Source organism: Emys orbicularis, chromosome 1 (genome assembly GCF_028017835.1).
Source record: "Emys orbicularis isolate rEmyOrb1 chromosome 1, rEmyOrb1.hap1, whole genome shotgun sequence".
In the NCBI taxonomy this organism is placed as follows: domain Eukaryota; kingdom Metazoa; phylum Chordata; order Testudines; family Emydidae; genus Emys; species Emys orbicularis.
Genome location: NC_088683.1, coordinates 242,421,471 through 242,493,559, shown reverse-complemented (window position 1 = coordinate 242,493,559; position 72,089 = coordinate 242,421,471). Strand labels below are relative to the sequence as shown.

Here is a 72,089-nt window from a genome sequence, read left to right as displayed (position 1 = left end):
CTATGTTAGGCATTCCTTCAGACTTCTCGGTGAAGACCGAAACAAAGAAGTCATTGAGCATCTCTGCCATTTCCAAGTTTCCTGTTACTGTTTCTCCCTCTTCAATGAGCAGTGGGCCTACCCTGTCTTTGGTCTTCCTCTTGCTTCTAATGTATTGATAAAAAGTCTTCTTGTTTCCCTTTATTCCCATAGCTAGTTTGAGCTCATTTTGTGCCTTTGCCTTTCTAATCTTGCCCCTGCATTCCTGTGTTGTTTGCCTATATTCATCCTTTGTAATCTGTCCTAGTTTCCATTTTTTATATGACTCCTTTTTATTTTTTAGATCATGCAAGATCTCGTGGTTAAGCCAAGGTGGTCTTTTGCCACATTTTCTATCTTTCCTAACCAGCGGAATAGCTTGCTTTTGGCCCTTAATAGTGTCCCTTTGAAAAACTGCCAACTCTCCTCAGTTGTTTTTCCCCTCAGTCTTGATTCCCATGGGACCTTACCTATCAGCTCTCTGAGCTTACCAAAATCCGCCTTCCTGAAATCCATTGTCTCTGTTTTGACATGTATGTAACATGTTACATACCATCTCCATTTATCTGCATAAGCTCTCATGGAACAATAGAAATCACAGACAGAATAGACCTAATAAGCAGGGCTGTCCAGAAACCAAGAATTATGTTTGGAAACATTTTGAGGTTTTAGAATGAGACCTTTAGAAATATTTTGTGGGGGGAAAAAGGCCACAAGGCAGAGTGAGTGAGTGACCTACTCTAGAATAGCCGATAGCCTGGTAGTTAGGGTGCTCACATAGGCTGTAGGGTCTCTGTTCTGAATCAGGCAGAGTGCCCTACTCTTTGGAGTATTGGCTATTCTGGTATCGCTCTCTTCTCTTTCACCTCACCAGAAGTTCTAATCTGGAACTGAGAAACTCTTCTGATGAGAGAGCATTTTGTCAAGACATTCCAAACCAGCTTTACGTAGGATTCCCCTGCCAGTTCAGCGTTGGTCCCCACAATACATTTTGGTTATTGTTTCATCCAATCTAGCGTTAACTGGTTCAAGCAATGTGGCATCCATTACTTCCCTTGGAAGAGACTGTTCCAGTCCAAGGGATCTTGCTGACTTGAAGTTTTTTTCTGATACTCAGCCCAGTTTTCTCCCTTTCTGAATTATGTCCATTGCTCATAGTTATGTCCCCTTGTACCAACTTAAATTATTATTCTCATTCCTTGGCATAAGGGATGTATTACATGTTCAGGGCATTGTCATGACAGAGAGAAATAGGATAAGTTCCATTCCAAACATGCAACTTCAGACAGTTGAAACCCTTGACTAGGAAAAATCAGATCTTCCAGTGATGCTACAGGTTTTTCAGCATGAATACCACTAAGGGCCAGGGCTTATGTGGACCTCCAGGTGGTAGCAGGGAAAATGTGCCCTAGGATTGGCTCAGAGGGGGGATCTGACTTCAGAAAAGGTCAGCTTTTTCCCCTGGTGCAAGTCAATTATTACCCTTATTTTCCCATGGCTCTGTCTTTTCCGTCACATGCCCACAGCAATGTGTTGTTCTCCGTTCAGGCTTGTTCTCACAGCACAATCTTGTCTCTCTTCCTGGCTCATATCAGATCTAATAAAGTCACTGGTTCTGTGGTTTTCAGAAGGTTCCTCTCCGCTGCAGAAATAAGTATCGTTATGCACAGCCATTGGTTTCCTTTGTACTTCATCGAGTGTGATTCTGTGCTGAACAGGCTAGATCTCACTCTGCCACCTGGATTTGCTTTGCTTTCTCCCCAGGGTATGGACAATAAATTTTATTTAGTTTGAAATAAACCATACACCGATGCCTACTACTACTTTGCAGCGCCCCCACACAAATGAGGCTGGGGGGAAAAATTGCTTTATCTGCAGAGAGTAGCCTCCACGAATCTGCAAGTATCTCCCGTCTCACCTTACACAAATACTAACTTACTTAGTTCTTTGCCTTAGTTTCCAGCTGTACCATTAAATGCCTTTGGTTCATAGAAAAGCAGTAGATATTGGCCCAATGAGTCTTTGCTGGTGAAGCTGAATTAATCTTAGTTATTGCTGACTGAAATTATTTACACCAGGTATAAAACCACAATCCAGGTGAAGTACTTGCAATGACTTTACCATCAAAGGAATTTTAGTTATATCAGCAGAATGTAATGCAAGATAATAAAGCACATATTTGTTTGGGTATGGGGAAGAACTGAATTAATTTTTGCTCCTTTGTTGTTTTATTAGGTTTTGCAAGGAGACAAAGAATGGCTGGAAACAGAATTTGACCCTACAGCAAGCGAAAGATCATAAGTGAAAACAAAACTCTGTACACTGAGCTCTTGAGATGTTAGGTGAATATTCAGATTGTATGACCCAAATATAACATTAACTTCCTTTTTAGAACTTTTTATAATAACAATTCTTTGCATTATATATAGTGCCTTTTTTCTGAGGCTCTCTGACTACTTTAAAAAATAATACTTTGTCACATTCCTGAGAAGAAAGCAAGTATTATGTGACTTCTTTGCAAACAGGACAATGGAGGTACAGACTGGTTAGATCAGTGGTTCTCAAACTAGGGCCGCCACTTGTTCAGGGAAAGCCCCTGGCGGGCCGGGTCGGTTTGTTTACCTGCTGCGTCCGCAGGTTCGGCCGATCGTGGCTCCCACTGGCCACGGTTCGCCGCTCCAAGCCAATGGGGGCTGCGGGAAGCGGCGCGGGCCGAGCGACGTGCTGACCGCCCTTCCTGCAGCCCTCATTGGCCTGGAGCGGTGAACCGCAGCCAGTGGGAGCCGTGATCGGCCCAACCTGCAGACGTGGCAGGTAAACAAACTGGCCCGGCCCGCCAGGGGCTTTCCCTGAACAAGTGGCGGCCCAAGTTTGAGAACGACTGGGTTAGATAATTTGCCCAAGATCAGAAAGGAAATCTGTGATAGGGTCAAGACTAGGACCCATCCTAGTGCTTTAACCACAAGAATGTGAATGTACATTACAATGCAGCTCCTATTTATCAGTCATCACTGAATATTGAAAAGTCTTGAATCAGAAGTAGTAACAGAAGAAACTGAAAGTATGATCCAGCTAGGGTGACCAGATGTACTGATTTTATAGGGACTGTCCTGATATTAGGGGCTTTGTCTTACATAAGACCCTATTACTGCCCTACCCCCATCCCAATTTTTCACACAAGCTATCTGGTCACCCTAGATCAGGGGTGGGCAAACTTTTTGGCCCGAGGGCCACATCTGAGTGGGGAAATTGCATTCAGGGCCATGAATGTAGAGCTGGGGCAGGAGGTTGGGGTGTGGGAGGGAGTGTGGGGTATGGGAGGGGGTGCGGTGTGCAGGAAGGGGCTTGGAGCGAGGGATTAGGGTGCAGGAGGGGTGCAGGAGGGGGCTCAGGGCAGAGGGTTAGGGTGCAGGAGGGGGTGTGGAGTGCAGGAGGGGGTTCAGGGCAGGGGGGTGGGGTGCAGGAGGGGTGTGGCAGGGGGCTCAAGACAGGAGGTTGAGGTGCGGGGTGCAGGAGGGGTTCGGGGTGCGGGCTCCGGCCCGATGCTGCTCCAGGGTGGCAACATCACCCAGGAAGGGTAAGGCAGGTTCCCTGTGCTACTTCCCTGTGCTACTCCTGGAAGTGGCCGGCAGTGGCTTCTGGCAGGGCGGGGGGGGCAGGCGACTCTGCTGCGCGCTGCCCTCGCCTGCGGGTACCTCCCCCGAAGCTCCCATTGGCCGTGGTTCCCCGTTCCTGGCCAATGGGAGCTGCGGGGGGCGGTGCCTGCAGGTGAGGGCAGCACAAGGAGCCCTCTGCCCCTGCCCCCAGGGGCCGTAGGGGCGTGGTGCTGGCTGCTTCTGGGAGCGGTACAGGGCCAGGCCAGGCAGGGAGCGTGCTTTAGCCCCTCTGTGCCATGGGGCTGGCAATCCCATGGGCCCGATTGAAAGCCCTGATGGGCCAGATCTGGCCCACGGGCCGTAGTTTGCCCTCCCCTGCCCTAGATCCAGCTAAGGATAATTAAGAAATCAGCTCTTGGCCTTCAGCAATATTAATGGGCTATGCTTCAGCACTAAGGAATTTTTACTTCCTAAGTTATAAGACCCTGAAAATGGGGATTTATTAAGAAGTTCTGGCAGATTTTAAGTATGTTAAATGAGGTCTTCTCTGTAAACTTACTGGACATCTTTTACATGAGGTTGATAGATGAGACACTTTTTCCTGTTCTTGATTAAGGATCAGCCATAGAAAGAGGGAAAGAAGTTTGAAGATTCAGAAAAGGAACTGAAGATGATTCTGCTTTCTAGAAGAAAATAAGCTAAGGCTGAAGAGAGAATAGGACTAGGTGTAAGAGTGGAATCAGCAAAATATGTTAAAATGATATTCAGTGTTAGTCTTCTCTGCAGACCCTTGGAATTTTCACCTAAATGCCACTCCACATGCATAAACTTGGCAGAATTGGGCCCATGATTTACAGCAGCATCTATAATCAACCTGTTGTAAATAGCTTGCAACGAATATATACTGTGCCATGTATTACTTGAAATGCTTCACCAGAACCGACAATACAGATCTATGTAAATTCCTAAGCAAAGCTGTCACACCCGACTGTAAGAATTAATCCAGAAAGAGGAATACTGGAATCTTTCTTGTTGAAACCAAAGTCAATTCAATGTCCCACTAAGCTGGAACATTTATTCTTGGAGTGCTTTGGTGGCATTCTTTGGTGTCCTGGACAGTTTTTTCCAATGGATGATATGATGTTCCAATATAATAGTCTGCTGCTGGTTTTGCATTATTCCACTCTTTTTAGTGAAACAATAATTTATTTCTTTTGTTTCAGGATAAGAAGAAATATGGGCCAATATTGAGAAACTTCAGAAATGGCTGGTTATGGCCATGCTATGAATTATTTTCATAATTTGCTGAGTTCTTGTGTAAGAGCTTGAGCTTGAAGACCAAAGTTGCAACACTTCTATTCAAAACCTTCATCGCAACATTGGCCACATTTTTAATTGACAAAGGGAAATGCTGACAAGTTCACGTGAAGAAATACACCCATTATAAACATAAAAAATATGCAAGAAGACTTCCGGGACATAGCATTAGTCACTTTCCCTATTAGCAGAGAGTTAGTTTACGCTGACTGTTGTGAACTGTATAAAAAGATACTCTTAATAAAGGGGGGGAAATTTACTTACCATACTCACAGATAATTCCCTGCATTGGACCCATGCTTTAGGGGCCTGATCCTTTATCAGTGAAGCCAGTGGGAGTGTTGCCATTGATGTCAATGGGACAAGATTAGAGTTTAGGTGACATGCACACCCTCAGCACATGAGCTTGGAATTTTCTTGCTAGCGATGTCAAATGGGATGATATGCACCCTCTAGTTATCTATCTGTGCCCTATTCTGAAAATATATATGGGGACAAAGCCCCAGTGGCCACTCAGTTCCTTCCACTAATCTAATGTAAAAATTCAAAAATATTTGGGAAGGCAGTCACTGCCTAGCAGCAGATTTATTATCCTTACTTCTTTGCATATTGCCTTCATAGACCCACACTCCTAGGGTCACATTCACCAGCATGTGACGGCAGTCTCTGAAACCAAAGGAGGTAGGCTCCAGGAGTCTGAATTGAACAATCATTGCTGGATTGCTCTCCTGAACTGAGTGACTGTTCAAGAAGCTAAATCCAGGGAGTAATGCTGCGTGATGAAGTATGGAGAGAACTCTAGCTTGCACCCTGCACATATTGCTGTGATGGAAACATTTCTGAGACAGGCAGTAAAGGTTGCTTTGTATCTTGTGGAATGTGCTCCAGTGATGGTATTGAAATCTCCAATGATGCCTAGCAAGAGAGTCTAAGGGCTTGTCTTCACTACCCGTCTGGATCGGCGGGTAGAAATCGATCTCTCGGGGATCGAATTATCGCGTCTCGTCGGGACGCAACAATCGATCCCCGAATCGACGCGCGTACTCCACCAGCCCAGGTAGGAGTAAGCGCCGTCGACAGGGGAGCCGCGGCGGTCGATTTCCCGCCGTCCTCACAGCGGCTCGGATACGTCGAATTCAGCTATGCTATTTGAGAAGCTAAATTTGCGTATCTTAAATCGATTCCCCTCCTTCCCCCCAGTATAGACCTAGCCTAATTCATCTGGATAAGCTCTGGATGGAAATTGACTGTCCCCCTAATATTATCCCCATGTGCAATGAACAACCTAGATGAGTTAGAAAACATCTTAATTCTGTTTAGATAGCAACTAAGTGCCTTTTTCACATCTAAGGGTATGTCTACACTACGAAATTAGGTCGAATTAATAGAAGACGGTTTTATAGAAATCGGTTGTATACAGCCGATTGTGTGTGTCCCCACATAAAATGCTCTAAGTGCATTAAGTCGGCGGACCGCGTCCACAGTACTGAGGCTAGCGTCGACTTCCGGCGCATTGCACTATGGGTAGATATCCCACAGTTCCCCAGTCTCCGCCGCCCATTGGAATTCTGGGTTGAGATCCCAATGCCCGAATGATGCAAAACAGTGTCGCGGGGGGTTCTGGGTACATGTCGTCAGGCCCATCCCCCTCCGTCAGAGCAACGGCAGACAATAGATTCGCGCCTTTTTACCTGGGTTACCTGTGCAGACAACATACCACGGCAAGCATGGAGCCCGCTCAGCTCAGCTCACCGTCACCATATGTCATCTGGGTGCCGGCAGACGTGGGACTGCATTGCTACACAGCAGCAGCAGCTAACTGCCTTTTGGCGGTAGACGGTGCAGCATGACTGGTAGCCTTCATCGGCGATCTGGGTGCTGGCAGCTGTGGGGCTGGCAGCCATAGGGCTGCATTGCACCAGCCCCTTACCTTTTGCCTTTTGGCAGTAGATGGTGTATTACGACTGGTAACCGTCGTCATCGTACAGCAGTGGCTGGAACTCCGTATGTCCCCCAGTCCCCCAGTCATATTCTGCTGCCTTCACAATGACGATGATGGCTATCAGTCATAGTATGCCATTTTCTGCCAAGCGCCCTGTTGGATCATCGCACATTAGCAGAGTCTTCCCTGAGCAGCAGATCGTGCAATAGGCCTGAAGGCCATCGTCATCATAACTGCCAAGCGCCCAGTATTTGCTGCCAAGCACCCAGAAGATGCCGAGGGCTATCAGTCATGCTGCACCGTCGTCTTAAGATGTAAAAAATAGATTTGTTCTGTATTCATTTGCTTCCCCCTCCCTCCGTCAAATCAACGGCCTGCTAAACCCAGGCTTTTGAGTTCAATCTTTGGGGGGGGCCATTCTGTGTGACAGTTGTTTGTGTTTCTCCCTGATGCACAGCCACCTTTGTTGATTTTAATTCCCTGTACCTGTACGCCATGTCGTCACTTGCCCCTCCCTCCCCTGGTCCATCAGATACTAGTTTCGCGCCTTTTTTCAGACCAGACGCCATAGCTAGCACTGGGATCATGGAGCCCGCTCAGATCACCGCGGCAATTATGAGCACTATGAACACCACGCGCATTGTCCTGGAGTATATGCAGAGCCAGAACATGCCAAAGCTAAACCAGGACCAGCCGAGGAGGCGATTGCAGCGCGGCGATGAGAGTGATGAGGAAATTGACATGGACATAGACCTCTCACAAGGCACAGGCCCCAGCAATGTGGAAATCATGGTGTTACTGGGGCAGGTTCATGCCGTGGAACGCCGATTCTGGGCCCGGGAAACAAGTACAGACTGGTGGGACCGCATCGTGCTGCAGGTGTGGGACGATTCCCAGTGGCTGCGAAACTTTCGCATGCGTAAGGGCACTTTCATGGAACTTTGTGACTTGCTTTCCCCTGCCCTGAAGCGCCAGAGTACCAGGATGAGAGCAGCCCTCACAGTTGAGAAGCGAGTGGCGATAGCCCTGTGGAAGCTTTCAACGCCAGACAGCTACCGGTCAGTCGGGAATCAATTTGGAGTGGGCAAATCTACTGTGGGGGCTGCTGTGATCCAAGTTGCCAGGGCAATGAAAGACCTGGTGATATGAAGGATAGTGACTCTGGGAAACGTGCAGGCCATAGTGGATGGCTTTGCTGCAATGGGATTCCCAAACTGTGGTGGGGCCATAGACGGAACCCATATACCTATCTTGGCACGGGAGCACCAAGCCACCGAGTACATAAACCGCAAGGGGTACTTTTCAATGCTGCTGCAAGCCCTGGTGGATCACAAGGGACGTTTCACCAACATCAACGTGGGCTGGCCGGGAAGGGTACATGATGCTCGCGTCTTCAGGCACTCTGCTCTGTTTCTCATAGACTCATAGACTCATAGACTTTAAGGTCAGAAGGGACCAATATGGTCATCTAGTCTGACCTCCCGCATGATGCAGGCCACAAAAGCTGACCCACCCACAACAGAATCCTCCAGCCTGCGACCCCTGCCCTATGCTGCGGAGGAAGGCGAAAAACCTCCAGGGCCTCTGCCAATCTACCCTGGAGGAAAATTCCTTCCTGACCCCAAATATGGCGATCAGCAGAACCCCGAGCATACAGGCAAGATTCTACAGCCGGACCCTCATTTTACCAGCGATGGCACGTTAATGCCTAATTGACTAAAATCACATTATCCCATCAAACCATTCCCTCCATAAACTTATCAAGCCTAATCTTGAAGCCAGAGAGGTCTTTCGCCCCCACCGTTTCCCTCGGAAGGCTGTTCCAAAATTTCACCCCTCTGACGGTTAGAAACCTTCGTCTAATTTCAAGCCTAAACTTCCCCACGGCCAGTTTATATCCATTTGTTCTCGTGTCCACATTACTACTGAGCTGAAATAATTCCTCTCCCTCCTTGGTATTAATCCCTTTGATATATTTAAAGAGAGCAATCATATCCCCCCTCAGCCTTCTTTTGGTTAGGCTAAACACACCGAGCTCCTCGAGTCTCCTTTCATAGGAAAGGTTTTCCATTCCTCGGATCATCCTAGTGGCCCTTCTCTGTACCCGTTCCAGTTTGAGTTCATCCTTTTTAAACATAGGAGACCAGAACTGCACACAGTACTCCAAATGAGGTCTCACCAGCGCCTTGTATAACAGAAGCAGCACCTCCCTGTCCCTACTAGAAATACCTCGCCTAACGCATCCCAAGATCACATTAGCTTTTTTCACAGCCACGTCACATTGCCGACTCATAGTCATCCTGCGATCAACCAGGACTCCGAGGTCCTTCTCCTCCTCCGTCACTTCCAACCTATGCGTCCCTAACTTATAACTAAAATTCTTGTTAGTCATCCCTAAATGCATCACCTTACACTTCTCACTATTAAATCTCATCCTATTATTGTTACTCCAATTTACAAGGTCATCCAAGTCTCCCTGCAGAATATCCCGATCCTTCTCCGAATTGGCAATATCTCCCAACTTTGTGTCATCCGCAAACTTTATCAGCCCACTCCTACATTCGGTTCCGAGGTCAGTAATGAATAGATTAAATAAAATAGGACCCAAAACCGAACCTTGAGGAACCCCACTGGTGACCTCTCTCCAACCCGACAGTTCACCTTTCAGTACTACCCGCTGCAGTCTCCCCTTTAACCAGTTCTTTATCCACCTCTGGATTTTCATATCGATCCCCATCTTTTCTAATTTAACCAATAATTCCTCGTGCGGCACAGTATCAAACGCTTTACTAAAATCGAGGTAAATTAGATCCACCGCATTTCCTTTATCTAGAAGGTCTGTTACTTTCTCAAAGAAGGAGATCAGGTTGGTTTGGCACGATCTGCCTTTCGTAAACCCATGTTGTAATTTGTCCCAATTGCCATTCACCTCAAGGTCCTTAACTACTTTCTCCTTCAAAATTTTTTCCAAGACCTTGCATACTACAGAAGTTAAACTAACAGGCCTGTAGTTACCCGGGTCACTTTTTTTCCCCTTCTTGAAAATAGGAACCACATTAGCTATTTTCCAGTCCAACGGTACCACCCCCGAGTTTACAGATTCATTAAAAATTATCGCTAAAGGGCTTGCAATTTCTCGCGCCAGCTCCTTCAATATTCTAGGATGAAGATCATCCGGTCCGCCCGATTTAGTCCCATTTAGCTGGTCAAGTTTGGCTTCCACCTCTGATACTGTAATGTCAATCGCCCCTCCTTTATTCCCCTCTGTCCTGCTCCCTCTATTCCTAAGCCCTTCATTAGCCTTATTAAAGACCGATGCAAAATATTCATTTAGATATTGTGCCATGCCTAGATTATCCTTAATCTCCACTCCATCTACATTCTTCAGCGGTCCCACTTCCTCTTTCTTTGTTTTCTTCCTATTTATATGGCTATAAAACCTCTTACTATTGGATTTAATTCCCCTCGCGAGGTCCAACTCTACACGGCTTTTGGCCTTTCTCACTGCATCCCTACATGCTCTGACCTCAATAAGGTAGGTTTCCTTGCCGATCTCTCCCCTCTTCCATTCTTTGTATGCTTTCTGTTTTTTCTTAATCGCCCCTTTGAGACGCCCGCTCATCCAGCTAGGTCTAATTCTCCTGCCTACTAACCGTTTTCCCTTTCTCGGGATACAGGCCTCGGACAGCTCGTGCAACTTCAGCTTGAAATAATCCCAGGCCTCATCTGCCTTTAGCTCTCTAAGTATGTTAGCCCAATCCACTTCCCTAAGTAGTTGCCTTAATTTATTAAAGTTTGCCTTTTTGAAATCATAAACCTTAGTCAGAGTTTTATTTGTGTTAATCCTTCCATTTAGTTTAAACCGAATTAGCTCATGGTCACTCGAGCCAAGGCTGTTTCGAAAGCTGGAGGAAGGGACTTTCTTCCCGGACCAGAAAATAACCGTTGGGGATGTTGAAATGCCTATCGTGATCCTTGGGGACCCAGCCTACCCCTTAATGCCATGGCTCATGAAGCTGTACACAGGCAGCCTGGACAGGAGTCAGGACCTGTTCAACTACAGGCTGAGCAAGTGCCGAATGGTGGTGGAATGTGCATTTGGACGTTTAAAAGCGCGCTGGCGCAGCTTACTGACTCGCTCAGACCTTAGCGAAAAGAATATCCCCATTGTTATTGCTGCTTGCTGTGCGCTCCACAATATCTGTGAGAGTAAGGGGGAGACATTTATGGCGGGGTGGGAGGTTGAGGCAAATTGCCTGGCCGCTGATTACGCGCAGCCAGACACCAGGGCGGTTAGAGGAGCACACCATGGCGCGGTGCGCATCAAAGAAGCTTTGAAAACGAGTTTTGTGACTGGCCAGGCTACGGTGTGAAACTTCTGTTTGTTCCTCCTTGATGAACCCTCCGCCCCCCCACCCGGTTCACTCTACTTCCCTGTAAGCCAACCACCACACCCTCCCCTTCCCCCTTCGAGCACCGCTTGCAGAGGCAATAAAGTCATTGTTACTTCACATTCATGCATTCTTTATTAATTCATCACACAACTAGGGGGATAATTGCAAAGGAAGCCCGGGATGGGTGGGGGAGGAGGGAAGGAAAAGGACACACTGCAGTTTAAAACTTTAACTCTTATTGAAGGCCAGCCTTCTGATGCTAGGGCAATCATCTGGGGTGGAGTGACTGGGTGGCCGGAGGCCCCCCCACTGTGTTCTTGGGTGTCTGGGTGAGGAGGCTATGGAACTTGGGGAGGAGGGCTGTTGGTTACACAGGGGCTGTAGTGGCGGTCTGTGCTCCTGCTGCCTTTCCTGCAGCTCAACCATACGCTGGAGCATATCAGTTTGATGCTCCAGCAGCCGGAGCATCGACTCTTGCCTTCTGTGTGCAAGCTGACGCCACCTATCATCTTCAGCCCGCCACTTGCTCTGTTCATCCCGCGATTCAGCACGCCACCTTTCCTCTCGTTCATATTGGGCTTTTCTGTAATCAGTCATTGACTGCCTCCACGCATTCTGCTGTGCTCTGTCAGCGTGGGAGGACATCTGTACCTCTGTAAACATGTCATCACGCGTCCTACGTTTTCTCTTTCTAATCTTCACTAGCCTCTGTGAAGGAGAAACATTTGCAGCTGGTGGAGGAGAAGGGAGAGGTGGTTAAAAAAGACACATTTTAGAGAACAATGGGTACACTCTTTCACGTTAAATTTTGCTGTTCACATTACACAGCACATGTGCTTTCGTTACAAGGTCGCATTTTTCCTCTTATATTGAGGGCCTGCCGGTTTGGTGTGAGAGATCACTCACACAGTGCCAGGCCACAGATTTCAGTTTGCAGGCAGCCATGGTAAGACACAGTCTTTTGGCTTTTTTAACCTTCTTAACATGTGGGAATGGTTTCAAACAGTAGTGCTCTCATTTCCCATACCAAGCACCCGTTGGGTTGGCCATTTAAAATGGGTTTGCAATGTAAAAGGAGGGGCTGCGGTTTCAGGGTTAACATGCAGCACAAACCCAACTAACTCCCCTCCCCCACACACCCAATTCTCTGGGATGATCACTTCACCCCTCCCCCCACCGCGTGGCTAACAGCGGGGAATATTTCTGTTCAGCAGAGCAGGAACGGGCACCTCTGAATGTCCCCTTAATAAAATTGCCCCATTTCAACCAGGTGACCGTGAATGATATCACTCTCCTGAGGATAACAAAGAGCGATAAGGAATGGATGTTGTCTGCATGCCAGCAAACACCGGGACCATACGCTGCCATGCTTTGTTATGCAATGATTCCAGACTACATGCTACTGGCCTGGCGTGGTAAAGTGTCCTACCATGGCGGACGGGATAAGGCAGCCCTCCCCAGAAACCTTTTGCAAAGGCTTTGGGTGTACATGAAGGAGAGCTTTCTGGAGATGTCCCTGGAGGATTTCCGCTCCATCCCCATACACGTTAACAGACTTTTCCAGTAGCTGTACTGGCCGCGATTGCCAGGGCAAATTAATCATTAATCATTAAACACGCTTGCTTTTAAACCATGTGTAATATTTACAAAGGTACACTCACCAGAGGTCCCCTGTGTGCCCTCAGGGTCTTCGGTGAGTTCGGGGGTTACTGGTTCCAGGTCCAGGGTGACAAACATATCCTGGCTGTTGGGGAAACCGGTTTCTCCGCTTCCTTGCGGCTGTGAGCTATCTACATTTGCTCCATCCTCCTCTTCTGAACCCTCTTCCCTGTGTGTTTCTCCAGTGAGGGAGTCATAGCACACGGTTGGGGGAGTGGTGGCTGCACCCCCTAGAATGGCATGCAGCTCCGCGTAGAAGCGGCATGTTTGCGGCTCTGCCCCGGACCTTCCGTTTGCTTCTCTGGCTTTGTGGTAGGCTTGCCTTAGCTCCTTAATTTTCACACGGCACTGCTGTGCATCCCTGTTATGGCCTCTGTCCTTCATGGCCTTGGAGACCTTTTCTAATATTTTGCCATTTCGTTTACTGCTTCGGAGTTCAGCCAGCACTGATTCATCTCCCCATATGGCGAGCAGATCCCGTACCTCCCGTTCTGTCCATGCTGGAGCTCTTTTGCGATCCTGGGACTCCATCATGGTTACCTGTGCTGATGAGCTCTGCGTGGTCACCTGTGCTCTCCACGCTGAGCAAACAGGAAATGAAATTCAAACGTTCGTGGGGCTTTTCCTGTCTACCTGGCCAGTGCATCTGAGTTGAGAGTGCTGTCCAGAGCAGTCACAATGAAGCACTGTGGGATAGCTCCCGGAGGCCAATAACGTCGAATTCCGTCCACACTACCCCAATTCCGACCCCCTAAGGCCGATTTTATCGCTAATCCCCTCATCGGAGGTGGAGTAAAGAAACCGGTTTAAAGGGCCCTTTAAGTCGAAAGAAAGGGCTTCGTCGTGTGAACGTGTCCAGGCTTAATTCGATTTAATGCGGCTAAAGTCGACCTAAACTCGTAGTGTAGACCAGGCCTAAATGATGCAGGCTAGTCTGTCTAGAAGTGAATAGCTCTTGGGAGACAGCAGGGGAAACATTGGTAAGTGGATTGGTTGGTTTAGATGTAAACCAGAGATCACCTTTAATAAGAATCTGGGGTAAGTGTGACACTCTGCATGCATCCGACGAAGTGGGTATTCACCCACAAAAGCTTATGCTCCAATACGTCTGTTAGTCTATAAGGTGCCACAGGACTCTTTGTCGCTTTTTACAGATTCAGACTAACACGGCTACCCCTCTGATACTCTGCACCCCATATTCACCATAGTGGTATTATTATAATGTAATTATGATGTAATTATGATGCACTTTGTACAGAATGTGTCATCTGAGGTGTCATTGGAAAAGTTATGATTTGCTGGATACGATTATCCTATTTGTGTGCATGTATCATATTTGTATCTGGAGTTATGAATATTGACAATGTATCTGTATTTGTGGTTGCATCTGGGTGACACCCACTAGGCAAGATGCTTCCACCCTAGACAGCTGATTGTGAAGGGCCTATTCAAGGTAAAGGGCCATTAAGGGAAATGATAGGCCTTAGGAGAAGCTTATCCCCCACCATGTGAGCCTTCCTGGGAATGCTTCAGCCAGACTATGGATAATGGCTGCTATGACTCAGCAAGGCATGCCAGGGCATGTGACCAGACCACCTGACACTGAACTCCATTTTGGTACCTGTATTTTTCCACAAACTGGGCTGCGAACTTAGCTTGGAACAAAGGGTTACTTCCATTTGGAGAAACTATATTATGTGGGGAGTGACATCATCTCTTGGCCTCACTCCCCACACAAGAGAAAACCTGGAAACTCCTGAGGAACAAAGACTGAACTGGGGGAAGTGCTGGTCCCAGGCCAAAGGGATTTCTAGCCTGTGTATGGAAGCTTGGTGAACTGCTTGTATCATCAGTCAGGGTGAGATATTGCTAATTCAGATTCTATCCATCTAGTATATTAGGCTTAGTTTGTGGTTTTGTTTATTTGCTAGGTAATCTGGTTTGATCTGTTTGCTATCACTTATAATCACTTAAAATCTATCTTTCTGTAGTTAATAAACTCATTTTATGTTTTATTTTAACCATTGTGTTTTTGAGTGAAGGTTTGAGAAAATCTCAGCTTGGTTAACACAGGCTTGTTGCATAGCTTCCCCACACTGAGAGGCGAGCGAATTAATTAATGAGCTTGCACCATACAGATCCCTGTGCAGTACAAGATGGTATAACAATTCTGGGCTTATATTCCAGTAGGGGTGCAAGGCTGGGGAGCTGGAAAACTGGCTGGTGCTTGCATAGTTGATCCTTGAGTGGCTTAGGTAAAGCACTCAGGTAACTCAGTTGGGTGTGTGGTGCTACCTGTTGTCGTGTTGGATGATAACGGCCTGGAGAGCCTAGCTGTAAGTCACCATCAGAGCAGTGTGAGAGAGGCCAACCCAGCTAACCCAGCAGAATTGTTAGGTGGCACAGTGGTTCCAGCAGCTCCCAGACTGCATCCCAGGGGATACAATCCATCACAGTGAGAATCATCTTATTGCTATGTGTAGCGGGGTGGTCACTCGCTCCAGCCCTGAAGGGGTTAAAACAGCCCTGGGAAAGGGCTGCCCCAGGGAGCCAGAAGCAAGGCTGATTGGGGGAAACAGCCACAGGTGAGGCCACGCCCCAATCAGGCCACAGCTGGCCCTATAAAAGGCTGTGGGCCAGGAACTCAGGCAGTCTCTCTCTAGCTGTGGAGAGAGACGGGCCTGGCTGCTTGGGAGATCAGCAGGGTACTTAGAATGGAGCAGGGTTGGGGAAAGGCCAAAGGAACTGGGGAGCTCCAGGCTGGAAAACCCCAGGGCTGCAGGCCTTGGTAAAGGCCAGGAAGGGTACTGGGGTTGCAGAGGTGCAGCCCAGGGTATGCAAAGGCAGCAGGTCCAAACCCCCCTTGCCGATGATGAGTGGTATAGACTGCTGTCTGCCACAGTGAGCGGGGGCTAGATGGTGACTGGCAGTAGCCACTGAGGCGAGGTGGGGGTAGAGGGTTGGGGGTTCCCCTGGGTGGGGAGACCCAGAGAGTGGGGGTACTGCCAGGGGGCAGCACCCAAGGTAAAGGGGCACCGGGATCCGGGAGGGACATGGGGGCCAGCAGCAGGCAAGACACTGGCCTGCAGAGGGCGCTCTGGGCTGGAAGAGCTAATTCCCAGGACGACCAGCAGGAGGGGCCGCACTGGTGAGTTGTCGCCTCGCTACAAGGTGGTGGAGAATGTGGGCAAGTGCGGTCCGCCCCTGATATAAGGGGCAAGGCAAGGACTGGGACTATTGCCAAGCAGAGAGAAGAAAGGGGTGATGTATCCCCGATACGCAGAGGTGTTCTTTGCGGAAGGCTCTTGTGCCATCCCTGGCTGGTCTCTGGTGCCAGGGCTCCAACAGAAGGGGACTGCGGGACACAGGAGTGGCGTGAGACCGAGCTCTGTGTGGTCCAGGAGAAACAGTGGGAGGTGCAATGGGCCTTGCACGAACAGTTGAGGCAGCTGGCATGGGAACAGTGGGCCCTGGTAAAACTCCTCCGACAGGAGTTTCGGAGGAAACAAGGAGAAGGACATGAGGAGCGGAGCACCAGGGCTGGGAGGCCAGTGGCAGGGCACAGGCCTTGTTATGCCTGCGGGCAGAATGGACATTTAAGACGGGACTTTCCCTAATGGGTTGGGGGCAGGGAGCCGCACCCAGAACAGGAGAAGGGACAAGACCCTGAGAAATGTGCTTGGGTGAAGAAAACCAAGAGGGGACCAATATGTTGGGCCTGTGGACAGCGAGGACACCTGTGAAGGGATTTCCCAGACCCAAGGAATGTGGCCCAGAGCAGCCCAGGGAGGGCTAGGCCCAGGAAGGGCTGGAAAGGGCCCGAGGCCAGGAGGAGGCAAGGAGCTTGCTTCTTCTGCCAGGAGAGGGGCCATATTAAGAGACACTGCCCCATCAAGGGACGAGGGGTGCAGGACGGGATACCTAAGGACCCCGGGGTGGGGGTGAAGGCCGACGGGGTCGACGCTGCAGTAGGAGCCATAGACCTACTAGGGGGCCAGACCCAATGGAAGGTATCCGAGAAAGGTACTGCGACAGAGTGGGCCCAGCAGGAAGCAGGGACCCAGACTGACGGAGGGCAGGCTACAGCGGGAACCCAGACCCTGAAGTTAGAGGGCCTGGGGGATGTTAGCCTAGGTACGCGGCTGACAGCAGCAGAACAGGCCCTCCGGACAGCGGAGGTGGAGCTACAAAAAGCCCAAAAGGAGAAGGAAGACCTAGCCTTAAAACTGAAGGACAGTGAGGAGAGGCGAGTGCGGCTGTGGGACATCTCCGGGCCGCACAGGCTAGATGACCCCCTTTCCCCCGGGCGTGGGATTTTTGCGGGGGGGTGTAGCGGGGTGGTCACCCACTCTGGCCCTGAAGGGGTTACAACAGCCCTGGGAAAGGGCTGCCCCAGGGAACCAGAAGCAAGGCTGATTGGGGAAGCAGCCACAGGGGAGGCCACGCCCCAATCAGGCCACAGCTGGCCCTATAAAAGGCTGTGGGCCAGGAGTTCAGGCAGTCTCTCTCTAGCTGTGGAGAGAGATGGGCCTGGCTGCTTGGGAGATCAGCAGGGTACCTAGAGTGGAGCAGGGTTGGGGAAAGGCCAAAGGAACTGGGGAGCTCCAGGCTGGAAAACCCCAGGGCTGCAGGCCTTGGTAAAGGCCAGGAAGGGTACTGGGGTTGCAGAGGTGCAGCCCAGGGTATGCAAAGGCAGCAGGTCCAAACCCCCCTTGCTGATGATGAGTGGTATAGACTGCAGTCTGCCCCAGTGAGTGGGGGCTAGATGGTGACTGGCAGTAGCCACTGAGGTGAGGTGGGGGTAGAGGGCTGGGGGTTCCCCAGGGTGGGGAGACCCAGAGAGTGGGGGTACTGCCAGGGGGCAGCACCCAAGGTAAAGGGGCACCAGGGTCCGCGAGGGACATGGGGGCCAGCGGCAGGCGAGACACTGGCCTGCAGAGGGTGCTCTGAGCTGGAAGAGCTAATTCCCAGGACGACCAGCAGGAGGCGCCACACCGGTGAGTCATCGCCTCGCTACACTATGGAACAATATAACATTTCTGAGCTGATGTGATCAGCAATAGGAATGCAGCCTTCAATGAGAGATGGTGCAAAAAACATTCAGAAAACAGTTCAGGTAGTGATTCTATCAATTTGACATATTTAAGAAAAGCTTCTGAGCAGGGGAAAATGTGAATTAAGCCTTTTCAATATCTCATTTCTGTAGGATGAGAGAACACAGAGTCCTGCCTGGTGAGTGAGAGGTCAAAATAACAGCCAGGTGCATTTGTATAGGGATGAGGGAAAGACTGAAATTTTTGAGCTCACTGACTTATAGACTCATAGACTTTAAGGCCAGAAGGGACCGTCATGATCATCTTGTCTGACCTCCTGCACATTGCACTCCTGTAATAAACTCCTAACCTTTGGCTGAGTTACTGAAGTCCTTAAATCATGATTTAAAGATTTCAACAGAATCCACCATTTACACTAGTTTAAATCTTCAAGTGACCTGTGCCTCATGCTGCAGAGGAAGGTGAAAACCCCCAGCATCTCTGTCAGTCTGACCTGGGGAGCAATTCCTTCCTGACCCCAAATATGGCTATCCAGGTGAACCCTGAGCATGTGGGCAAGACTCACCAGCCAGACACCTGGGAAAGAGTTATCTGTAGTAAGTCAGAGCCCTCCCCATCTAGTGTCCCATCACTAATTGTTGGACATATTTGCTGCTAGCAGTTGCAGATTGGCTCCATGCCATTGTACGCAGTCTCATCATACCATCTCCTCTGTAAACTTATCAAGATCAGTCTTGAATTCTTCAGTCCAGTGTGCTTCCCTAACTAATTATCTTAATTTTTTAAGTCTGCCCTTTTGAAATCAAGGACCCTAGCTGCGGACTGATTTTTTGTTAATACTTCCATTTAGTTTAAATTGAATTAGCTCACGATCACTCGAACCAAGGTTGTCCCCTACAACCAGTTCTTCTGTGAGGTCCTCGCAGCACTAAATCTAAAATGACATCACCTCTTGTTTGTTTGGTGACCCTTTGGTGAAGCAATCTGCCAGCTATCACATCCAGGAAAACGTGGGCCCTACCATTATTAGTAGCATTTATTCTCCATTAAATTAAAGTCTCTCGTAATCACAGAATTCTCAGTAATATTTATTTCATTAAAAATGTTAATGAGGTCTCTATTCATATCCACATCAGATCCTGGGAGTGTGTAACATACCCCTAGCGCTATCCCAGGGGAGCCTCTGGGAGCTTTCTTCCCCAAAGTGATTATGCCCCAAACAGACTGTCTTATCCATCCCATCACTTCTAATTTCTTTACAGTCTATCTCATTCATAATATACAATGCTACTTCACCACCTTTATCTTTATTTCTGTCTCTCCTGAACAGCACATTCCCTTCAATCCCTGTATTCCAGTCATGACTACAATTCAACTATGTTTCTATTATCCCTACAATATCTGGTTTCACTTCCTGCACCATTAGTTCTAGTTCCTCCATTTTGTTACCCAGGCTCCTTGCATTGGTGTACAAACATCTTAGTTGTTTCTGCTTGTCTATGCCCAGATTCCTCACCCGATTAGGTACAGTCATTCTAGTGCCAGTATTGCCTACCTGTTAGTGTAATTGGTATTGGCACTATCTTTCTTCTTGATATCCATTCCCCTACTCTCTGTTGTTGCTTTCTCCAATACTGTATCCTCTTATTTAATATTCCTCCAGCTCAATATTAGCTGAAGTGGGTAGTCCAGAATAAAGGCAATGGAAAGATGGCAATGATCAGATGGAAAAGCATTTCCTTGTCATAGACCTAACTGGTGGAAAGTTTTCTGAGGGAATATTTATACTGCAATAAAACCCCCATAGCAGTGAGTCTCAGAACCTGGGTCAACTGACTCAGGCTTGCGGGGCTCACACTACCAGGCTAAAAACAGGCAGTATAGACGTTCCCGTTCAGACTGGAGTCTGGGCTTTGGCACCCACACCCTTTGCCTGGTTCAAACCTCACCACCAGGAAGCAATTAACCATTCAGAGGCTTCAAATGGCAGAGCAGATAAAAGTTCCAAGGGTACGAGTCTTGAGGCCCCTACCAAGGCACCAACAAACAGACCTGTCTCAGCTGCTTACTCTGGGGACCACAGCCCAGCTACTGCTCATACATAGAGAACAAACATTTAAACAAGCTACCCACAGATGGATCAAATGCACCACTCACCAAGTCCAGCTATCTCCAAGCACAGAGTCTGCAACAGTGCCCTCTGAAACTCCTGTTAGCTGCTGCTCTTCACAATGGTAAAGCTATAAAGTTTCCTTAAAAGCACCTATGTTCATAAATAAAGTGTCACATAGTGCAACTATCCCTCTGAAGTCTATCTTACCAGATTTCACAAGCTAAGCTGATGTGGACCTCTGGGAAATGCGGAAGGACAGGGACCATCGGAAGGAAAATAGCATTCTACAGGAAATATTGTTGATTCACTTGGTAGTCTTCTTTCCTGAAAGTCTGTATTGAACCAATGTTCTTGCACAGTGTTAGGAAACTTTGCTGCTGGAGGGTGTGTCTTTTTGCTGCAACATGAAACTGATGTCCTGACCATTTAGATCCACTGAACTGTTTGTGGTTATTATAGATTACATGAAAGAGAAGGGATATTTACCTTAGTGTCCTGGCCAAATTTCTAGTGGGAATTTTGCCTACCTAAAACTCTCTTGCAGATTCAAAAATTTTAAGTTCAGAAGTTCATCTACTCTGACCTCCTGTATAACACATTCATAGTTTCAGCTGGTTGTGGTATTACTGAATATATTATTATTATATTATCCTCTTCCTTTTCTGAATTGTTGTGCAGTGTTACAATGAGCTGTTAAACTGTTGTCCTATTCCACTCCAGAAGTGGCTGCATTTCAGGATGTATGAATGTTTCCTGCATATTAGTTTATAAATTGCTTAAAAAAAAAACCCTCTGGGATAAAAAGTGCTACATAAGTATAAGATTTTTTTATTAACTGAAATAAAATGTAATATTTAGTACAAAAGAAAATGCTTGCTGTGATCCATAACTGACTATATTCCACTAAATGAATAGAGCCATATAATTGAAGCTATAGCCACAGAAGTCTGAAGTAATAGTATGTAAAAATGTTTTAAGTCAGTCTTTGTGTAAGAATGAAGATAATTACTCTATGATCTGTTTGACTTCCTAATAGTAGAACTTTTGAAAACAAAAATTTTGCTAAAGAGTCTAACACAGTGACTGCTTGTACTTAATTCTAATGTTTTATGGGATGAAGTGTACTATATACTTCAGCCAGACAGTTCATAACTATATTCAGCTGCAAGTGGTAAGAAAGATATATTTGTTCCAACAAGCAGAAAGCAGAAGTGGGTAACTAATGGACAATGTATTGCAGGTGGCAAAAAGCATAGTGTGTGGAGTGTGATACCCTTATTAGTAATGGCCCACTGTGCCTGGGGCATATCCAAGGACACATAGCAGGTTGTGCTAACAAGCTGAACCCACAGATTTAAGAATGGATTAGGGACAGGGGGAGATCCGCAGCTGGTCTAAACCATCATAGTTCCATTTACTCCACAGAGTTACAACAACTTACACCTGCTGGGGATCTGCCTCACAGAGTGCAGCCAATAAAGTGAAATTTGCATGTACACAGGCCACACCCTTACTCCTGCCAGTAGATCTTCCTGTATATCCATAATTTCCCATTGTACCCGCTATATTTACTGACATAGAATGTGCAATTAGATAAATATATCTAGCAGGATGTTAATAAAAGGCCTGATGAAAACAAATAAAACTTCTCATTGCCAAAAAGCAAAAGAGCCCATAGGAAATAAACTGTATTCCACATGGCATATTTCTATCTACAGATGCCTACTTTAGAACTCTGGTTTCCGTTTGTTAGTAGAAACCATCTGTGGAGTTAGATGAAAACCAATTTGCAACTCAAATTTCAGTTGTGGTGAAATCTATGTATTTTAGGATTTTTGTACTGTTGTATACCTCTTTAGTATCTGAGCACCTTCCACATAAAATAGACTGGCATGGTGAATTATTTAGTCAATCAGTTTTGTGTGTGTGTGTGAAAGAACGAAGTGGGTGAACTGGAAATAGGAAAAAAAAGTCTCACTGAAATCAGCTACTATACTGGAGAACTGGGGGGCAGCAAATGTTGTATCCGGGTCTGGTTCTAGTCAATAACTTCATAAATGACTAGTATAGAGAGCAAACTTACAAAGTTTGCAGACAATAGCAAGCTGGGAGGGGTTGCAAACACTTTGGAGGACAGGATTAAAATTCAAACTGATCTTGACCAAATGGAGACATGGTCTGAAATAAGCAGGATGAAATTCAATAAGGACAAATGCAAAGTTCTGCACTTAGGATGGAATAATCATTGCACACATACAAAATGGGAAATGATTGCCTAGGAAGGAGTACTGCAGAAAAGGATCTGGGGGTTATAATGAACACTAAATATGAGTCAGCAAACGACATTCTGGGATGTATTAGCATGAGTGTTGTAAACAAAACCTAAGAAATAATTCTTCCACTCTACTCAGCACTAATAAGGCATCAACTGGAGTACTGTGTCCAGTTGTGGGCACCACACTTTAGGAAAGATGTGGACAAATTGGATAAAATCCAGAGGAGACCAACAAAAAGTGATTAAAGGTCTAGTAAACATGACCTACAAGAAAAGATTGAAAAAACCTGTGTTTGATTAGTCTGGAAAAGAGAAGACTTACATACTTGAAGATTACCATGCCCTGCTTAAAGATTGCTGGTGAATAAAGAGGAAGGTGATAAATTGTTCTCCTTATCCACTGACAACAGGACAAGAAGCAGTGGACTTAATTATGGGAACTTTAGGTTAGACGTTAGGAAACATTTCCTAACTGTAAGGGTAGTTAAGCACTAGAACAAATTACCTAGGGAGGTTGTGGAATCTCCATATTAAGGTTTTTAAGAACACGTTAGAGAAACACCTATCAGGGATGGTCTAGAGCAATGGTTTTCAACCTAGGGTCCGCAGGCCCCTGGGGGTCTGCAGACTATGTCTAAGATTTACAAAGGGGTCCGCTCCTCCATTAGAAATTCTTTAGGGGCCCTCAAATGAAAAAAAGTTTGAAAACCACTGGTCTAGAGAATACTTAGTCCTGCCTCAGTGCAGCGGATTGGACTAGATGACCTATCAAGATTCCTTCCAGTCCTACATTTCTATGATTCTATCTTTAACAAGATAGTAGCCTTACTTCTTGGTAAACTGGGTGAAACAATAATTAAAAGTAGATGTAGATAAATGATAAAAACAAGCATAGGTTTTTTTTTAATATAGTACATATTTAATTTATTGCCAAAAGACACCTTTAAGATCAAGAGCTTAGTAGGATTCAGAAAAAACATGTATACATACAAATTAGTTTCTGCCCATTTATCTATCTATCTATGTATGTATACATACATAGCTATAGCTAGATAGCTAGATAGATATAGATATATATAGATATTTGCAAAATTTAAATAAAACAAATCCTCATATTTCAGGCAGAAGCTAATCAATAGCTAATGGAGGTTAGGAAGAAATATGCTGGCAGATGTTCCCATGATTGTCCACTACAGGGCTTATTGCACCTTTCTCTGAAGAATACCACCACTATTATTGTGATGGGGTATATCAAATCCTCTGAGACCCCTTGCTGGAGGCCTTGTGGCCCTGCCACACCCCGTCCCAGAAAAGGGCAGTGGAGAGGGTCCTTCAAGCTGCCTAGAGTGGCTGTGTGGGACACAGCCAATCAGGGTCCAGCGGGTCTTTATAAGAGGTGCAGCAGGGCCAGAGTAAGTTGTAGTTCCTTGCTGGAGCTGGGGGAGCATGGATGTTGTGTGGCAGGCAGAGCTGCAGAATCTCCGAAAGGGCAGTGCTGCTAGAAGTCGGGGAGGGTGAGAAGGTGTCCTGAGTTGGTTCTGGGACTCCATTAGGACAAGGCCCTGAGGTAAGGGTGAAGATGGTACAGGGCCTTGGGGAAGCAGACCAGGGAATTAGAGAAGCTGTGTGACATATAAAAAAGGACCACAGTGGATGGCTGTTTTCTACAGGGTCCCTAGGCTGGGACCTGGAGTAGGGGTGGGCCTGGGTCCCCCTTGCCTCTCTTTTCCCCCCTCTCCCCCTATGAGTCACTGGGAGAAGTGGCCTGGACATTGAGGCACCTCAGAGGGGGAACTGAACTGTGGTGGCCCAGGTGGAGAGCTGTGACCAGAAAGGGCCCAAGGGGCTGAAGACATTGTCTCCAGGGAGGGAGCCCTGGGGCACTGCTCTATTCTGGAGCAGGGACAAACAGAGAGAGAGAGAGAGAGAGAGAATGCAGGCAGAGGCACTCGGCCAAGGGCAGGCACTTGTGAGAGGTGAGTGTGCCCCGTTACAGACAGGATAATGGACTAGAACAGCACTCGTCTGATCTGGCATGGCAGTTCCTACATCCCTAGTCATGCTCTATTGCCTAGTTCTACTGGCTGCTCTTGGACTTTGGGAAAGGAAGAGAAAAGAGATAACAGGCCTAATTCTAATCTCAGAGCTATGTAAATCAGACCAAAACTTCAATGGGAGTTAAGGGATTTTGTACCTTGCTTTATCAAGCCCCTTGCATGCTCTGGTTCTTTGGAAAAGGAATAGTCAAAAGAAAGAACTGGACAGAAACTGACTGAAGTTAGTTTCTGCCCCAACCCCACCTCCTGGGGCAGGAAGTGGGTTACTGACTCAACAGGCACCAGCTAGTACAGTGTGTCTGGTGCACCTGCTGTGTGAGGCAGGGACATGAGAGAGGGATGAAATTAAGTTAGTGATAAAATTGAGTAATGTAAGGAGTCCAATGCTGCCCAATTCTATGAAAACGTTAATGCATATTGTGCTGCTCTGCAACTAATTCCACATCCTGTATAAAAGAGGACAAAGTATCTCATTTCCCCCTTCCCATCTACCAGTCATGGTGCCTTCCAGTACTAAGCCATGTGACCTGTCAGTGTTCTGATCAGGGGCTGAGAGTTGTAAGAAGACCTCTCTCTATGCAGGACTCCTAGTGGCTGGGCCACATGTCACAAATATCACACAAAATGCAGAATTATCTGTGCTACACATGTGTTCAAGTATTAACACAACCTTCACACCTGCTGTTTATAACTCATGTCCTATATAAAGAGGAATAAAAATCACATGAGAAAATTCTACTGTTTGTCATGTAATTGCTTGAAGTCAGCTTTACAGTTCTCAAACTGAATATGATCATGTTTTGGGACATTCCAGGGTGTAATTCAAGCCAGTGAAGGGTTGTGTCAACACTAGCCATGCACCCCGAGGTTCCTCACAATGCTTTGCTGCTGTAGCTCCCAACCTGGGATTCTCCCAAACAGCATGCAGGTCATGCCCTGAGTGTCTGTGGGTTTAGCCACAGCCCTGGTCCAACAGCTTTGACCCCAGCAGCCTGTCAGCAAACACCAGCCACACTATGGCTTCTAGAAGTCTTGGTTATTACTTGCAGGGTGACCCCAACACACTCCAGTCCTGGATTTCCCTCCAAAAATGTGTGTTCTGCATTGTCCAGCCCTCTCCTGAACAGTACAGATATAGGCCCATTGCCCCTCTCAGGGGTTCAACATATAACAGTCTGCTACTTTAAATGGAATTAGCCAAACAATTCCTAATCCAATTGGATTAGTTTTAATTAAAGAATAAAACAAGTTTATTTACTTACAAAGAGAGAGATGTTAAGTGGTTACAAGTATGAGGCATTAAAGTCAGAAATGGTTACAAAAAATAAATAAATAAAAATAAATCACTTTCTAAACTTAACCAGATAGACTTGGTTTAAGGTGAAGTTCTTTCGACAGGTTTCCAGTAATATTACTGACCAGGTTTTTTCACATCAGGATCTGCTCCCAAAGTCCATAGGCTGTTTCTTTTTCTTTTTAGGTGAAAAAGGGAGAGATGGATAGGGACAGATAACCTGGGCTGGTTTTTTCCCCTCACTTCTATAGTCCAGTCCCCCTTGGAGCTGCATTTTCCTGAAGGTTACCCCTCAGAGGAGGGGTGGGCAAACTTTTTGGCCTGAGGGCCACATCGGGGTTCCAAAACTGTATGGAGGGCTGGGTAGGGAAGGCTGTGCCTCCCCAAACAGCCTGGCCCCTGCCCCTCCCACTTCCCGCCCCCTGACTGCCTCCCTCAGAACCGCTAACCCATCCAACCCCCCTGCTCCTTGTCCACTGACCATCCCCTCCCGGGACCCCCCGCCCCTAACTGCCCCGCCGGGATCCCACCCCCTATCCAATGCCCCCTGCTCCTTGTCTCCTGACTGCCCCGACCCCTATCCACATCCTTGCCCCTTGACAGGCCCCCCGGGACTCCCATGCCTATCCAACCCCACTGTTCCCTGACCGCCCTCCCCCAGAACCTCCGCCCCATCCAACTGCCCTCTGCTCCCTGTCCCCTGACTGCCACCTGGGACCCTCTGCCCCTTATCCAACTCCCGCCCCCCCGGTCCCCGCCCCCTTACCATGCCGCTCAGAGCACCAGGACTGGCAGCCGCTTTTCCGGAGCCAGCCATGCCACCACGCTGCCGGGCAGGAGCTTGCAGCCCCGCCGCCCAGAGCGCTGGCGGCACGGCGAGCTGAGGCTGTGGGGAAGGGGGGACAGCAGGGGAGGGGCCGGGAGCTAGCCTGCCTGGCTGGGAGCTCAAGGGCCGGGCAGGATGGTCCCGCGGGCCGGATATGGCCTGTGGGCTGTAGTTTGCCCACCTCTGCCTCAGAGCAATGTTTATTCAAAAAGTAAAGGCGGCGACATGGTGTCTAGTGGTGAAGAGTTGCATGATGAAGTTTGCTGATTTTCCTTGTCTTCTATTTCCCCCCTCTCACTGTCTGAAGACACTGTTTACAACTTACATGTAAACTGATGTAAACACACTCCTGTTGTGTAAGGTCTGCTTGACAAGTCCTCCCTAATAGGGGCTACATGGGTTCGAACATGCGCTACCAACGTCATTTAGAGGAATTCATAACTTTATATATAATGTTACTACATACATTCTACCATACACTACTGACCAGTAAGTTATTAGTTTTCAAATGATACTTCAGAAGGCATATTTTGTACAAAGATTATTACAATAGTGTATAGGGTGTCAATACAGAGGTACATTCTGTCACAGTGATATATTATTATTAGTTAAGCACTGTAAACTGATGGAGTCCACTCGGTTCCAGTAAATCTGGCTACACACACTTCGTACAAACTCCAGAGTTATCCAGTCTCTGGGCATTGTCTTTATTTCTAAGTAACTCATATTAAGCATAGCGTAAACCTAAGGGCTTAGGTGATAAGGGTATGGAATAGTTTCCATATGAGGAGAGATTAAAAAGACTGGGACTTTTCAGCTTGGAAAAGAGACAACTAAGTAGGGACATGATCGTGGTCTATAAAATCATGAATGGTGTGGAGAAAGTGAATAAGAAAGTGTTATTTACTCCTTCACATAACACAAGAACCAGGGGTCACTCAATGATTTACTGGGCAGCAGATTTAAAACAAACATGAGGAAGTTCTTCTTCACACAACACACAGTCAACCTATGGAACTTGTTGCCAGGGGAAGTTGTGAAGGCCAGAAGTATAACTGGAATAAAAAACAAATAGGTAAGTTCATGGAGGATAGGTCCATCAATTGCTATTAGCTAAGCTGGTCAGGAATGCAACCCCATGCCCTGGGTATCCCTAAGCCTCTGACTGCCAGAGGCTGGGAGTGGACAACAAGGGATGGATCACCCAATAATTGCCTGTTCTGTTCATCCCCTCTGAATTACCTGGCAGCAGCCACTGTCGGAAGACAGGATACTGGCTAGATGAATCATTGGTCTGACCCAGTATGGCTGTTCTTATCTCCTCTATATTGACGGCAAAATGTAAGGCGCCATACCTGCCTCTGTGAATCCGCAGGAACCAATCAGCCTCTCCGTGCAGGAGAAGCTTGCCAGTCTGTTACAAGTACCAATAGTATGTGTAATTGTACACAAAAGAAAACATGGTCCCTGTTCCGAGGAGCTTAGAGTCTAAATAGACATACAACACAGAATGCACTAGGACAGTGGTTCTCAAACTTTTTTTTTCACGGACCACTTGAAAATTGGTGAGGGTCTTAGCGGACCACTTAATGATTTTTCCAAATGTTATTTGTACCGTTAGCTAACTATTGTAAAGCACTTTGGATAAAAGTGCTATAAAAAAAATTAACATTTTTTGTTTTACAAATAAAAGCACACAACTCATATTTTAATATCAGTTACCTTTCTAATGTGATGGATGTGCCCTCTCTCCCCCGCCGCGGCAGCCCCTGAGCTGGGGCTGGGAAGGAGGGGGATCTTTCCCCCCCCACAACAGCCACAGAGCTGAGGCTGGGAAGAAGGGCCATCTCCAGCCGCAGCCCTGGAGCTGGGGAAAGTCGCCTCTTTCTCTGGCCGCCACAGCCCTGCACATCCCAAATTCCCCCCACACCCTCTTCTCACCCCACTGCCCCCTCCCACCTACCCCCTATTCCCCCCAAAGCCACCACCTCACCTTGCGTCTTCTCCAGGGTCCTGGCATCTATTTAGTGGAGCCATGCCTGCGCAGCTCCACTAATTAGGTGGGTGGCCCTTCATTCTCTTGTGTGCGGCTGCCCAGGCGCACACCTTAGAGGGAACTATCCGCGGACCACCTGAATGGAGCTCATGGACCACTGGTGGTCCACGGACCACGGTTTGGGAACCTCTGCACTAGGAGATACAAAAAACAGTGCTATCTGTCATGCTTTAGAGCTCACCAACACCAGTAAGGGGTTCTGTCACTGCCTGCCCTGTATCCTGCTCAGAGCCTTGATCCCAATAACCAGCCCACTAATATAAAGCTCTCACCCTGGCTTCTACCAACCTAGTTACCGCTGGCAGGGTGATCCCAACAGCCCTAATAGTACTGGGTCTCCCCAAATCCATCCACCCCAAGATCTTAACTGCCAGACATTCAGACTTTTCTCTTCTGGTTCATCACCTCTGAAGGTATGAAACCTGCCCCCCAGTTATCAGTTCACTTTGGCATGCAGACTCCACACAGTTTGGGCACCAGTATCCTGCTTGGGATAAAAATAAACAAAAAGTGTATTTAATGGAGAAATCACAGATTCAAAGATGAAATAATAAGGAAAAGTGAACACAGACAAGTTACACAGAAAATACACACAGACGCAACTTCAGTCTTCACACTTCTGCATTAGATAGATTCCCTTTTTAATACAAGTTACCTACTGCCTTTGAACAGTTTCCCAATGTACCCCACAGCCATTGAGGGGACCCAGGGTTCACAGATAGCCCCCTCCACCACCTTTGAGATTGTCCCTCGGTTCTGGATACCTGTGACGTTCCCCTAGTGTTATCTGGACCGGTGATCTGCTAGGTCACTCCAATCCTCGACTCTGGGAGCCAGCATTACCCTGCTGTGCTGTGAGAACCCCCACTCCCGGTTTGTTCCCGCACAGCCTCTGGCATGTAAGCTGCTCCCAGCTACGTGAGTGAGCACTTTTGGCCAGCCGCTGCTTGGATTGTGCAAGCAAATGATGCTAGCCAATATCTCCAGTCCCAGACACAACCCTAGGAACTTCCATCTTGCAGTGTCCAGTTATGCCTGCTGGTCTCTGCAAGCTTATATGAATTCATCATTTTAACAAAGAAATTGATATGCACCAGGCTTGTTATCCCAAGGGGAGTCTCTGACATGCTTCAAACCAAACGCACTGCTTCAGGCAGAATAAACAAACAAATTTATTAACTACAAAAGATAGATTTTAAGTGATTATAAGTCAAAGCGCAACAAGTCAGATTTGGTCAAATGAAATAAAAGCAAAACATATTCTAAGCTGATCTTAACACTTTCAATGCCCTTACAAACTTAGATGCTTCTCACCACAGTTCTTTCTTCCTTCTTGGCTTTGCCCCCTCTCCCCCCTTCAGAGTCAGGTGAGCATTACCTCATCGCAGTCCCAAACTGACCAAAGGAAGGGGGGTGACTCACTAGAGAGTCCAACAAATCCTTTGTTGCTGCCTAGGCCAGTGTCCTTTGTTCTGTGAGGCTGGGCTGGGTTTGTCCCATACATGCCCTGATGAGGTGTGAACTGCCCCTTTGTTCCTGGAGAGTTTTGCCTGGGCTTGTTTTAAGCCATGAGGACACATTTTCAGCCTCATAACTATATACATGAAATTACAACCTATAACATAACATTACTATAACAACAATGCTCAGTGCATCATGAGCCTTCCGAAGACACCCAACATGACAAACTTTGCATTGGATACCACACAATCGTATTATAAGGATGAACATGGGGATGCAGGGTGTTCCCCTGAGATACAGAGTGTCACAATTCCCTTCACTTCAAACCACTTCTCTTTTAAGGGTTTGCAGTTCTCTTTTTGCTTCTCTCAGATTCATGATGGGGGAAATTCCCTCTCAACTCGGTAGTTGGGATGACTCGTTGTCTTCCCACTAACTATAATGGGCCATCATTTTTCTTTTCCTGGGTCGTACCATGGGCCATTAGTTGCGTTCAGTTTTGTGTACCCATATGGCTTGGGAGGAGCCCTCCCTGCTGTGAGGTATATTTGAAATTTAGTACAGGTCGTGAGCATAGTATTCTATATACATGAATGCATAATTCATAACCACAGTCTGTATATATATCTCATAATGACCATCAAGTTCAGAACATTACAAGGTTTCATAAAAGACCTTACTTGTCATAGTTTTTATACACAATAATATTGTATACAACCAGCTGATTCAATTGCTTACTCTTTGGAGTTCAGACCCCCTGTTCTCCCCTTGGGGCGAATGGACCCTGATTGTCACACTATCATTTTTTTCTTTTAAATTTCTCTCTGTTCAGATACAACTATGATAAAGTGTAATGTACTACAACACTATATGTTAAATTATATATGATGCTGGACAGAGATTGCTTATGCTTCATCAAAAGCTAAAACTGCAATACAGAACCAAAGAAACTGGATGGAAAAGACCCATTGGGTCATCTAGTCCTAAATGTTAAACCAAGATGGTTCTCTCCATATGACTTTTCAGAACTTAGACCCTTAAAATGGGACAAACTAAAATACAGCCCTAACCATGACCGTGTACACCTGTCTGGCATAGTTACATTTCTCTTGGAACATTTTTGTGTTTGTGTGAGTGTTAATTGTGGATGGGACAATTTTGTTCTATATGTATGTTATCCCTCTCTCTCTCTCTCTCTCTCTCTCTCTCTCTCTCTCTCTCACACACACACACACACACACACACACACACACACACACACACACACACACACACACACACACACACACACACACACACACACACAAACAAAGTTGGAGAATATGGGCATCCCAAACTGTGCCAGAAAACATCTGTGTACTGCCATGGTTATAAAGTAGTAAGGGCAGATCCCCACCAAACAACGTATTCAGATTGGGGTTCCATCCTTCTGTTCACAGATCATTTTGTGATTTAATTGACCACTCACTATAATGATATCCCATTCTCATCACCATATCCTAATGCTATGAAATCAGATTGCTAATCAGCATAATGGTTTTTAAAATAAAGAAATAAAGATTTTTTTAGAGAGACAAGGTGGGCGAGGTAATAGCTTTCATTGGACCAACTTCTGTTGGTGAGAGAGACAAGCTTTGGAGCTTACAGAGAGCTTTTCCTCAACTCTAGGACCGACATGGCTACAACAACACTGCATACTACAAGTTTTTTTTGTCAACTGGTTCAGATCTTTCTTTAGAAATAACTGTCCAAATACTGTAGGAAGTTCTTCAGTGACATCAGTTTCAACATCAGTTTTAGAGTCAAAGAAAAAGTTAGATTCTTGTGCAAACAACGGACTAGCTACTGTAGGCTTTTATTAGTCTCCTAGTGGGCTTCCATAGTATTACATGATTTTTCTGTCTGTTTTGAACTGCAATACATTACAGAGAAAACTGAGTTCCCTTGCACTAAACATATATGTAGAGCCTCAAGAAATTATTATTTTTTAAATAATTTTTCATTTTATTTTGTGGGAATTTCTTATTTTGTTTTATCCATTCAAAATGTTGTTTTTTTATTACATTTACATTAATAAAATACTTCAAAAGACTGTATATAAATAAAAAGATTATATACATCCCAGTTTATCCTAATTTATCTATACTACCTCATTTTATTAAGCATTATTCTATGGAATTGAAAGGTTTTATGAATTAAAAACAAGCATACAGCAGTACACTTCATTTTCTTTTTTCATGGTTTGTCCTCTGTTGCTTACAAACAGCTCCTTAGATGTTCTCCACTGACACTTACCCATTACTGCAGCCCTCAAATAACCCCTGCTTCTCCATCCCCATTCAGTGACACAAACACCATAGGGCACCATGGATCTTTCCAACCCCTACTGTTTCCTTCTCCAGCCCTCCACCCTCACCTCAACCTCTCCCTCTATATCCTCAGGGACACCCCCCCCCCGCTTATTTATTCCCCCTCTTCCACTGACTCTCACCCTCCAAGCCTCCATTAGCCCCAGAAACCCCTTCCCTCCTGCACTGTACTCCAACTCCCCCGCTAGCTTCCCTCCTCCCTCAAGGGGGTGAAAGGCCCTGGGAGGATGCTGGATCTTGCCCAAAGGACGGGTGGTACCCTGCACTTACCTTGCAGTGGTGACTCCTGTCCCATAGGTCTGGGGCCATCTCCCTGCTCTAGGTGTGGCAATCTGCTCAGGGTTGCAGTGCTGCTCAGGTTTGGCCCTGCCAACCCTCCATCATCATGACACAGGGGCAGGTGAGCCAAATTTGAGTGAGTGACACTGCAACCTCGGGTGCCAGGTCACAATGCTCAGACCAGACACCTGGATACAGCCCCTTGGGACAGGAGCCACAGGGACCACCACCACCGCAGGGTGAGTTTTTCATTTTCTGTCATTTTTATGTTCTTTTTTGTTTTATTTCATGTTATTTAGCATTTGCAAAAAAACACTGGGCTTACTATTCAGCTTAGAGGAGCAAGACAAGAACAGCCATGTAATTGAAGTCACTAAATGGACAAGACACATTGTTATACAGCTGTTACTTATGTTTATTGTTGCTTGTTCTTCTGCCCTTCCCTTTCTGGTGTGTGTAATATTCTCACCTGGCTGCCATGTGCATTATTAAGGCTCCAAACCTGAAATTATCTCTACCAGGTGGATCACTGCATCCAAGTGGAACCCTGCTCACCATGCAAATTACATTGTAGAATCATGGCTTTAAAAATTACATACCTGTCTGAAAACATGATACCTACTATTGTATTATTGAATTCTGAAATCAATGATGTGCCACATAAGCACAAGGGTCCACTCACCCGCTCCATGTTGCAGGATTGGGGCCCAAGTTGACTATGTCTCTTGTGTGGGAGGGGGCTCTGGGATGAGCCTGGAGCAGGGGGTTGGGGTGCTGGATGGGGTTTGGGGTGCAGGCTCTGGGAGGGAGTTTGGGTGCATGAGGGGGCTCATGGCTGGGGCAAGGGGTTGGGATGCTGGAGTGGCTGCAGGCTCTGGGAGGAAGTTTGGGTGCATTAGGGAGCTCAGGGTTGGGCAGGGAGTTGGGGCGCAGGAGGTGTTTTGGGGTGCAGGCTCCGGCTAGGCGGCGGTTACCTTGGGCGGCTCCCGGCATATCTGGCTCCTAGACTCAGGGGCAGCTAGGTGGCTCGGTGTGCTGCTCTGCCTGCAGGCACTGCCCCTGCAGCTCTCATTGACCATGGTTCCTGGCCAATGGGAGCTGTGGAGCTGGCGCTCGGGTCGGAGGCAGCGCGCAGAGACCCCCTGGCTGTCCCTGCACCTAGGAGCTAGAGGGACATGCCGGCCGCTCCTGGGAGCTGTGCGGACCCAGGGCTTGTAGGGATCCTGCCTTAGTCCCGCTACGCTGCTGATTGAATTTTTAGGGGCCTAAAATCTCCCGGATTGGCTTCAATAGCCACCGGGAGATCGAGGCCCATTCTGGGAGATTCCTAGCCAACCCGGGAGGGTTGGCAACCCTAGCAGCACCCCATGCTATGGGGGGGTGAGGATCATGGTGCTGCTCCACTGCTGGAGGTTGGGAGTGGGGGCAGTACAGGAGACAGCACAGGCAATTCTTGCAATAATTTCTGTGATACGTAGAGGGGTTTGTCAAAGCCCTAGCACCTGGAGTCACGTTATCAGTGGTGGCACTCGGCATAAAGAGACTGAGCAATTGGCAAGGCCCCACAGAGCTCAAGGAGCCCTAGTGTTGCCAACTTTTTAATTGCACAAAACTGAACATCCTTGCCCCGCCCCTAACCTGCCCTTTCTCTGAGTTCCAACACCCCCTCCATCCCCCCTCCCTCTGTCACTCGCTCTCCCCCACCCTCACTCACTTTCACCAGGCTGGGGCAGGGAATTGGGGTGTGGGAGTGGGTGAGGACTCGGGCTGGGGATGCAGGCTTTGTGATGGGGCCACAAATGAGGGGTTGAGGGTGCAGGACAGGGCTCAGTGCTGGGGCAGAGGATTGGGGTGGAGGAGGGGATACGGGGTGCAGGCTCTGGCCAGGTGGTGCTTATCTCAGGCAGCTTCCAGAAGCAGCCGGCATGTCTGGTTCCTAGGCTCAGGGGCAGCCAGGCAGCTCTGCGTGCTGCCCATGCCGCCCCCACAGCTCCCATTGGCCACGGTCCCTGGCCAATGGGAGCTGTGAAGCCAGCGCTTGGGGTGGGGGCAGCATGTGGAGCTCCCGGCTACCCCTACGCGTAGGAGCTGGAGAGGGGACATGCTGCTGCTTCCCGGAGCCACAGGGAGTCTGCTTTAGCCTCGGGCCCCCCCTGCGCCGCCGACTGGACTTTTAACGGCCCTGTCGGCAGTGCTGACCGGAGCTGCCAGGGTCCCTTATCAACCGGGCGCGCTGGTCGAAAACCAGACACCTGGCAACCCTATGGGCCCTGATGTAATAGTACTGCCCCCAAACCCCTTCACTGGATTGAGCCAGGCCTGTGTCACACCCAGGGCCGGCTCCAGGCACCAGCCCAGCAAGCAGGTGCTTGGGGCGGCCAAGGGGAAGGGGCAGCACGTCGGGCTCTTCCGCGGAGGGTCCCTCGCTCCTTCTCAGAGGGAAGAAGGAAGAAGAAGGAAGCGGCGCAGTGGAGCTGCTGCCGATCGCGATTGTGGCTTTTTATTTTTTCTTTTTGCCGCCGCTTGGGGCCGCTTGGGGCGGCAAAAACCCTGGAGCCGGCCCTGGTCACCCCTGTGCCGCCCCCACTGGGGACCCAACACCCCGCAGTGGGAGAGCCCCGCCTGCCCGCCGGGCCCCTGCGGCGCTGCCATTTCCTCTCCGCCCGCCAGGGGGCGCGCGGCCGCAATCCACGCCGGGCTCGTGTGGTTCTTTTTTCCCCCTGGAACCATAGACTCGGAGGAGCGGCCCAGCCCGGCCACTTCCAGGACGCTCTGGAATCCCTCGCCTCCCTTCCCTCTGGTTAAGCCAACCAGGAAGCGGAAGTTCCCCCCGCAGGGGTTTGTGGGACGCCGGGGAGCAGGGCGGCTGTTCTGTTTTCTTTTGGGTCCGACGTAGCCGCCGGCGGCGGCTTGGAGGCCAGAGACCGATGTGGCGGGTGAGTCAGTCCCGGGGGCCGCGGCTCGTGACCCTCCCGCTCGTATGGGGGCGGGGAGCGCAGGGGGATAGATGTGACCTTTGACCCCGTAAATATTCGCAACCCTCCTCTCCCCTCCCCAGCTCCTTCTGTGGATCCCGCCGCCCGCGCGGTCGGGGCTCGGGGGGGCAGAGTCAGGCGAGAGCCCCCTGCTCGGTGCCCGGCGCTGCGCGGGCAGGGGCTCCCCAGGCGGCTGGGAAGGGAGCAGCAGTTGGTGGCCGAGGCTGCGCCCGGCGCCGGCCTGCGTAGCCCGTGGGGGCGGGGGGTGAGGTGTTTTGTTTTGTTTTTTTGCTCCGCCGGCGGACACCCCCGTGTCCCGATATTTTCTTCCTCTCATCTGGTCACCCTAGTGTCGCATCACTCGCCTGTGCGCGGCTGTTGCGTGTCCTGTGGAAGGAAACGCTCCGTGGTTATTTCACCTTTGTGCAGAATTCAGGGGTGGGGAGGAAGAGAATCACACAATAATTATCTACTGACCATAGTAGCTGTTGATTCAAAAAGTTAAAGCTTCTATCATGGTTAAAAGACATTTTCAATATCATATGTCAATATATACAAAGTAATTAGCTGTGAAACAAACTCTAATAAGGAGCCTGCCTTAGCCCCACTGCGCCGCCGACTGGACATTTAACGACCCAGTTAGTGGTGCCAACCGTAAGGGGCCCCGATGTAATATTACTGCTCCAAATCCCCTTCATTTTATTTAGCCTGGCCTGTGTCACATGTGTGCTAGTCCCACTGGGGACCCAACACCTAACAGGTTTTCAGTTAGCATTTTTCTTCTTTTGCCTGTCTGAAAATTTGTTTTATCATCGATGGAAATATTTTTTTCATAGGTATGTGTGTGCAAGGTGAAATAGGTGTTTGACATTTACTGATAAAAGGCAACTTTTTCCAAGTCTGTTTATATGTTATGAATTATAATGGTTGTGTTTGTAAATCAATGGCAGATCTGTGGATGGTTATATGTATGAGCTCTAGCTTTAAAATTATCTTATGTTGTGGCTAAAACTCACAAATGTGATTTTAGGAAGTATGTTCTGTTGCCTATTAATTCTACCAGCCCTTTCACCTCCCCCATTTATGGCCCTAGTAATCAAATGGGGATTTGCAGTTGATGTTTACCATCATGTAGAGGGGATCTCACTGTATTGATGATACACCTTGTGTAGTTTGTTCAGGTCTGAGCAAGAGTTATAAGACTAATTCTTTCCTTTAAATTGACATCTGTTTTTTTTCCCTTCCAGAATAAAGTCGTCCAGTTGAAGCTGCTGCAGTATAACTGTTGCTAGTTGGCACTCTAGTAATTCTGCTCATGTTAACATTGGGTGACGACATAACTTCCACAGTGCTTCCTCCCGAAGCCTAGCTTTCTGTTGAGCCATTGAGTAGCAAACCACACTTATTCATATCATCAGCTTTTCAGTTTCCCTGTGGACGTAATTGTACTGCTTATGACTGTAGTATTTAAGTCTTGGAACTGAATTTATATATTGTGATGGTTAGAAAACAGTTTATAATGGCAATGCTGTTAATTTTAAATTTCCTAATTGACTCTCATGCCAAGAATCAATGGTTTTACTTGGTAATGTTTAAATCTCAGAGCCAGTCAATTATTTACAGATAAGGACCACTTTCCTCAGTTAGTGTCGCCTACAAGTTAGTTGAGTATACATTTTTCTTAGTGGTTTTATACTTCTTTTTTTGTGCTATGGCGGCTGCTACAATAGTTCATGATGCATCAGAAGCAGTAGAGCTCTGTGCTTCCTATGGCTTGTACCTTAAACCCATTACAAAAATGTCTATCAGTGTGGCACTTCCTCAGCTCAAGCAACCAGGAAAATCCATTTCCAACTGGGAAGTGATGGAAAGACTAAAGGGAATGGTGCAAACTCATCAGTTTTCCACACTACGGATTTCCAAAAGCACCATGGATTTCATCCGTTTTGAAGGAGAAGTTGAAAACAAGAGTTTGGTTAAGTCCTTTCTAGCATGCCTTGATGGCAAAACAATAAAACTTAGTGGTTTCTCTGACATTTTAAAAGTTCGTGCTGCAGAATATAAAATTGACTTTCCTACTAGACATGACTGGGACTCCTTTTTTCGTGATGCCAAAGATATGAACGAAAGTTTGCCGGGGGAGAGACCAGACACCATTCACTTAGAGGGATTACCTTGCAAATGGTTTGCACTGAAGGACTCTGGCTCAGAAAAACCAAGTGAAGAAGTCCTTATAAAAGTATTTAAGAAATTTGGGGAAATACGTAATGTGGACATACCCATGCTGGACCCATATAGAGAAGAAATGACTGGTAGAAACTTTCACACCTTCAGTTTTGGAGGCCATTTGAATTTTGAAGCTTACGTTCAATATCACGAGTATGCAGGTTTCATCAAGGCCATGAATGCCCTGCGAGGGATGAAACTGATGTACAAAGGTGATGATGGCAAAGCAGTGGCTTGCAATGTAAAGGTGAGGAACTGCAGAGTTATTTTGTAATAGACCTTAAGGGGAAAAAATACTGTTGAATGTCCTTTCCATGTATGAGTTTAACATGTTAAACTCTACAGCTGCATTTTATAATGATATCAAGTCAGATTGTTGATGAAGTGACAGCATAAAAACAGTCTCTATTACTCCAGTTTTCAAGGTCCAGTTTACCTTTTGTAAAATCATGTTGTATTTTATCCCAATTAAAGTTTACCTCTAGGTCCTTTACTACTTTCTCTTTTAAAATGTGTTCTGACACCTTGCATATAATTGAGATCAAACTACCTGGCCTGTAATTTCCTTCCTCACTTTTTTTTTCTCTTTCTTAAAAATAGGTACTATATTACAATTCTCCAGGCATAGGATATGAACCCTGAGTGTATGGCTTCATTAAAAATCCCTGCCATTGGGCTTTCAATTTCATGTGCCAGTTCCTTCAATATTCTTGGATGGAGACTATCCAGGCCCCTCCATTTGGTCCCATTAAACTGTTTGAGCTTGGCTTCATTAATTTCTAATTCCATATCCTCATTTCCATTAGCCACCCCACCACTACCCCTAAACTCTTCATTACACTTATTTAAAAACTGAGACAAAGTATTCATTTAGGTGTAGGGCCATGCCTATATTACCTTTAATCCCCCCAAAATCCTCCGTGTTTAGTGGTCCCAATTCTTTTTTCTTTGTTTTCTTATTTATATGACTATAGAACCTTTTACTACTAGTTTTAATTTCCTTTGCAGTGTCCAACTCTGCTTGGATTTTGGCAGTTCTCACTTTCCCCCTATACTTTCTGATCTCCAATACTTAGCTTTCCTTCCTGATCCAGCCCATCTTCTATTCCTTGTAGGCGTTCAGCTTTTTCTTACTAACCTGTTTGAGATGCTTGTTCATCCTGTTTGGTCTGCCGCCCTTCACTGCAATTTCCCCCCCCCCGGCTTGTGATGCTGGCTTCAGATAGCTTCTGCAACTTTTCCAAGCCTCCTCCACATTCAGATCCTTGAGTTCTTCAGCCTAGTCCACTTCCCTAACTTCCCTTCATTTTTTTAAGTTTGCCCTTTTGAAATGAAGGACCTTAGTTGCAGACCTATTTGTTTTATCCTTCCGTTTAGTTTAAACTGAATTAGCTCATGATCACTCAAACCAAGGTTGTCCCCTGCAACCGGTTCTTTTCACTATTCACCATTAGCAAATCTAAAATGGAATTACCTCTTGTTGGTTTGGTGACGATTTGGTGAAGAAATCTGTCAGCTATCACATCCAGGAAAACGTGGGCTCTACCATTAATAGTAGCATTTGTCCTCCAATATATATCTGGGAAATTAGTCTCCCATAATCACACAATTCCCAGTAGTATTCATTTCATTAAAAATATTAAGGAGGTCTCTATTCATATCCAAATTGGATCCTGGGGGTGTGTAGCATACTAAGTGCTGTCCCCGGGAACCATCTGGTCACTTTCTTCCCCAAAGTGGTTTTGGCTCAAACGGACTCTTGTTTTATCCATTCCATCATTTCTAATTTCTTTACAGTCTACTCATAAGTAGTATACAATGCTACTTCACCACCTTTATCTTTATTTCTGTCTTTCCTAAACAGCATATTCCCTTCAATCCCTGTACTCCAGTCATGACTACAATTCTACCATGTTTCTATTATCCCTATAATATCTAGTTTCACTTCCTGCACCATTAATTCTAATACCTCCATTTTGTTACCCAGGCTCCTTGCATTGGTGTACAAACATCTTAAGTTGTTTCTGCTTGTCTACGCCCAGATTCCTCACCCGATTGGGTACAGTCATTCTACTGTCAGCAGATAGATAGGCGATACTATCGTCATTGGTATTGGCATTATCTTTTCTCTTGATGTCCGTTCTCCTACTCTCTTCATTGCTGTATCCTCTTTCTTGATTTTCCTCCTGCTCAATATTAGTATTAGGCATGGATATTACATGAGCATCTCCCAACTATATCCCCAGATTCCTAGTTTAAATCTTTTAATCAGTTGTGCCAGCCTCCACCCCAGAAATCTATTTCCTTGCCTACTCAAGTAGAGGGCATTCCATGAGAACAGTCCTCTGTCCGTGAATGACTCCCAGTGGTTCAACATTCCAAAGCCCTCCTTATAGCACGGCCTGAGCCATCTGTTGATCATCATAATCTTGTCTCGCCTTCGTTCTCCTCTTCTAGGGACAGGCAGAATCCTACTGAAGATCACCTCAGCCTCTTTAAGTCTATCATAGTCTCCTCCAGCTTATCATAGTCTCCTTTGATGCATTCCAGTAAGAATCTAGCATTATAATTTGTTCCCATGTGAAGGACAATGAGTGGATTCTTTCCTGCTCCCATTATGCTCCCTTTTAGCCTAAGGTCCACATCCCGTATCTTAGCACCCAGCAGATATGTGCTGGGGTCAACTCACCACATATAGTGCCTCTTTCTGGCTGCTGTGCGGATTAGCTCTTTCCAGGTCTGATGCTCCCTTCTGCTGCTCGCTGTCTGCCCTGCTGCCGTTCTTTTGCTCTCTCTCACTCTATGCAACCCAGGGTGCTCCCTTTTTGTGACGTGGGTCTCTGGCCAGATCACTATGCATGTTTTCCCCTCTGGAATATCACTTTCCTTACCAGCAGTTTTAGGCAGTCTTGTTTTTCACTGCCCCTATGGTGCCACTTCCATGTGGCTGGTAGGGGAACCCAGGTCCACCCTCTACTCTGGGTTCCAGCTGAGGGATCCTCTAATCAGCAGCCAAAGTCTGCATCATCCTGAACCTTTCTGCTTTTTCCCTGAACCTTTCCTAATCCTGGCTCCTGCTAGGGGGCTTATTTTTTTACCCTTTTACTTTCCTGGTTCTTTTTGCATGAACAGAGAGCAACAATACCCAAAGTTCAAAGGTGCAAACAATTTGATGTTTATTGGGGTGAACTTTTAGCATGCATGATTTTAGTGTTTGTTTCCCTTCCCAGCTTTGACACCACAGAGCCATCCCTGTTGCCATTCCCTGCTCCCATTCCTCCCTTACTTCCTGATTGACTGCAGACTATATAGTAAAACTTGAGTTTTGCTTAGCTATACCGTAACCAATTATTTTACTGAAATTTAACTAACCAATTCTAACATACTGTAACATGGTTATTTAACCAATTATATTTTACCACCTTAATTAGTTTACACCCAGCAAAATTAATTATACAGCAGACAGAAACAATTACAGAACCAGACAGAGACCATGCAACTAAACATACAAAACAATACAGAAGTGAGGATTTTACAATTACATTTATACAGACATAAGGTTTTTCCAGCTGTGTTTATTGATAAGTAAGTTTTTACCAGATAGAAAACTATTAAACTAAATTTCCTTTTACATGATTTAGGCTCTTTTCTTTCTTTAGAGGTGATAGGAATATCAGGACAGAATTGTATTTCTAACAGCCCAATAGCACCTTATTTCCATGTGACTAGTTTGGAATGTGAGGATGTGACCTTTCACTTCTCAGCTTATGGCTGGCTCTGCTGCTTAGCAAAGGCCTTACTTAGCCTAAGAACAGAGCCTCAGACTGTCCCTTACACATACAGAGAGTGATTTTGATTCTTTCTTTTATACCTCTATAACTAGCTAAGTGATAAGAATACACCTAAATTTTTAAAGTATAGGCCTTTACAGACAGGCCTCAATATGTATATCCTAACACTCCACCCCTTTTTTTTTCTTTCTTTTTTGGGGAGGGATATTCCAGGGCCAGGCATCAAGGTGGAAGGTGAGCTTCTTCCCTTTTTATTATTTTTATAGGGCTTGTGGGGCCCACCTTAGCTGCCGTTTTATTTTTAGGCACCATGGTAGCTATTACACAGGTGCTGGCCTTTTAGTTGAGCATTTTGCATTTTTATACACTTTTTTTTTTTTTTTAGGTTAGCCTTTTGAAGCCATTCCCCACCCATGTCATGCTAGCAACAAGACAAACACCACAGACAAACACATAAAACATAGATTTATGGTATTTTGGGTTATTTTTTTGCTGGCGCCAGCGTGCTTGTAGAGTGTTTGAAAAACAAAACAAAAAAACAATTTTCACCCCCCTGGTGGGACAGATTATTGCTTAATAATAATAATATCAATTTTTTTTACAAATTTTCTTGCTAATTGCAGGAAAAACACAAGAATTACCTTTAGGCTGTTTTTATTTTGTTTTATAGTTAGGCTAGTGAATTACCCCACTTACTAGTTATTTATGAAATTTATGAGGTGGTATGCCTTAGTTTTTCCTTTTGTACAACAGACCAGGTTTTTAATAGTTTTTTTGCTGTACCAAGCGCTAAGTTTATTTTTAGGTAATAACTGAGAGACAGCTTTAGATTTTTGCTTCACACCCCCACCCCCACACCCCCACCCCTCCCTTAGAGTTAACCTGTTTTCCTTATTTTTAGGCTTGACTTGTTTTTTGACTTTTTTTTTTTTTTTTTTTTTTGGAGGGCCATAATTTGAGTTTTCTAGTAGCTTGTTTGCTGACCAGATGTATTTATTATTTTTAGTTTTTTTGTGCTGCTACTTATGGGTAGTTTCCTCCTTTTCCCATCAGCTAGGTAATTTGCATTTACACAGAGGCTTTTTTGGCTTGCCTCTGGATTTAAAGCTATTAGCAGCTTAGAGACTGTTTTAAAAGGGACACATTTTACTTTTACCAGAGTTTTGATTACTTTTTACTTTTATTTTTTGCTTTAAAACACACAGAGATTTGAAAAAGAAAGCACAATTTACTGTGGCTCCTTTTGGAGCCCTAATAGGATTTTAATTAAGTACCATGTTTTGTTTGCATTTTTTTTACCCCTTTTTTAATACACACTGCATATGTTCTGGGAAATAGTTTAACCTTTATAACATTATATTAGCCATATTAATTTTACACAAGGTGTAACTGCCTTTTTATGCCCACAGAGTTTTTATGCACCCCCAAAGTGACAGTTTGATTTTTTTAGAGCCACCCCAAGGCTTAATGTTTTTATTATTGCTCCCCTTTTCCTGTGCGCGCGCACACAATTATTTTTTGCCTAACATTTTTTGCACTGTGATTACTTTTTTTTACACAACTGTACTCTGATTACACTTTCATTTTGTACAACCAGAGACAGCCAGGGGCAGTTAAGTTAAGTTTTAATAGAAACCCCTGACATTTCTTTAGTGATTTTGATTACATTACCCAATAGTTAAATAATTTTGATTAGATTATTTTTTCGCCTGCTGCCTGCAGCAGTCTCCTATAGACCATTTTTGTGGGAAAAGGGCCCTTCTTTTTTTTTTTTTTTTTTTTTTTTTTTTAGAATAGCTGTAAAGGCTTCTGGGGACAGAAGCATAGTGGTGGTAGTAGCCACTCTTCCTGACCCCCTGGTATAATTTAATTACCAAGCTTTTGTTTAATGTGACTGCACAGAGTTGCACATACAGTTACATTTATATAACTGGGTTTTATTATTAAACCCAAAACTTGCTTTTGTAACACCACAATTGTTAGCTTTAACATTTTTACAACTGTTATTTTTACCATTTTTACAACTTTTAAATGTTTACTTTCCTCCAAACCCTGTATTATTAATTTTTGCAAAAGGTATTTGTAACTTTTTACTTTTTTAAATTACTTCTACATTTAGTTTTTTTAAGGTAGCACACTTTGTTTTAACAACTTAGCCACCAAGTACAATTATTGCCACACAGCTGCCTTAACCTGTGCTGTTTTTACCTTGAGACTGTTTAAAAGGCAGTAAAACATTTGTTTTCATGGTTGCCCATGGATCTTTTACTTTACAAATTCCAGTGGAATTTAGCAGACCTTTATTATACTTTGTTTTAAACAAAACACCAAAAACATTTTACATAAGTATTTAAAGTACCCTTTATTAAAACTTTAGAAAAACAAAAGTGTGGAAAGGCAGGGGGAGAGGAGGGAGAAGAGGTGGAAAGAAACCAATTAAGTCTGTCAGGTTAGTTTAAAGTACAGGCTACCAGCAGCAAATTAAGTAAACTGAGAGAAAGAAGAAGGAAAAGAAGAAAAGGATATAGTTAGCTTTGAACCAAAAGTAGGCTCCCCGGGTTGAAACAGTTGGGAACCCTTACCCTCAGGTTTTTATCCTGGCTCTGGGAGAAGAGTGGGGGTTGTTACCTGCTCCTGCAAACCCTGTCACTTTGAAACTTTTTTTTTTTCTTTACTTCCCCAGGACCAAGTCCCAGCTCCTGTCTCTAAAAGTGGTTTGTTAACTTTGCTTTTGACTCTAAACCCTGTTGTGCCAAATTATTTTTAACCACCCCTAACTAATTTACAACCCTTCAGCAGCCCTTGCTGAAACAGCACCAAACTTGAAAGATTACTGGCAGCTTTCCATAATGCTGCCCTTACTTCAAACCTTTCACAAGTGGACTGAAGTGCCTCCTTTTCCTGGAAGGCATTTAGTTTTATTGGGCAGGGACCTTTTTTTACTACCCATATACCAAAGGAGCGTGGGCTTCTCAGCCACCCCCCATCCTTCTGGGTTTCCTAACACTTCCTCCATTTCCTTTTTTAATTTCATCCCAGGCTGACCCTGCACCTGGTATGGGCCCTGTTTTTTATTTATTTATTTATTTTAAATTTTTTTTACCCTGGCTTGCCAGAACCCGCAACTACCATTACGAGAGTTTACTATACCCCCTCCAAGCAGCTGCGTGGACTGTTGGGGAGGGGGACTTACAGGCTGCCACTTACCTATTTAATGCGATGCATCCGAGTCACGGCACCAAGATGTTAGGGGGCTTATTTTTTTACCCTTTTACTTCCCTGGTCCTTCTTGCATGAACAGAGAGCAACAATACCCGAAGTTCAAAGGCGCAAACAATTTGATGTTTATTGGGGTGAACTTTTAGCAAGCATGATTTTAGTTTTTTTTTAGTGTTTCCCTTCCCAGTTTTGACACCACAGAGCCATCCTTGTTCCCATTCCCTGTTCCCATTCCCCCCTTAGCAAAACATGATTTTAATTTCCCCACCCCCATTCCCTGTTCCCATTCCCCCCTTAGCAAAACATGATTTTAATTTCCCCACCCCCATTCCCTGCTCCCATTCCCCCCTTACTTCCTGATTGACTGCAGACTATATAGTAAAACTTGAGTTTTGCTTAGCTATACCTTAACCAATCATTTTATTGAAATTTAACTAACCAATTCTAACATACTGTAACATGGTTATTTAACCAATTATATTTTACCACCTTAATTAGTTTACACCCAGCAAAATTAATTATACAGCAGACAGAAACAATTACAGAACCAGACAGAGACCATGCAACTAAACATACAAAACAATACAGAAGTGAGGATTTTACAACTACATTTATACAGACATAAGGGTTTTCCAGCTGTGTTTATTGATAAGTAAGTTTTTACCAGACAGAAAACTATTAAACTAAATTTCCTTTTACATGTTCTAGGCTCTTTTCTTTCTCTAGAGGTGATAGGAATATCAGGACAGAATTGTATTTCTAACAGAATTGTATTTCTGCTGCTTAGCAAAGGCCTTACTTAGCCTAAGAACAGAGCCTCAGACTGTCCCTTACACATACAGAGAGTGATTTTGATTCTTTCTTTTATACCTCTATAACTAGCTAAGTGATAAGAATACACTTAAATTTTTAAAGTATAGGCCTTTACAGACCGGCCTGAATATTTATATCCTAACTGCTCCCCCATCTCTGGATTTGCTAGCACACTCTCCCTTCTTCACTGAGTAACTGCAAACTAATTTCTGTAGTCCCAAACACACCTCCCTTGTCCCAGGGAGTGACTGCAGACAATTTCCCTGCAGCCCCTTTCTGCTATCAACTCCCTGGCATTATAAATGCCCTGCCTGTTCCTCCACAACTGAGTTTCCGCTCAGCCTTAATTCCCCCATCTTGCAGCCTAATAGGTTAATTGTCCCCTATGGCCTACATTAACCTATTCAACATGAGTGTGGGGAGCATACCCCATCACAAGACAGAACACCTGTCTCTTCTCCAGCTTAGCTCTGATCATCTAATTTCTTTGTGTCTGTGCTGCCTGTACATCTCAGATTTACTGATAAAACTTTTTAAGACCCCACCGCCAGTGTATTTGTGTGTGTGTGTATATATATTTACGAATATAAGTCCCATGCTGAACCTAGACTATATATTTGTTCAACACATTCATAAGAAAACTAAACAAAATTAAACTTTTAAGAGAGAGTTCCTTTTTTAAAGAGGGGTAACGATACAACATTAAAATTAAAAAAAAAAAATCAGCAAACACCTGTAGAATGAAAATAAATTCAATTTATACAACTGAGCAGACATCTGAATTGTATTTGAAGTGCAGATATAACCAAAGTTTATGATAAATTTGTTGCATTGTGTGATCTCAACCCATTTTTAAACTGTACTTGAAAATTTAATAAAAATACATTTCCATAATACCTGAAAATCTGGCATACATATCTTACTGCTTTTGTCATGATAAAAGGCTTAAGTTTTTGCAGCCACTGCTCCTCAGTTAGAATAACAAGTCTATTATAACAAATTTGATAGGCCGCAATATCAGATAACAGATGTATCATGGGTGTATGATGTCTATATAGACAAGGGCCAGTGTTTTAAGCATTAATCTGATGGCTATATAATGAAGTATAATATTCCCCTACTTGGCATTTATTGGGGATTTATGTTCATAAGAGTATTTAAAATTGAAAATCACGTAGGAGTACCTAAAATTTATTATTTTAGGTTAAGCTCTCTAGGATTCACTTTTTCAAATCACAAATACCAGTACTACTTTTGAATAGAAAAACATGAATAAGTTCAATTTCAGACAGAATTTAAATTCGCGGAGCACAAGAAAATATTATTTAGTTTTCTTTTTTTAATTTGGCTTAGTAAGATTTGCTTTGACATGTTTTAAGTCATGCACTTACGATTTGTTAATTGAGTACAATGTGGGCATTGTTATGAAAAGGAAGTCAGTCAACACTGTGCAGTTCAGAAAGTATCCTTTAAGGTTCAGGGGAAAAGTTTGAATGTGTTGGAGCTACACATTAAATTGTTTATATACTTGTTACTGGATAAATCCCCAGACTCATGAGTAAAATAATTTTACTTTTTCTCACATGACAAGACTTGCAAGAACAAGCATAAAAAAATCCAAAAGTCGGGATGAAATGAATGCAAAGCTGACACTTAAATGCACTAGATTAGAATTGTTTTTTGACCTCTTAAACTCATTGTTTCTTAACTGTGCTCTGTAAAGGTTTCCTTTGACTCAACAAAACACCTGAGTGATGCATCAATTAAGAAACGGCAGCTTGAACGTCAAAAACTTCAAGAGCTTGAACAACAAAGAGAGGAACAAAAACGCAGAGAGAAAGAAGCAGAAGAGAAAAAAAAGGAGGAGGAAAGGTAGATCTAACTTATATCTACATTTTTTAATTTTAATAAAGATGATAAAATACAAGAAAACTGCATTTCCTTCCCCTTATCTCCCTCACATTAGGAATGAATGAGCAATTTGACTAAATCTCAGTCTCTTGCAGGGCTAAAACTTTGGGTCCCCACATTTCTTCATTCCATTAAAAATTAGCAATGTTTAATTTGATCATATTATAACTTCACTTTCATATACAGTAGAACTTCAGAGTTACAAACTTCAGAGTTACGAACTGACCAATCAAACACGCATCTCATTTGGAACCAGAAGTACACAATCAGGCAGCAGCAGTTCCCCCTCCCCTCCCCCCCCCCCACCTGCCTCCCCCAAAAAGGCAAATACAGTACAATACTGTATTAAATGTAAACTACTACAAAAATAAAGGGAAAGCAGCATTTTTCTTGTGCATAATAAAGTTTCAAAGCTGTATTAAGTCAATGTGCAGTTGTAAACTTTTGAAAGAACAACCATAACATTTTGTTCAGAGTTACGAACAACCTCCATTTTTCACGGTGTTCGTAACTCTGAGGTTTTACTGTACTTTTTTTTTTCCTCATGCACTAGCAATCATATTTCTAACCCAGAAAAAGTTAATTTTATGGGCAAGTTCTTTCCACATATAGAAACAAAAATCCAATCTTATGTTAAAACTGACATACGCAATCAGTTACAAAGTGTTTTAACTTGTTCTGTGAAGATATTAAATGGTCTTTAAATCTGTTATTAATTGACTCAAAATATATTGTTAGCTTTACTATTCAGTCTTCTAAATCAGAATCCTATTTTTCACAGAATTCTCCAAACATAATATTAAAATCTCCTTTGGGGGGAGGGATAGCTCAGTGGTTTGAGCATTGGCCTGCTAAACCCAGGGTTGTGAGTTCAATCCTGAAGGGGGCTAGTACTTGGTCCTGCTAGTGAAGGCAGGGGGCTGGACTCAATGACCCTTTGGGGTCCCTTCCAGTTCTATGAGATAGGTCTCTCTCTCTATATTTATTTATTTATTTATTTTTATCATGCAACTCTCTACTATTAAACATGTTTTGATCACTTACATTAGTGGTGCGAGCAAATCAGATTCCAAATTCTTAATGTTCTTCTAATTTTGAAATACCTTAGTAATAAAAGGCAGAGTTTTTCAGTTGTTTCAAGAGTTAGTTGTGTTTTGCAAATCTTTTGTTTTAAGACCAGTTTCCCTATAAATTATCTTCAGCTGGTAGAAACTATGGCAGATCCTTACTCTACTTGCAGATTTTAATTTTTGATCCTGTGCAATGCAATCTGGAGCTGAGATGACCATCACTGAAGTTGAAAGTTTGGTAAATTTATTATAATACCTATAATTTCTTATAATTCTGCACAAAATTATTGTTTCTGGACTATTTTAAAAAGTGTTTTAAACTGAAATGGATGATTTTGGTAAAATGTATACCAATGCTGGTAACAGACATATAAGCTTTTACTATTAAAGATAGTGGGTAAACATCTTCACCTTTGAAAATCCTCATTCACATCAAAAGTACTACATGGGCAATTAACAGTGATAAGGTAATGTGTTCTGTTTGATTTTTGCTTTGCATGGTTGATCCCATTAGAGCATCCCTTCACTTTAAATTCAGCTAACTTAATTTCTGTCCAGTGTTTATTACAAGAACCAGCTAATTTGTTAGACTTCTTTTGTGAATTTCTGTTTTGCTTATGAACTGTATTACTGCAGTCTTACATAGAGTGGAAATGACTTTCTTGATTTGTGTTGCGTGTTCAATCTGCTTATTTTCCCTTGCTTTGAGATTCTTTACAAACAAGATGATAGAAGCTGTGGTTTTCGTTACTCTAGTGCCCAGCTAGTTCAGACTTCAATGTTTCCCAACTACTGACAGTATTAGGAAGCAAACTAACTGTTCTGATGACACAGATCTCACAGAAACTTGTTGGCTCTAAATGACAAAATATCATGACTGTTGTATATAGTTTGATACAATTTTTTTTTTTTTTTTTTTAAGTGAGGTTAGTGCTGCTTGTTCCGGATTGACAGCAGTGAGGACTTAAGTCTTCTATCCACAGAAAAGTACAGCCTGGGCAAGCTTCCCCACATCGTCCCACCAAGGTGCCTCAGCTCTGACCTGGAGGGACCACCTCTAGGGGTGAGAGTAGTTCAGTTTCCATGCCCAGTCCAGTCCTTAGGGCTTCTGAGGCCACCAACAAGATTTTCAGTTGTGGTGGATTTTACATGTCAGTGCTAGACGCAGTCATTCCTCTAAGCCCCAGTTGTTGTGCTGTTGTTGTTCCTAGAAGACAGCTGACCAGAATGATAACTATGCATTAGTTCTGAGGAAGGCGGGTTCAGGCAGTGAGCGACACAAAATAAAGTGAGCTAGTTTGATATTTTGGTGGAAATGTGCTTCCTAGAACTGGATAGTTGAAATGTTTAAACTACAATGATTTGGTTTAGCTTGGATCATGAAGTTTTTAAAATCAGTTTTCTAGATAGAAAATTGGAAGACCATGTGCTAATTGTACAAGTAAATGATTTTATTGAAATGGTTCTGCTTTAACAAAGATAGGTTCTTTTCAGGGATGGGCTATTAGTTTTAGAATGTATTACTAGGAAAAAAGTATGTGTATACATATAATATCTCAGGGATGCCAGGTATATATGGAACATAAATCTGAGGATAGCAAATCGTTTCAGTAATTGTATGTTAAGGAAACTGGAGCCCGTGCATCAATGCTCTTCTTTTATCATTTAGATGATAGATAACTCTCCAAGAGCACTGTTCTTCACTCCTTAATGAAGCAAAACTATTGACTTGAACAGAAATTTTTCCTGAGTAAGGAAGCTAGGTTGTCTAGATCCATTTACTTTTGTGTGGTTAAAGTGGAATTCTTCAGTGGAAGCTGCTGCCTGTTCAGTATTTCTGAAAATCATGCCACTGTTTAGGCACGTATTCTCTTGAAAATCTTGGCCTTTGCTACTATCTGCACATTTTTAAATTGATATCTGCTCAACGTTTTTCTTCTGAAGGATGGATTGCCCAGCCAACTGACTCAGAATGACTGTATTTCTAATTTGATCAGTAAAATGCTCTATGATCTTACTTGTGTTGATTCCTAAAACATCTCATATTTAAATTTTTGCTTATCCCTAGAACAGTCTATCTGATGTCAGTTTAGTTTTATGTGGGAAGGGAAATGTTTAAAGATGTTCACTGAATGCATATGTGATGTTTCCTGCTTCTGTCTGTCAGCAATCAATAAGACCTGTCTTTCTTGAAAAAAAATAACAAAATCCTGTATTTTTAACTTAAATTGTAATACAAGTCAAAATCCAAAATTGTTCCTGTCATGGCTAATGTACAAATTAATTGCTCTTAGGAAACAGAAAGAACTTGAAGAACTTGAGAGAGAGAGAAAAAGAGAAGAGAAGTTACGCAAAAGAGAACAGAAACAGAAGGATCGTGAAGTTCGTAGAAACAAAAAGAAACTTGAAAAAATGCAAGCAGAAGAGCAGAAAAAACTGCAAGAGAAAATAAGACTAGAAGAGAGGAAGCTCCTGTTAGCGCAAAGAAATCTTCAGTCCATCAGACTAATTGCAGAACTGCTTAGCAGAGCAAAGGTAACTTTGGAAAGCTGTCTTTTTCGTATTATTTCAAGAGCTAACAAAAATGAAAACTGGTAGAGCAAAATTTTAAGTGACTTATGTGTTCATAAGCCAGACCACTTAGCTGTTACATGTGCCAGCAGTCAGCCCTCTGAATAGTATGGATTGTGAACTCATAAGAGCCTGTCTTTAAGCCATAGGATGTTTGCCTAGGTATCTGTTCCCTAGGAAGGCAGGAGTGGAGTAAAAAGAGAGCCTGAAATTATTGACCTGAATAACATTATGCATGAGTTGAGAAAAGAGGCCTGCCCACTACTTTGAGATCCAAGAAAGAAATGTGCGGAAAACATGGCATAGAGAACTGAGCAAGGGACTAAGATAGAGGATTCCAAGTTTGAATTTTGGCTTGCCACTGCATCACGTGTGGCCTTGAGCAGTTCACTTCACTGCTCTCTTTCCCATTTATTAAGTGGGGATTATTGTGGTTTCTTTTGCTAATGTTTGAAAAGTACTTTTGAAAAAGCAGGTGTAACAATATTACAAAAATACAAATATCTGTTATCCACTGACTGATGGTAACGTGTCAAATCATGTCTGAGTCTACAGTCGTCAACATTGTTTCCATATGTTCCCTAAACAGGACACAATATTTTCTTGTTTCTTGAAAAAGTCGTAATCGCAGGTATTTTGGATTAATGGCTAATGTTTAGTAACTCTTTTAAGTAAGCAGTAATACAACCGTCCGTGGCAATGCACAGCTTTGTCTCTTGCTGCCATCGTGCATCGGGGTGTTTTAATCTGTATATTAGCATAAATGTAGTGATAACATTTTAACACAGCATGCCTTTCTATCCATCACATCGTCATATGTACATCTCCCTAGTAATTCCTGAGTTCTTGATCCCCATTGAGTAGAGTCTAATTAAATACTCTCACTCCAAGTAAAATAATGCTTAGAGAATTTTTATAAGATTTTCCTTAAAAAAAAAAAAAAAAAATCTAGATTCTTATAGTATGTTCATCATTGTGGTATAAAAAGTTGTTTAGATACTACTGTGTTGTGCACTGAAGCAATACCTGAGAATATCAGTTATTGCACCATTTTCTGTGGATAGCTGTCTTTCCCTTCACGCCTAGGGTAAAACTTGCAAAGGACTGAACTAAGCCTCTTTCGTTTAGCCGCAAAGCAAGGTAAATGTAATATTTAAATAACACAATATTTTGCTGATTGTATTAGACATTTTACATACTTAACAGAATAAAAACTTCAATTTTTTTTAACTTACCTGAAGTATCTTAAACCCATTCAATCCTTGAGTTTTGTGACTGCCAACAAAAACACTAATCCTAATGCTGGTTACTGTGACGTTGACACCTGTCCACTGGGAACTGGACTGAGCTCAACTCATTTGATATAGATTCCTGAATAGTTGTTGGATAGTAATGATTTTTGCTCCTATTGGGTTCTGACGACTAACTTGGAGATGAAAAGTACCAACTCAAATGTGAAGTTGCGGAACTATTAACTAAGGTTTGTAACCTGTCCTTTAAATCGGCTTCGGTACCCAATGACTGGAAGTTAGCTAATGTAACGCCAATATTTAAAAAGGGCTCTAGGGGTGATCCCGGCAATTACAGAACGGTAAGTCTAACGTCGGTACCGGGCAAATTAGTTGAAACAATAGTAAAGAACAAAATTGTCAGACACATAGAAAAACATAAACTCTTGAGCAATAGTCAACATGGTTTCTGTAAAGGGAAATCGTGTCTTACTAATCTATTAGAGTTCTTTGAAGGGGTCAACAAACATGTGGACAAGGGGGATCCGGTGGACATAGTGTACTTAGATTTCCAGAAAGCCTTTGACAAGGTCCCTCACCAAAGGCTCTTACGTAAATTAAGCTGTCATGGGATAAAAGGGAAGGTCCTTTCATGGATTGAGAACTGGTTAAAGGACAGGGAACAAAGGGTAGGAATTAATGGTAAATTCTCAGAATGGAGAGGGGTAACTAGTGGTGTTCCCCAAGGGTCAGTCCTAGGACCTATCCTATTCAATTTATTCATAAATGATCTGGAGAAAGGGGTAAACAGTGAGGTGGCAAAGTTTGCAGATGATACTAAACTACTCAAGATAGTTAAGACCAAAGCAGATTGTGAAGAACTTCAAAAAGATCTCACAAAACTAAGTGATTGGGCAACAAAATGGCAAATGAAATTTAATGTGGATAAATGTAAAGTAATGCACATTGGAAAAAATAACCCCAACTATACATACAACATGATGGGGGCTAATTTAGCTACAACGAGTCAGGAAAAAGATCTTGGCGTCATCGTGGATAGTTCTCTAAAGATGTCCACGCAGTGTGCAGAGGCGGTCAAAAAAGCAAACAGGATGTTAGGAATCATTAAAAAGGGGATAGAGAATAAGACTGAGAATATATTATTGCCCTTATATAAATCCATGGTTCGCCCACATCTCGAATACTGTGTACAGATGTGGTCTCCTCACCTCAAAAAAGATATTCTAGCAGTAGAAAAGGTTCAGAAAAGAGCAACTAAAATGATTAAGGGTTTAGAGAGGGTCCCATATGAGGAAAGATTAAAGAGGCTAGGACTCTTCAGTTTGGAAAAGAGAAGACTAAGGGGGGACATGATAGAGGTATATAAAATCATGAGTGATGTTGAGAAAGTGGATAAGGAAAAGTTATTTACTTATTCCCATAATACAAGAACTAGGGGTCACCAAATGAAATTAATAGGCAGCGGGTTTAAAACAAATAAAAGGAAGTTCTTCTTCACGCAGCGCACAGTCAACTTGTGGAACTCCTTACCTGAGGAGGTTGTGAAGGCTAGGACTATAACAATGTTTAAAAGGGGACTGGATAAATTCATGGTGGCTAAGTCCATAAATGGCTATTAGCCAGGATGGGTAAGAATGGTGTCCCTAGCCTCTGTTCGTCAGAGGATGGAGATGGATGGCAGGAGAGCGATCACTTGATCATTGCCTGTTAGGTTCACTCCCTCTGGGGCACCTGGCATTGGCCACTGTCGGTAGACAGATACTGGGCTAGATGGACCTTTGGTCTGACCCAGTACAGCCTTTCTTATGTTCTTATGTAACTCCCATTACCAGTTACTTAAACTGAGCTGGCTGCTTTTTCATTTCAGCATTATTTGTTGAACAATAGCCTTAGTGCACAGAGTTATGTAAATTATTTTTTTGAAATGGTTTTCTTTTTTACAGGCTTCCCTTGTATATGAAAAATTCTGATTTCTTTAACAGAGAGATTTTTGGGAGACATAAGCACATGTATAAACTTTCTTTCTCATCCATTTTCTCCCTCCCCCTCAATGTCTTTCAGGCAGTAAAGCTTCTGGAGCAGGAACATAACGAAGAAAGAGTCCGTCTTCAGGAGTTGGAGGAGAGACGAAGGCTGCAAGAGGCTGAACTCAGACGTGTAGAGGAGGAAAAAGAGAGAGCACTTGGACTGCAAAGAAAAGAGAAGGAGCTAAGGGAGAAGCTATTAAGCAATCTCCTGAGCAAGAAAACAGATGACACACATCAGAGTAAGGAGGAAACTAAGGCATCTCAGTCTGGCTTGTTGAAAACTATTGTGGCTGGTCCACAGATTGTGTCATCCAGCTGTATAACATCTACCTCGGTACAGTCCATTATGGGTAAACCAAATCAGGTCTATCAGAGGGAAGTAATATCCAATGAAAGTGTGAACTCTCAATCCAAGTATTTAAATGGAAACCTTCACAAGGAAGCTAATGTTAAGGAAAGCAAGACACTTAATTTCAATAGCACTGAAAGTTCTTCTGATAAAAGGAGTTCAGGTGTGCTTTCTTGTATTCCTGCCAATAACCAGCAACACAAGACTACGTCAAGCTATGACCAGAATGCGTGCAGGAAGGACTTATCCTCTGAGCAAGGCAAGTGTAACAGAGAGCCAAGTAAGGGGAGGAGCCATTCATGTAGTGACACAAGTATTGATAATAGCAAAGATAAAAAGGAAAGGAGCAAACACAGAAGAGACTTGAGTAGTCAAGATGAAAAGTATAGGAAAGAAAGAAGACTCCATAAATACCCTAGCAAAAGTCGCAGCCCTCACCGAAGAAGCTTAAGCCCAGATCGCACCCAGCATAAGAGGGCCTTGAGTAGTGAGAGTAGACAAGATAAGAAAGAGAGAAGTCATGGTCACAAAAGCTTGGGTAAGAAACGAAAGCACCGAAAGAGATCATTGAATAAGCAAAGAAGTCCTTGGAGTAGGTAATAAAGGAATTTGCCTTCAAAAAAGGCTATTACAGGACAGATCAGGGCCAGAAATTTCTGAAGTAGATCTCATCTGTGTGACTACTGTGGGGAAAAAATGAAGTTGCTGTTTGGTGAATTATCTAACTTGAATCTAGTTCATGGACCCAAGATACGGATAACTAGATTTTAATGTTTCTTTATGATCTGTTTTGTCTCCTTTTTTACATTACGACAGTGCTGTAGATATAACCATACGTGCTTGAGTTTCTACAGTGCTGATAACCAACCTAACTTGGTTTTCATTAGTTTCCATTTTCTGAATCTTTTGATTAGATCACTTAGTTTCTAATGTCTGCAATCATAACATCCTCTGAATTAGGAGAGATATAGGTGTCAGTTATCAGGATTCCAGTCTTGGCAAGTTATTGTATACAAAATATTTGACTACAAACCTTTCCTTATGCACTCAATGAAAAAACATGTAGCAAAGCAGAATTTTTGCTAATTGAGCCAGGGGGCAGTATTTTTGTATGAAATTTGGAAGTGACCATAATATTTACAGAATATCTTTTAAACTGTGCTGCAATGCCTCCATTGTTCTTTGAGGTGTATTTACTTTGTGGAAAACCACAGGGCCCAAATGATCATGGCATCTAATGCCACTTATATATTTCAGAATGCTTTTCTATTTCAGAATAGGTGCACTGTTGTGCTTTTAGAACACCAGGAAATATTCAAAAATGGCCAGAAAGCTGCTCTGTCATGTCTTTAAAATGTTTTGGCTGTTTCTAATTATTTAAAATGGTATGGAAACAGTTAAATTTATGTTTCAAGTACATACAGATATGTTGTTTTTTGAAAAGGGGCCTTCTTGCTAAATTATATTTTACTTGCAATGTTCAGATTCAAGGATGCAATTTATCTAGTTAAATAATTTTTTATAACATTTTGCTTCTAAAACTGAAGCTCAGGAATCTTAAAACAGCTTGTAACATGAAGGTGAAAGAACAGTGTAGTTTTCATTTTTATGGTAAACTTGAAAAATCTATTTCCAGAGAACCCAAATTGCTGTTTTCATATGTCAGTACATTAAAAATTTGCAAAAGTACTATATTAAAACTTGCTTTGCTTGTGACATTTGTTTTGAAAAAAATATTTGAAGTCGTGGTTCATTAATGAAATTGACACATCTTTTGAGATATCCCTGTAATTCCCCACTATATTGAATGAGATCACTAACTTTGTAGTGTTCGTTTTGGGTCAGAATTTATGATATATGGCTACTTCCCGAAGTCAGTACAAAAAATGAGGACACTGGTGTGCAGCCCAGTGACTTCCCCCAACTGGTGGTTTCTACCAACCTGCTGTTGCCGAGCTCTGTGTAAGGGGTTAGATTTTCTTATAGCCTGAGTCTGCTGAAAACTTTTCACCTTCCCCTCAGTTCTAGCTGCTGAAAAAGGAGCATTTCCCCAACCCTCTGCATTTTCATTGCCATGTGGCTACTGTACCCCACCCCTAGGCTTTTTAAGACTTCCTTCCCTCTGAATAGCTCCTGTACCTTCGTCATCTGTTTTTAGAGCTGGGAAAATAACTGATTTTATTTTTCATTCTCTGGGAGTTCTGAAAAATAAAAAATAGTTCAGGCTCAATGGAAACGGATTTTTTTTTTTTTTAATTTTTGGGTGGATCGAAAAAATTTCACATAGGTTGAATGAAACATTTTGTTTTGGGGCATTTTAAAAAGGTGTGTCTTTTTTTTTTTTTTAAAAGCAAAAAAAAATGATGGCCTAGATTCAAAAACAGTGGTAACAGTGGTGCCCCCCTTATAACCTATAGCCCAGTGGATAGGGCACTCACCAAGGATGTTGGGGGAGATTGGAATCCCTGCTCCAGAGCAGGGATTTGAACCCAAGTCTCCCTCTCCCAGATGAGCACCTTGACTTCCAGGCTATTGGTTATTCTGGGGTGAGTCTCTCGATCTCTCCTGTTGAAGCAGTTCCACTTTGCATAAAATACTTCAATAGTGATAGGAGCAGAGAGAGAGTGTGTGTGTGTGATTCTATAGTCTGGTGGTTAGGTCACTTATGTGGGAGGGGGAACACCTGGGTTCCAGTTCCTGTGCCAAAGAATATTTATTTATACAGAGTGGAACAGCTTCAACAGGAGGTCGAGAAAGACCCTTCCAGAATCTCTTATAGCCTGGTGAGTAGGGTACTCAAAAGTGTGGGTGGGTGGGGATTAGGTTAATCTATGTGTGTGATGGTGGTGGTAGTGTCAGGGGAGATTTGGATTCAAGTGCCTGCTCCTAAGCAGAAATTCGAGCCTGAATCTTCAACATTGCAGGTGCGTGGGCTAAAGGTTAAAAGGGGGACCGTGGTGCTGCTACTACTACCAGTGGTTTTGTGACCGATGCCTACATCCCCTTGTGAGTCTAGCTTAAAAAAAAAAAGATTCATTTTGACATCGCCAAAAAAAAAAAAAAAAATTGTTTCATCTGAAACAATTCACCAAAATAAACACAGATTCCCAAAATGTTTCAGTTGACCCAAATCTGCATATTTTGGTGAAAGAAGTTTTTTCCAAAAAATATATGCTCAGCTCTGGTTAGCTTTTTCACTTCCCCAACTGTCAAAGTAAATGTTGCAGTTCTTGTCAGATTAACTACTATCCAACTCCTGATTAGCACTAGTGAAAGATAACAATAGTTGATGCTTGGCAAAGACATGAGTAGAAACAAAAGTGTTGCCACATTGTCTGAAGTAATCTGTCTGAAGCTTCTTTGCTTCATCTGGGAGCCATAAAAGAGGTGCCAATTGAATACAAGGAAAGAGGCTTCTACTTCCTGATTTCCTTATGTCTTCATCTTATTCTAGACCTGAGCAAACTCAGCAAACTACATCCAACTTCTCAGGTTCAGGATGGTACCCCTTCCCTCCCATTATTCTGTCACTTCAAGCTCAGGCCGGTTTCATGGCTCTTGACTTCCAGGATGCGTACTTCCATATAACCATCCATCTAGCCGCAGGAAGTACCTGAGATTCACAGTACCTGAGGTAGTCATGACCAGTACAGGATGCAAGCCATTCAGATTCTCCACATCAGCAAGCGTTTTCACAAAAGGCCTAGCAGTGGTAGCAGCGTTTACCCATACCTAGATGATTGGTTGATCTGAGGCAGGTCCCAGCAGGAGACAGACAGCCCTAGAGTATGTCCTCTCCTTGTTCACCAGCTAGGTCTCCTTGTGTGCTGTGAAAAATTCTCACCCCATCACAAATAAGAGTTCAGAGGGACCATGATCAACTCTGAAAGCCTACCTCTCAGAGGACAAGTTCCAGTCTCTCCAGCCACTAAAAAATGACCTAAAGTCAAGTCTGACTATGATGTTGAATACTTGCCTCCGTCTACTAGGCTACAGGTCAATGTGTATATCTGTGACACCGCTTGCCAAACTACTCCTGTGGTCCCTGTAAGTGTTGCAGCTTCCCCATTATACCCTCTTACAGGCGTATGAGGAGACGGGTAAATGTGTGGTCCTGAGGAGACTGCTTTTCAAAAGATGCCAATCTCATGCGCATAAGGCACATGCACATCTACATTGGGATCCACATTGACTATAACATCTTGAATAAACACATTTACTCGAGGATAAGTAACTGTTCTTTGCTCAGAATCAGTTGTGTATCACAACACATTTGTTGGTGACGTAGTGTCTTTAGCTTTCAAATCAGATGTCATTGGATCCCAATGGAAACTAAAACAGGTTCTGGAAATCATGTACCTGAATTTTAAAAACTTGACTAATTTTTTGCATCCACTAAAAGTGTTTTGGTGGCAATAGATAAGTTGTTCTATGTGAAATCTTACAGATTTCTTTAAAAATAAATCACTGACAAAATCTCATCACTTTAACAGGCAAGACTGACTTTCAAGAGCAGTCTGATTAAAATCTGGTACTATTTCTGTGATTTTCTACTGAATTAAAGTAGTCTTGGTGAGTGACTTCATGGTCATATGATCAGAAAGATATTTGTTTAATCTATTATCCTTTGCCATCTATAGCGGCTTTAAAACAGATACTCCTGTTCACTGAAGTTTAATCTCTCTGATCAACAGGCTCTTAGCCTAATTAACATGTACTGCTTACACTCCAAAGCACTGTTGTTGTTTTTTTCCATTTAAAATGTGAAATGAACATTGCTGGGGGAGGTACTGGTATGTCAAGAATGCCAAGAGTAATGGATCTTTTTAGCTTTTACTGCAGGTATGTCTGTAAATTAACAAGTAGTTGCAAATCAGTTTTGAAACAATTTAAATTTAAAATATAAATAACTTACTACTTTGGGACAGGGAGTTTCAATGTCAAAGAGATGCATTACTGCAATAAAGCAAACTGTAAACTGTTGCCTGATTTAGGATGTTAATCGTATTAATTTGGATAGTATGGGGGGCTTGCCAATTTGTTTGATTGGAAGATGAGTTTTTTTGTTCCGAATTAGGCTTCACAGAATTTACAAAGGACCCTCGGGGGTATGACAGGAAGCTTATACTGAGACAGATAAATGTCTCAGTATTATTAAGATAATACTTATCTTTTATTAAGATAAATGAAGTAGTAATTAAATGGTAAAATAATTAGCATTACAAAGTTACAATTGTATTGCTGCTATTTAAAAGATACATATGATATTATGGTATTATATGCTACAAAGCTTTGGTTAATATACTCACACCCTTCCTTGATAACCCGGTGGTGAGAGAGACAGGACCGGCCTCGCCTTCGGTGATTTAGGTTCCTTAATTTTTGAGTGAGAGGTGCAAAGCTTAGAAGAAGCTAGAGCTAAGAGCTACCAAAGCTAACTTAGAGTTTACTTAACTAACTTAACCTTAAAATTAAAACCTAATAAAACTAAGAAAAGCTTAGGGAAACCAAGCTTAGCCTAGTTCCCTTGGAACTTAGAAAGTTTAAGAAAAACAAGTACAGCCTATTAATTTACTCTAGCAAGATGGGTTACCTCTTTTATAGGGCACAGGTGCCTGAAATCCTTTTTTCTATGCCCAAACTTTATTTTTCACCCACAAAAATGTTAGAGTACACTTACTTCATAGGCTAGTATGTTTGTATGTATTGATGACATGTACATACATGTGTTATTTTTGTTCTCCCGGTTATTTTGGTTCTTTTTTTGTGGTGTACCTGTTAAGTCTGAGGGTACAGACTTGGAAACCCCCTATGCCATTCTACCATTATCTATATATCTAGGTGAAAGGTCTTAGACCAGGGGTAGGCAACCTATGGCACACGTGCCGAAGGCGGCATGCGAGCTGATTTTCAGTGGCACTCGCACTGCCCGGGTCCTGGCCACCAGTCCGGGGGGCTCTGCATTTTAATTTAATTTTAAATGAAGCTTCTTAAACATTTTAAAAACCTTATTTACTTTACATACAACAATAGTTTGTTATATATTATAGACGTATAGAACGAGACCTTTTAAAAACATTAAAAGGCACGCCAAACCTTAAATTAGAGGGAATAAATGAAGACTCGGCACACCACTTCTGAAAGGTTGCCGACCCCTGTCTTAGACTTATGTGTGGGTGCTGACTTTACTATCTGGGTGAAAGGTTCCAGATATAGATTTGCTAATATGGCCTTAGCTTAACATACAGGATATGGCCTGTAGGTCCCTCGCATTACAGCTGAACTTACTTTAATATAAATTTATAAACCTATTACAATAAACCAAATACTTAAACTAGAAGAAAAGATATATATATATGCAAGCAAGCAGGTTAATCCTATAGGCTACAAAACTCAAACAGTTATTAAAATAACAATATTAGTTGTTTGTATGCCGGTCATTTGTTTGTAGGAGCCCAGTCATGGACCAAGACACCACTATGCTAGGTGCAGTACAAAGTATATCCTGGTTTTGTTGTGCCGGTCTGCTCAGAATATTTCCCTAGTTACTTTACTAGAAAAATTCTGAGATGTCAATATGGTTAATGTTCTACAACCCTATTTGGGACTGGACACTAGGTTACATAAGCCTGTTAAAGATTAGGATTGAAAGTGTTCCATTGTAGTTTAGCTAGCCCCCAATAACAATGTTAAGAAATTCTAACAAACTATTCCCCTGTTTTAAAAACCCCTAAACATTAGAAAGTCTGGAATAGACCAGCTAATGTAATGTCCCAGTTTCCTCCTGCTGTATAGTCCTTTATAAATCACTGTAACCACACTGATCTTTTGCCTTCTACCCAACCTTGTTCCCATCTGAACATACTCCTCCAACTGCCTGATTATAACCCCCTCCTGCAACCTGATATACTTTCCAAACTCTCTCCGATCTGTAATTTCCCTCTTTTTGTCCTTTAAACTACATCTATTACTTGCGAGCAGCCACAGGTAGTTGTCCGTGGACTGCTAGCGCATATACTCTGGAATCGGGCCGTGTCCCCACATATGCTGTGCAGGGCACAGTTATACAGGGTACACGCCAATAGCTACGTCCGCACTGCTCCTTGTTGGTATGAGATGTTAACACTGCCTTTTCAAGGGTGGTATCCATATTCCAGAGTTTCGTGCATCACAGGAGATGTTCTAGGAATAGTTTTGATTCATATGGTTGGAACTGGTCTCTGCCTTCACACATCAGTGATGGCAGTTCCCACTCACCTCTCCCTTCTGCCCAAAGACATGGACCAAGTCATGAATTATATGGTTCTGTTCCGACACACAAGAAAGATTCATGACGCCAGGGTGCTCAGGAGATTGGGATTGTACTCGCAGAAGGAAGAAGGGACTCTGGGAGGGATAGCTCAGTGGTTTGAGCATTGGCCTGCTAAACCCAGGGTTGTCAGTTCAATCCTTGAGGGGGCCATTTAGGGAATCAGGGGCAAAAATCTGTCTGGGGATTGGTCCTGCTTTGAGCAGGGAGTTGGACTAGATGACCTCCTGAGGTCCCTTCCAACCCTGACATTCTATGATTCTATGTTCCCCAAGGAAACAACATAGCTCTGCACAGCGTCTCAGTGCAACAATTATTGTAGGGGACCTTGCCTACCCGATTCTAACTTGGCTTATGAAGCTGTACCCTGACAGCAGTGACCCAGACAAAAAGAAATTCAACTACAGACTAAGGCCTGGTCTACACTGCGGGCGGGGGGATCAATCTAAGTTATGCAACTTCAGCTATGTGAATAAAGTAGCTGAAGTCAACGTACTTAGATTGACTTACCGTGGCGCCTTTACTGCGGTGAGTTGACTGCTGCTGCTCCCCCATTGACTCCATCTGCCCCTCTCACGGCGGTGGAGTACAGGAGTCGATGGGAGAGCACTCGGGTCAATTTATCGCGTCTAGACTAGACACGATAAATCGACACCCGCTGGATCGATCACTGCCTGCCGATCACTGCCTGCGGGTAGTGTAGACATACCCTGAGTAGCTTCAGAATGGTTGTTGAGTACATGTTTGGATGGCTTAACGCTCATTGGCAATGCCTGCGCACCCATCTAGCTTCCACTGGGGCCAGTGTGGTTCACCTTATAGTGGCTTACTGTGCCATCCACAATGTTTGTGAAGGAAAAACAGAGTACTTCTGTACCAAGTGGGCACAGGACAGAATGGGTTTGCAAAGCTTGTACAGACAGCTGGAGCTCAGCTGTGTGCACCCTGTCCTAGTTCTCAGTGGGCAAGAGAAATCTGGGATGCCATATGCTCATGCATCCTGGAACAGAAGGGAACCAGAGGGTAACTTCTGTTTCCATGCCGAGGAACATATTCCCCCTATGCTGCTGCAAGAAAAGCATGGGCTGACATTGTCTCTTACTTGTGTGCCTATGTATCTTTGGGTTTTGATCCCCTGTAGCCAAAGTCTACACCTATGGACCACAGAACAGGGAGAGGCCAGACACCAGGGATTGGGAATGGTATAAAATACTTCCAATGAAAGAGCTGATGTGAGCAAAGGGTTCCTTTTCCCTTCCCAAACCTCAGTGGGCCCATTCCTAACCCACTCATGTACCCTCCTCCCCTAACTTCTGTGTGGCTCCCATTTATAAGGGGATGGGGAAAAGGGGGGACGGCAAGGCTGTGGGGTCTTTGAACAACTGTACATTTTCTAAAACTGTCCTATCCCCAAAACCAGTCCCTGGCCAAATCCATCCCCTACCTCCTGTATGACCCTGGGACTATCACGTCCAGCATGCTCACTGGGAAATACACAGACACAGGGGCACAATGACCGTTCATTAATGATCTGTGTTATTGCTTCCACAGAATGTGTAACAGTGGTTCATGGGTTTTCAATAAAATTGTTCTATAGTCGTATCTTGCTGCTGGAGCATTTTGGGATGGAGTGGCAGGAGGGCGGGACTTCAGGCATGTAACAACAAAGCAGGAAGGGGTACTGGTGGGGACAGTGAGGATAAATTGTAAAACTTTCCAGCCTTAGATTCTGGTTCCTGTCATGAGTCAGAGTCCTCCTCGGGGGCAGAGAGAGAGAGTGCTGCTGAACCAGCTGTGCTAGGTAGTGGTACAAAATTATATTCTCTTCTTGGCCCTCATCAGCATCCTGTTGTATAATGAGGCTAGCAGGGTTGAGGATGAGGAGGAGTCATGCATCACTTCAGGGTCTGGGACTGCTGGAGAGCAACTGTTGGAGGCCTTCACCCTCCAGCATAGGAGCCTCAGGTTCCCAGCACTGGGATGGAGTTCAGTAAATGCATGCCTCCTCCAGCCTCCAGGAAATCTCCCAGTACCGCTGAATGTTCCTGCTGACCTGGGTGAAGTTGTGGAGGATGGTGTACTCCGAACCCACTGATGAGTACCTGGATGTGTTTGGTGGATCAGGTAGCGGCTCTTGGAACATGATTCACGTTAACCTGTACTGGCCAGAGGGTAGCAGAAAAGTGTTCTGAAGTGGGCAGTGCAGCTTGCTACTACCACTGACGATGGGGGGGGGGGGGCAGGGACATACAATGGGTAAGGGTCAGATAGGAAAGGCTTCAATGCATTGTGGGAATGGGCCTGGAGAACTATTGAAACTCAGGACCTGGTGCATGTTCCTTGCCCCCGTCCACACTGCATGGTAACATGGGTACAGACCCATGCCACAGCAGAGGTGTGTACATACTCACACCCCTCAGGCATGCTAGCTTTCTCACCAGGCGGTCTCCTTCACACGTGTTTCAGGGGTTCAGATGTGGACAGTGGGAGGGGGAGAGGGAGGGGTATGGCACAACAAAGCTCATGTATGCCTGTACATGTGCCAGTGTGGACATGGCCTTAGTTTGTACCCTGAACCCACTTTCCAGGACTTATTTGTCTCCCTGTTTCCATCTGTCATCCATTTGTAAATAGCTAGCAATGTCTATATAGAAGATAAGTAGCTGGAGAATGAAGGATCCAGCTAGACAAAGAACTGTATCTTTTCCTGTTCCAATCTGGTATTTGACTAGTTGAGGTTGCCTGGATGCTAGCATATATATCTCAGTTAATTCATGGCAATGTTGGATGTACTGGGTAGAGGTGGGGAAAAGCACCCTTTACAGTTAAAGACAAGGGGATCCTGAGTAATTGAGGTATTCCTGGCCATATGCCTAGATAACTGACTCCACTTCAGGAATGCTGTTTGATCTCTCACTGTACTCCCCTGCCAAAAATCTTGTGACTAACAGTTGCAGACTTTCTCTGGAGGTTTTACCTAATTTGAGGGTAACAGACTAATTTAGTCTCCAGACTGTATGTTGTGTGTGAAGCATACCTACAGCAGCAAGAAGCAAAATTAGTAAAAATACACAGAGAGGCTAATGACAACCATTCTTATTGCCTAAATTCAGTTAAAGTGTGCCTATGTGATATGCTCCTCTTAAGAAAAGTCATCTAAAAAAAGAACAGAGCAGGTAAGATACAGTGTTAGAAGAATCCATTGTAACCTTTCTGCCCATCTAAGTTGGCAGCAACAAGGGCCGGGTTCTGTATCTAGGGGTTCGGTTTCAATAACGCAATGCAAAACTGGCTCGAGCCCCCACCCAGTGACCTGGGACAATTACATACCACGCCCCCCGGGCGCCTCTAGGAGGCAATACTTCCCCTCTCGCAAGCACGGAGTCTGAGTGTAGCAGAAAATGTTTAATAACATGAGGTAAACGACATCAGCATTAAATTGGAAAAACACCACAAACAGGATTCATAACACAAACCAGGAGCAAAAGACCCACCCCAGCAAATTGGGCTGTGTCCTTTCCCTTTGGTTCTTGAATCCAGCAACCCAAAAATCACCCAGAGTCCTCAAAGTCCAACACCCCCAAAGTCTCTGTCCCTGGTCAGTGCAGCCCCAGAGTAAAAGGGGGCACGCAGGGTGTTAAGGGGCACCTTACGTGATCCTAGGCTGGCTGGCCGGCCCTCCGCAGCCTTCACCACAAGCCAGTCCACTTCCTGCCGTCCCACAAACTGCTCTGCTCTACGAGCTGCTCCGCTCCAGCCATCTCCACAAATGGCTCCGCTCACCGACCTGTGAGCCACTCGCCGTTCCTTCCGTCCCCACAAGGCTCCGCACTGCTCACTGCTCCTCCAGCCATCCCCGCAAACTTGCTCCGCCAGCCGCTTAGCAATATAGCTTCAGGCTCCCCCACTATTTAACACAGCACTCAGTGATCTCAGCTCTTAATAACTTTAGCTCTTTTGTGATTTCAGCTCATAGTAGGGGAGCCATAATGCTGGTGCACCATTGGCCCAAAGTGAATTCAGCTCAGCAGCCTGTAACTAGACTCCTAATGGAATCAAAGTTAGCTCTGACAGTCAACAGTAGAGAGAGAAGGTGGTGCAATTAGTGTTTCAAGCCTTTGAAAGAGGGGGCTCATACCATCAGGTACAAATACTTGTCCCCCTAGTCTCTCAATTCACTGGGTTTTGTAACCCATGCCCCTTGTCTAGCAAGTGCTACTTAATTACTGGTGAGTCTCTCTGTCATACAACAGTTCCACTGGCCTTGATTCACCGAATCAGGGTAACAACACTTTATTCTTCCTGCCCTAATAACAGAGAAACTGGGGATCCCACACCAGCCAAAGTAACCACTTTCAGTTGTTGTTGTCCCAGGCTAGGCGGGTAGGTGTGCCTATGCAAACAAGGTCAGCCCCTGAAGTTCTTTTCAACCCTCACCATAATTCACCACCAGATGTCAGGGTAGAGCTTATCCTGACTCTGCTTACATCTGTGCCTATGTGATATGCTCCTCTTAAGAAAAGTCATCTAAAAAAAGAACAGAGCAGGTAAGATACAGTGTTAGAAGAATCTATGGTACAACAGTATTGTCCCTTTCTTGTGGTGAGGGGTGAGTGAGCAGCAATGCCCCATGCAGTGGGGCTCAAGCGAGCAGTGACATCAGGTAACTCAGGCCAGCCCCACACGTGGGAAGGGGGACCCTTTAAGGCCAGTCCTGTGCAAGATGGGCGGTTTCAGGTGAGCAGTTCAGGCCAGCTCCAGGGAAGGTTGGGTAAGCCCCACATGGTGTCCCATTTTCCCTTTGGGAAATATGGTCACTAGAGCCAGTACAGGCAAAGGAGCTGAGATTTTACAAAGTCAGGCACTGCCTTCCTCCACTCCCGAAATACAGCTCTTGATACCTCAGGGCAAATACTTCACATCGACCATTAAAAAAAATTCTCTGATTCCTCTGAAAATTATGATAGAGAATGTCCTCCAGTGAGAATAGGAACATGCGAACAGGGGACGGACACACTTCTTCAGCTCCTGCAGAATCCAGAAATATGAGGGTGCTTGAATGTAGTGTATCTAGTAAAACTAGGCAGAGTTATCAGTGGCAAAGGGTAGCATAATTCTACTGGAGCAGAGTGATGAGAGAGGAGTTTCTCTGCTCCAGCTCCAACCATCTAGGGCATCTGGTGCTGGGAGGGGTAATCAGAACAGAAGGGCTAGTCATGTGCGGTGGAGCCAGCTGACTGAGTTTCCGCTTGCTCTTCATGAAGTGAAGCCTGCTATACTTCCATCTCTCTCTCCTCCCTTCCAACCTCACCATCAGTCTCTTCAACACGCTTTGGGGGACTGGGAATGGTTCTTCCCCCAACCCCTTCCAACCAGATAGCTGAGGGAGGAAAAGTGCCCCTTTCTCCTCCTCCTCCTCCCACCTGTCAAAAAAATGACCACCCTAGGAGGTGCTACCACAAGTCTTGTTGTAGATAGAGACCATCTTTATTTCAGTCTATAACTTCATTTATGCCTGCTTGCCTTAACCCTCAACAGGTGACATGGAAAGCAGTTCTCAGCAAGAAGAGGGGCTTCTCCTGAGAGAGTGAGTACAGGCCTTCAAGGTCCACCATTATGAGTCTTTTCCCCACTATACACAATTTCCCCACTCACACAGTGAGTGAAGGACCCCAAAACAGAAGACTCCAGTGGTTCTACAACATTAAGATGAAGCTGTAGCTAGAGTTTTTGCTGAAGATTAGTTTGTACAGCAGACAGGGAGAGAGAAGGTCAGGTAATGGCAAGATCTGCATGGGGTAGCCAGTAGGCATGTGTTCACCTACTACATTTGTGATGAGTGTTGGAGCAAGCCATTCCCTACAGCCACGCCTGCACCAATCACTATCCCCTTTATTTCCCCTTTTTGACTCTCTCCTTTGTTTAAGTTTCAGCAACACTGCTTCATGCTCTGAATCTGTCAGGCGTCACAAAGCAATTTTTTTTTCTGGGGGTTCATTTTGGTAGCAAGGTCTGAGTTCAAGTGGGTTATTGACAGACAGTGTCTCTGCAAAACTGAATGGAGCAACAATGGCTTCTGGTCCCCAGCTCTCTTCTTAAAAGGCTTATTTCTTAAAGACCTCCTAGAGCTGTGAGGAAGATTGAAACTGTGGATTTTTTGTTTGGAGATGGAGGTGGTGGGAATCTCTGGAGCTCCATATACTCCAAGTGTCTGCTAATAGTTAATCTAACATAAGCAGGGAAACTCATTTTGGTCACCATTTCTGGTGTGTTGTGCAAAAAGTTTGCTAAATGCAGATGGGAACTGGATTTATTTTGCAATGTCTAGAAGCTAAAGACAATACACAAGGAAAGAAAACTTGTTGCATATCAATATTGCATATTCCTTCAAACAGACATACAGTGCAATGTTCAATAAGCACTCAGGAGTCAGGCAAAAAAGCACAGCACTGTGTTATCTTCATAAGCACTCAGCTCAGTCTGCGTCTGCTCAGGCTTCTAAAGACATCTATTTTATATTGAGTATGCTCTGTACCTTCATACCAACAGTTACATAGTTACTGCCATACTAGCATTACATAATCTCACTAGCCTAGTCACTTCCATACTAGTAACATATCTATCCTTATCAAGTGTATATATTACATGGTAAATTGGTATCAGTCCTCATTTTTCATGGGCGGCTTTGTTGTTTTTTCATATGTAATCACATTTTATTCTCAAATCTGATTCAGTCATATCATTTTTTTAAAATCTCTCCTATTCTGCATGACTTTTTTGTTGCTGTAATTATTTTGTGTTGTAATATTTGTCTACAGCAAGTGATTTGTGGAAAGATAGGTTCATTAATCAAAAGCGCATAGACAACTTGCAGATTTAACAAAGTAACAGCTTTACATAGCACATGTTCTTTGGCATTGTGCTAATATGTCTGATGGTGCTTCCAGAGAACGAAAGCAACCTTAATTTTATTTTTTAGAGTTCCTTCATATCTTAACAGGAGCTTAGAGTTTAAAACACTATCAGGCTAGTGCAGTTATCTGCAAACCTCATCATCACTCCTCAGTCTCCTTGCTTCTAGTAATCTTCTAAGATGATTATCTCTGGTGTCCTTAAAAATAATCTTGGTAGCCATGGTACAAAAGCTCTCCAAGTGGGCTTAATCAACTGTATGGCCTTTTTATTACCCAAGTCTTTTCTGCCCTTTGCTGGGACTGAAATAAAATGTCTGTCAGTCTTGTGGCAACACAGCAGTTTAGTTAGTTATTATGCCCTTAAATGTCTGGTTATGCAGCCAAAGCTACAGCAAGAATAAAACATCAAAAAACATTTTCACAGTGGTGAACCTTTAACCAAAGTGTAATTCATGCTAAGGTGTCATTCACCTCTAGAGACTGCTCTACCCGGACGGAGGCAAGCAGCCTGCAAGCTGGAGGATAATAGCTGCCAGCTAATGGAATTATTGTTTTTAGTTCAAGTGGCAGAAGTCTGTGCCGCAATGCTGGAAGTAGAGCAGGTTGGGAAATTTTAGCCAAAATGGTTTTTTTTTATCAGAAAATGCAAATTCATCAAAACCAAAACCTTCTGTGGAACAACTCAGTTTAAATGTTCAGTTTCTCAGGTCCAGGATGGAATTTTGAGAGAATGATCCACCCTAGAATAGCCACTAGCTCAGTTTTAAGGCACTCATCCAGGAAGTGGGAGATTCCGGTTGAAGTTCCTGCTCAGCTTATTCAGCGCAGGGTGGCCTCTGGACCTAGTTATCAGGCCCTTGCTCTGCGAGACTCCCCAACCCGCACCCTCCCTCCCCCCGATAGTATGAGCCAGCTGCATGATCTGCAGCTGGTTCATTTCTGAACCACGCCAAGGAAACATCTGTACACACTTGTACTCCACATGTTCTATTTCCTCACCCTTGTGTCCCGCCCTGATATGCAGTGGCAGGACCTTCTGCCATTTGTGGAGGGTGAGGAACCCCGGTGGGCCAGCCTGTATTCCACCTTGGTTCCACGGCCTGCCAGGGATATCAGCTGGCTGCTCCTTCATGGAGCTGTGAGCATGGGCGTGTACTTGGCGCGGTTCACCCCTATCCCTGCAACACTTGTCCTTTTTGTGGCATGAGGGAGACTCTGGCGCACATTTATCTCAAGTGCACCAGATTGCAGCCCCTTTTTCAGCTCCTCCAGAACCTTCGCCTAAGGTTCTGGCTGCACTTTCCCCCTGCACCTCCTGATTTCCAGCCACACCCTGTCCGTGGCCCCATGAATTCACAAGATCTCCTCGTCAACCTCCTCCCGGCACTGGCCAAAGTGGCCATCCATAAAATCAGGAGGAGGATGTTGGACAGAGAGGCACTCTGCGACTGTGGGGCTTATTTCCATCCCTCCCTTCAATCACACATCCAGGCAGAGTTCCTCTGGGCTGCGCATGTGCTGGCTCCTTAGACATTTTTGAGGAGCAGTAGGCGCTGTCTGTAGTTCTCTGCTCGATGTCCCCTTCAGGATCCCTGTTTTTGGCCCTGTAACGCTCACTCCCATTCCTGTTTGATCATTTGTTGTCCCACAAATTTAGTTGAACCCTGGGCTTAGTGGCTTCTCCCTTTGGGCTAGGGGAGGAGCCTTCAGTTGTGGGTGGGCTTGCGCCCCCCCCCCACCTTCCCATGACTTCAATAGGTAATTTAGTGCAGGGACTTGATCTTCCAAGTCGTAATCAGTGGGCTGCTGACTGTTCTATGGTGGGCGTCTGTTTGTCTCTCTCAATTATTTTTTTTTGATGGGGAGGAAATGCAATTTGAGCAACAATGGTGGATCTGATTTGAATAGACAGAGAGTAGGGGGAAGGAGTAAATCCTTTTCCCCACTGAAAAAAAATCATATGACTTCTTTTGAACAACTCTAATACCAATGGAGTGAATAACACGTGACAGGTGGTGACAGAATTAAATGACATTTGGGAAAGTAATAACTTATTAAAGAAGCCATTTGGCAAGTTATGTCTTTCCAAATCACACTTGCTGCACATGCCAACGTTTGTTTATTTAAGTTATAATCCCCCAATCTTGCAAAGGCAAGTAGGCTGTGCTCTGCCCTTGATTAAAAATATTGTCCAGGTTTGTCCTCTATAATAGTGTGGACTGAATGTGGGCAGTGCACCATAGACACCTGGCTCATTAAATGCGAGGTCCCTCCTATTTTCTGCCTGTGGTGCATAATAGTGTAGTTTCTGTTGGGCTGTAATGCTTTGATCTCATTTTAGTGGTTGGGTTTAGTGTGTAGGTGTGCTAAGTGATGCTGGTGGCCTGTGGTATACATGGGTCACAGTAGATGGTTTAGTGGTCCCTTCTGGATTTAAACTTTATCACTCTATGATTGAGGGAAAGATTCTACAATATCTTGGACATAAATAACTTGTAGGGAATCTGGCATACACAGTGTGGTACACTGTGCAGAAGATGATATGTGTATCTAACACTGTAAAAAACTGTATGATATACTGTGCTACTGAGAAATAACAACTAATTACACCTCTACCTTGATATAACGCTATCCTCGGGAGCCAAAAAATCTTACCGCGTTATAGGTGAAACCGCGTTATATTGAACTTGCTTTGATCCACCGGAGTGCGCAGCCCCTCCCTCTCCCCCGGAGCACTGCTTTACTGCGTTATATCCAAATTTGTGTTATATCGGGTCGCGTTATATCGGGGTAGAGGTGTATGTAATTAGAGTTTGCGTCGTACATACAAACAATGAGCAGAGTTAAGGTTGTGAGTGTATCTGCAATAGTCATACCATGACTTCTGAATGGTCAAGCATAGCATTCTCATAAAGAAGGACAGTGCAGTGTAAACCCCCTCTCTCAATGCTGAC

The 72,089-nt window shown here is 44.3% G+C and overlaps 1 protein-coding gene across 1 annotated transcript; it reads left to right on the top strand.

Moving 5' to 3' along the window:
* The first annotated feature begins 35,555 nt into the window (after positions 1-35,555).
* AKAP17A (A-kinase anchoring protein 17A) lies at positions 35,556-55,526 on the top strand. The gene is made up of 5 exons (XM_065416736.1): positions 35,556-35,646; positions 36,933-38,158; positions 47,458-47,606; positions 51,010-51,250; positions 54,598-55,526. The coding sequence occupies exons 2-5, from the start codon at positions 37,397-37,399 to the stop codon at positions 55,510-55,512; spliced, it is 2,067 nt and encodes a 688-aa protein (XP_065272808.1). The 5' UTR covers positions 35,556-35,646; positions 36,933-37,396; the 3' UTR covers positions 55,513-55,526.
* The last annotated feature ends 16,563 nt before the right edge of the window (positions 55,527-72,089 follow it).

What these genes read in the sequence shown, in the direction of transcription:
- AKAP17A (XM_065416736.1), top strand. Translation starts at nt 37,397, where the DNA reads ATGGCGGCTGCTACAATAGTTCATGATGCATCAGAAGCAGTAGAGCTC. An exon ending in CAGTGGCTTGCAATGTAAAG is followed by an intron (nt 38,159 to 47,457) that starts GTGAGGAACTGC and finishes TGCTCTGTAAAG; the next exon opens with GTTTCCTTTGACTCAACAAA. An exon ending in AAAAAAAAGGAGGAGGAAAG is followed by an intron (nt 47,607 to 51,009) that starts GTAGATCTAACT and finishes AATTGCTCTTAG; the next exon opens with GAAACAGAAAGAACTTGAAG.